Source organism: Rhinopithecus roxellana, chromosome 6 (genome assembly GCF_007565055.1).
Source record: "Rhinopithecus roxellana isolate Shanxi Qingling chromosome 6, ASM756505v1, whole genome shotgun sequence".
Classification (NCBI taxonomy): domain Eukaryota; kingdom Metazoa; phylum Chordata; class Mammalia; order Primates; family Cercopithecidae; genus Rhinopithecus; species Rhinopithecus roxellana.
In genome coordinates this window covers 72,148,748-72,219,649 of record NC_044554.1, presented here as the reverse complement: position 1 = coordinate 72,219,649, position 70,902 = coordinate 72,148,748, and the positions used below count along the sequence as shown (strand labels likewise).

Here is a 70,902-nt window from a genome sequence, read left to right as displayed (position 1 = left end):
AATTGAATAAAAAATAAATATTCAAATAAATTTAACTTTTGATTTCACTCCATAGAGGATTCTAGTTTTGATTTGATGTTTTAATAGGTCTTTCGGTGTGGGAACATTTAGCATTTTTGTCTTGTTGTAAATCATATTAAATGATATACTGTATATGGTAACCCACATCTAAAAAATGTATTGGAATCATGACTACAAAGTAACTTCCCTTTCCTTGAAATTATGCACAAATGTGAATTATAAACAATTATTAAGATTACTAGTGGCTTCCTCTGAAGACTAATTTATAATTCTGTCATAAAATATTACCCGCTAGAAAAATTTCTGACTCAGCATCATAGTCTACAGAATACTTTTTTTTAAGTCTTATATGGCAATGTTAACTGCTGGTAATGCCAAACAATGATGCAGTAACCATGGATTCACCTAAACATACCACACACACACACACACACACACACACACACACACACACCTCGCATATACATAATACACACATAGTGTATAAGGTATTTAGAAATTTATAGTTATCAGATTTTGTAGAAAATACTTTACATTTTTCACTGCCACAGAACAAATGGGAAAATCTGACTACACCCCTAACATTCATATAAATCTAAGTAAGTACAATGAGTAAGCTTCACATTAAGTCATCTAAAAACACTTCTATCCACATTGCATTTTTTAAAAAGTCTACCAAAAAACTCTCAGAGAAGAAGCAACTGAACAAATACTGAAAAGTGTCTGTTTTCCTACAACATAATTGCTTAAGTCTGTAACTTCAGTTCTTTATTAAAAACTGATTATGGGAACCCTTTAAGCACAAAAGGACTTACTGTGACAATGGCATTTTTACTAAACATTAAGATCTCAAGTTATATTAAATTGGAATGCATTGTTTGCTTTGAAAAGCAAAACAGTAGAAATATGAGTAACAAAACATCATTCAGTTGTTAGTATTGCATGAAGACCTGTTCTCTGGTGAATTTCATGGTCACTACAGATAGTTCAGCAACACACTCCAGCAGACCAAAATCCCATGTGGTCATAACAAGTCTAAGAAATAAACAATAGAAAAGCACAAAATAAATAAATAAATAAAATATATATATATATATATACACACACTGCATATTGTCATTGCAATCTTTGTGTGCTTTTTCATGTATTATATAGTCTCATAAATTTGTTGCTTATTTTTCCTAACATGACTGATTTCAATAATACTTGTTTCAAGGAATTAGATGGAAACATTGGAATTCTAGACAATGACATTGACCTTCAAAACTTACAGGCTGGCAGTGTTTTAGGTGCAACAATACTTTTCCTTGATATACCTGTGACCTAGATAGGAAGCTAGAATCAGCCTGCCCTTCTAAATATGTTTCACTAACTGCATTTCCAATTCTAGGTCAGTCTCCCACCCCTCAGCACCACACAAAAGGTACCACATCTGTACTGTCTTGAACTTGCTTCCTGATTAAATAGGAAAGGTTACTTATGAAACCCTAAGCCGCTCATTTTTTGCACTTTTATTTTGAAATATTTTCTGTAGAACTGTTGTGGCCTTGCTGAGGCTTGGACATATTTTTAAGTGTAATTTATTTACTCAGAGAAGCTCTGCTCAAATATAGCATCTGGTATTTCATAGCGTTTTATCCAATAGTCAAATTTTCCATCTCTATTCATGAAGCCAAAACCAAGAAAACTGCTCACTTCACTTTGAAAAATCAAGCATGGGGAATTAACTAACCTTCAGATTTCTATAGATTCCAGGAAAACCTCACCTTCTGAAATTCCCCATCTCTTCTATACCTCCAGACCTCCCTGCCCCCCATCTTTGTTTAACTCATTGCAAGGCTTGAGGTGAGAGGGTTGGACTTGAAGTCAGACAGATGAATTTGGATCCTGGCTACATCTATTAATTGATTCTAAGTGACCTCAGCCCAGGTGCTTAGTCTGTCTAAACCAGTTCTTCCCTGTAAAAGAGAACAATAGCAATCCTCTCACAGATTTTTAGTTTGTTCCATTTTGTTTTGGTATTGGAGAATTTTTAGTATAGTTTTTAGTATTGGGGGTGAAATTCATTTACCACATCAGATCTATGGTCCCAGATAATTCTTAAATGCCATTACCCACCCTCCCCTGATTTGCATGCAAAACTTTGGTGAACTATCTGCTTATCAGTTCAAGCTGCCAATTGTCTTAGAACTCGTTTGCATGGTCTTACTTCAGCACTAAGACGCGGGACTCATTTTGCAGAATTTTTTATTTTATTTTATTTTTGCTTGTTTTTTGTTTTGTTTTGTTCTTTTCTACACTACCCTTCACACACAGCATGCACTGATTCATAGGAGCCAACATCTTCCACCTCCTCATTTCCATTGCTTCCATCCAGCCCCGCAGAACTATCATCTCTCCATCACCAGTGGTACACCTACTGAGTGCTCATACCCATTACTGGTCCATGTGCCCTCTTCCAGGACTCCAGAGGCCAGACGCTTCGCTGTCTGCACCTGTATCTGAACAACCTAGGCTGCTTACTCTCCCGAATCCTTAACTCAGATGACAAATCCTCTCACAGTTTCTCACAGTTCCTTAAGGGAGACAGAACTTTTAATTGGAGCTTCTCATTCATGGTAGATCTCACCAACGGTTTAACACATGATTCCATTTTCATGCTTCTCACTTGTTATCTTTGAGCATTTACTGAAACAGTGATGAAATATTTCCAGGATCTGAACAGAAGCAGGTACGCAGATGACTTCTCCACATGTCTATTAAATTAATAAATTAATTTGCTATACAGGACAATTTGGAATCATACATGACCCTTGAAAATTTTAAATGCATCTCACTTGCAAGAGAATACACACCTCCTGGGAACCACTAACCTGTTATCCATCACTATCATTTTGTCATTTTAAGAATGTTATAGAAATGGTGTCATGCAGTATGTAGTCTTTTGGGATTGGCTTTTTTCACTCAGCATAATTCCTTTAAGATTCACCAATTTGTTATCCTCAAGACTAGGAGAGAAGAGAGAAGAAAGTGGGTGTGTTTTCAAAGGGGCATCATGAGGGATCCTGGTGGCAATAGAATAGTTCTGTGTCCTAGCTGTGGTGGTGGATACACAACCAACACAGGGATCAAATTACATAGACCAAAATCATACAAACAAATCAGTGCTATTAAAACTGGGGAAATCCGAATAAGATAAGTGGATTTTTTCTATGTGAGAATCCTGGTTGGTATATTGCACAATAATTTATGTTACCACTTGAAGAAACTGGATAAAGGGTACATAGATCCATTACTGCTTAGAATTACATGTGAATCTACAATGATCTAAAAATAAAAAGCTTAATTAAGAACACACCACAGGGACTTACGACTAGCAGAGTAAGACAGCATACTTGAAGAATCGTGTGATTTGAATGTCAGTTTTTGACAGAGCTTAAGGGATTTTGCACCTGCCATTTTAAAGATTTCAGATAGCACATATTATGCAAGGTGCCTGGGGCAATTGCCCCGTCAGCCTGTAACATAAAAATGATTCTACTATTATCCATAGAGCCTAATTTCTACAAACATCCCAAGGGAATAAAATATGTATTAGTTTCCTAGAACTGCCATAACAAATTACCACAACCTAGATGGTTTATACAGCAGAAATTTACTCTTTCACTATCCTGGAGAACAGAAGTCTGAAATCAAGATGTTGGTTGGGCTGAGTTCCCTTTGGAGGCTCTAGGGGAGAATCCTTCCCCGCCTCTTAGAGCTTCTGGTTGCTCCAGGAATTCCATGGTGGCAATGCAGGCTCTCCAGGCTTATGGATGCATCATGACAATCAATGCATCCGTCTTCACATGACTTTCTCCTCTCCTCTCTGTCTTCTCCTTTTCTGTGTCTTATAAGAATACTTGTCGGCTGGGCGCGGTAGCTCACGCCTGTAATCCCAGCACTTTGGGAGGCCGAGGTGGGTGGATCACGAGGTCAGGAGATTAAGACCATCCTGGCCAATATGGTGAAACTCTGTCTCTACTAAAAATACAAAAATTAGCCAGGCGTGGTGGTGCATGCCTGTAATCCCAGCTACTCAGGAGGCTGAGGCAGGAGAGTCACTCAAACCAGGGAGTCGGAGGTTGCAGTGAGCCGAGATCGCACCACAGCAATCCAGCCTGGTGACAGAGCAAGACTCCGTCTCAAAAAAAGTGATAATAAAGAATCTTATCATTGGATTTAGGGCCCACCTGCCCATCCTGGGCAATCCAGGATGACCTCATCTCAAGCCCCCTAATTTAATTACTTCTGCAAATGCCTTTTTTTTTCCCCAAATGAGGTCACCTTTAAAAGTTCGAGGAGTGAGGACATGGACATATCTTTTGTATGTGGGGTAGGGGGTCGGGAGTGGGGAGGGCACTGTTCAACCCACTACAATGAATAATAATCAATTCATCAATTTATTATTTCAAGAAATGTTCTTTGAGCCCTTATTAGGAATGTGGCACCATCCTATGAAAGACAGTCCATACACTATGATATCTGAATAGCTTGTAAGTCACATTGAGGGGACATGCCAAAGCTTAAGGATAGTAGATAGAAAGAACGCATAAGTACAAGTGAGGACAGTGGTCGAGGCAGTAGATCAGAGACGACTGATCCATTGTAAACTAGATTTAGGTAGATTTTCCAGGGGCCTTATGAAAGCAAGTTAGCTTGAGATGGACCTGAAAGGGTGGTGGATTGCATTTTGGTCTTAAGGAATAAAGGCAGTGTGGTGGAAATAACCACTGTGTTCAAATGCAAATATGCAGAAAATAAAAATGGATAGGACAAATGTCTAATATTGTGTTACATGACTAGAACATTTACATTGAGGCTAGATGCCAAAGGGCATCTAAAGAAGCTTAAGAATATGGAAACCAGCCAGGCATGGTGACTTAGTAATCCCAGCACTTTGGGAGACCGAGGCAGGTGGATCACCTGAGGTTAGGAGTTCGAGACTAGCCTGGTCAACATGGTGAAACCCTGTCTCTACTAAAAATACAAAAATTAGCTGGGTGCAGTGGCAGGTGCCTGTAATCCCAGCTACTCAGGAGGCTGAGGCAGGAGAATCACTTGAACCCTGGAGGCAGAGGTTGCAGTGAGCCACGATCTCACCATTGCACTCCAGCCTGGGGAACAAGAGTGAGACTTCGTCTCAAAAACAACAAAAAACAAAACAAAACAAAACCCAAAAACGAACAAACAAACAAAAACAAACAAACAAACCATGGGAGGTTTCTTAACCAGCAGTGTCACTGATTGATTGTATTTGTGGAACTCTGGCAGGGAACCGTCCAAAGAGAGGGATCAGCTAGGGAGTTCTGGCATAGAGCAGGTAAGAAGAGATAAAGATCTGAGTTTAGGAACAATTGGAATTGAAGAAACTGAAGAATATGGGTGATACCCAGAGGCAGGCTTCATGAGCCCAGGAGCCGTTCAGCAGGACTCTGAACTTAGAAGCATCCTAATTTCAGAAGGGCCCTGCTTGATCTTTAATGCTCTGTGTCATCATCTTAAAATTCTTTTCTTTTCTTTTTTTTTTTTTTGAGACGGAATCTCACTCTGTCTCCTAGGCTGGGGTGCAGTGGCTGGATCTCAACTCACTGCAAGCTCCGCCTCCCGGGTTTACACCATTCTCCTGCCTCAGCCTCCCGAGTAGCTGGGACTACAGGTGCCCGCCACCTCGCCCAGCTAGTTTTTTGTATTTTTTAGTAGAGACGGGGTTTCACCGTGTTAGCCAGGAAAAATTCTTAATAATTTTCTCTTTGAATCTGTGCTTTGTAAGTAAAACCTAACGGGGCAATGGGGGAGGCTTGGAGCTACTGCTCACATACAATCTCACCTCCCACAATCTCTTCTCCCCAAAACAGATTCTCTGGTTCCAACCTTACCATTTGCTGGTATCCTAAGCCCTGTCTGACTTCCTCCTCCCTACTCCAGCCTAGTGTCTATTGCTTCCCTATGCAGATGGTGGGGCTTGGTACAGGCATGGGGAGGATCACAGTTGGGCATGCATGTCTTGTGGCACCGCACCCGAGGGCCTAGAGGCAGGTGTTCTAGCCCTAGATGGTGGGGCCTTGTTGTGCTCAATGGGCAATTCTATGGGAGTGAGCTTCTTGTGCTTCCCCAGTCCAGATACTGAGTTCATCCTGGCAGGGAAGTTGCAATCATGTGGGTTCCTGTTCCCTGGGAGTTGGCCAGAGGACTTTGAGCCCTGGAATGTGATCCAGAAGATAGCAGAGGGGAAATCCAGCCATCAGTTACCTTGGGAAGGGCCTGCAAGACCTTATGCCTAAGGAAGTGGGACATGAAATCTCAAATAAAAAACACCATGACAGATGAAAAGAGAAAGACCATGGTAAGATCACTTAGTTCCTTTAACAGTATCTTTCTTTCTGCTTTTTGAATAAAGGTCTTGCATTTTCATTGTGCACTGGGGCCCCACAAATTATGTAGTCTTTTTAAAGGAAGTCTTATAAAGGAAGAATAAACAGGATTTGTAATTCAATGTGAAAATCATAGAGACAAAATTTATCAAGATTATGACCCTGGATGACAGAGAAAGCAGAAAGCACTATTGCCAGAAATTGCCATTCAGAAAGAGAGCTAATCCCCAAGGAAGGTGACGAGTTGCTATGGTTTGGATATGATTTGTTTGTCTTCACCAAATCACAGGTGGAAATTTGATCCGGTGTAGCTGTGGTGGGACCTAGTGGAAGGTGTTTGAATCATGAGGGCGGATCTCTCATGAATGGCTTGGTGCTGTTCTCACGATACTGAGTTTTCGCTCTCTTGAGATAGGATTGGTTCTGATGGGATTGGATTAGTTCCAGGATCTCAGGTTTGGTCTCTCTTTGCACATGCCTACTTCCCCTTTGACCTTCTCCACCATGTTTTGATGCAGCACAAAAGCCCAGGCCAGAAGCCAAACTAGATCCCTGCACCATGCTTTTTTTTTGAGACAGTGTCTTACTCTGTTGCCCAGACTAGACTGCCAAAAGGTAGTGGCAACATCATAGTTCACTGCACCCTCACCCTCAAACTCCTGGGCTCAAGAGATCCTCCTGCCTCAGCCTCCCAAATTGCTTGGACTATAAGCATGCACCACCATGCCTGGCCAAATTTTAAAATTTTTGTAGAGATAGGGCTCACTATGTTGTCAAGGCTGGTCTTGAACTCCTAGCCTCTATCAGTCCTCCCACCTTGGCCTCCCAAAACACTAGGATTACAGGTGTGACCCACCATGCCTGGCCCATGCTTCTTGTACAGCCTGCAGAACCATGAGCTAAATAAACCTCTTTTCTTTATAAACTACTCAGCCTCGGGTATTCCTTTACAACCACACTAAATGAACTAAGCCATACATTCTGTTAGAGGTGTGTTAAATTGTGAACTTGTGTAAACCCTAGGTTGCCAGGACTAACATTTGGGTTCTGCTTACTGAGTAGACCAATATATGTTCCTCATGCTTGGCTTTCAAGCTGCGGGGCTCCCACCTTACCCCTGGGCAGTCCTCCTTCCACCAAACATTCCACTCTCCCAACTCCCCAGATGCTGCTCTTTGCATGTGGTGTAAAGAAGCTGATTTAGCTCAGTAGGGGTCATGGGATGTCTCAAGAATGAAAGACTTGCTTAAGGGGCTGTTGTGACATATGTATTTTACTGTCAAGCATTTCAACCTTGAAAGTGTGAGAAAATATTTGTTTTAGTTTGAGATAAATTCTAGGGTAACCAGTTCCCCCAGTCAGAAATTTACAATTTAGGGATTGTCTGTTCACATTTAAGAAAAGTTGTCCCTTAGATGAAGCTATGGCACAAGTGCTTTCAATATCTGTATCTCCCATCAACACCAAAGGCTTTCCTGAGTAGTATAACAAAGGTTAGATATTGTCTTATTAAATTAATGCTCCTGATATCTATATATAAAGGTTAGATATTGCCTTATTAGTGAAATTAGTGTTTTTGATATATAGAGAATATATATATTAGACTATATATATAGAACATATATAGGATATATTCTAAATATGTTCTACATATATTCTCTCTATAGTCTAATATATATATTATATATATTCTATATTTTGAGATATATATTTCAAAACACACATATATATATATGAAAAAAATTTTAGAATACTTTCTCTCCATTGCATGAACAAGATATAAGAGTCTTGTAAGGTTTTATCCTTAAGGGTAATCCCTGAAGGTACTGCCTCTAGAATGTTCCTGCCATTTGTTTCAGTATCAAATGAACCTCTCGTGCAAGTTGTGTTCACATCTCTTCAGGGTCCAGAGAACTAGAATTTCATAGAATTTATAGAATAAGCTGTATGAGTGGTTTTATGCTGTTTTGTGCCCACTTGCTAATAAATATTTGTTTAATACGTGTGTATGTAGCAGATTTTAGTTTGAGACTCATTTTTATTATAAACCATTAGCAAGTTTGTACATATTAGTTAACCCTCAACCACCTCTATTGGCAGCTAACATTAACTACCACAATTAAGCTAAAAGTTATAATGAGCAAATTGGTTTAGGACAGGTTTAAACCATCCATGAACTCACATCCCAGCCATACACAGATGTTCAAGGGGCAGACATTATTCCCTTAGTTGTGTTGCTAGTCCATATATAACGGAAATTTGTGAAGTGAGTTTCACAAAGGAAAGCCAAAGAATTTGTCTTTAAGATTTAAAAAGGAAATCCAAGGAAAGGATGGATTATCTTGGCTCTGAAAAGATCTTTGCAGCAATGTCAAAGTACAATAACTAGAAAGAAGGAAAATAGGAAATGCCAAAAAAGAAACTTAATTTCCTGGAGATGTTGACCTGTCTTTGTAAAAAAGAGGCACATGAAGATTTTTAAAAACACAAAGGAAGTCTGGAAATATGCAACATACAATTACTTTTTAAAAAGTTTTCCTATTAGTTTCTTTTCTTTTCAGTTATACCTTTTCTCCCATGTACATTACATGGGAGAAACCATGGGATTCTCTTCCCAGATAATGTTTGGAAGAAAACAGATTGAGATGCTTATCCCAACAAAGATGCCATTTACTCTGCAAGAAGCACCAAGCATTTCCTGAGACCTCATGGTTTCCCTTAACACATTAAACTTTCTTAGAAGGAAGTTATGTTTCAAAATAGCATTTTTACTTCTTGAACTGCTGATCATATCAAAAGGTATATAAACTTTCTGAAGCCCATCAATGGACATCAGATTATAATCACCTGAGCTACTCTTCCAATTACCAAAGGGCTGCTAACCAAAGCACCTCATTGTCCAGGTCCCCTTCCATGTAATTAATTTTTTTGTCTAAAGACTAACATGGCTTTCCTAAGACAGAATGAATTTAATGAACTGGGAGAAAGACAGTTTCTTGTATAATATTGTTCAAGTACTTCTCCCCCACATATAAAGCAAGGGATATAACTGTGTTCAGAATTCCATCTTATAGGGTTAGCATTTGAAGGAACTTTCATAAAAGCCCTACTTAGAAGAGTATATGGTTGGTTATTTGTACACATTTGACCACCTGAACTGATAAAATGTTACTAAGCATACCTAAAATGTTTTGTTTTCATTTCTTAATCTAGAAAATCTTCAGGACTTTAAAAGTTTATCCCATAACACTTTTATACTTGTGGCATAGTCATTTTTCATGGTAAAGTTTCAGTGCCTTAAATGCACATTTGAATGACATTTCATATGCAATTCTATTATTTTCTACTGTTTCCCCCCATGTTCTATATGTAAAAAGGGAAAGATACAATACTCTGAGCCCTTTCTTAAGATCTAGTTTCTAGGGTTCATTTTATCACAGTTATCTGCTACTTCCTCACTAGGACCCACTCATCAAGGTCAGTAGATTTTATTCATTGTCACCACCATCATAAACCAACTTTGAGCCCATTTTGAATTCCTGTTCAAGGTAAGAGATGAAAAATACTTTCACCTTGGTTCCTTCTGAGCAAGTTATAATTTGACAAAATGAATTCATTAAGGGGTTAAGAGAAAACAAAATTGAAATAAAGAAAAGTAACAGAAAGATAGAAGGAGAAGCTATCACATGACAAAACGGCTTTTTAAAAAAATGAGCGAGGTGAACCTATACATGGACTTGGCTAGAAAAAGTTTTCAGGACAAACATCCAAGGAACGAAGTCAGAGACACTCAACCTCTGGTACCTGTGTTCTCCCTGTAGCTAGATAAGGTGGGTCACTGGGGATCTCTGTTCCCCCAGAGACTGCTTTCTAGTTTTCTTTTTGAGTTTATGCTGTTGTCTGTCACCTGGTTCTGTGCTGGTCTCCAACTGTGTGACTCTCACTTTCCTCAGAGCTTTTTGCCCCATCTGTTTATTTTTTGTCCCCCTTTTTTCCTTTCTTATAACTATATTTAATGTTTTGCCTCCTTTTACTCCTTGATTTCTCTCTCCCGCTACTGCAAAAATTTTCCTATATGCCCAGTTAATTCTGAGCCTATGGAGAGGGGAAATCCCTATTTCCGAGGACTGTTATCATTGGACATTAATGTGATTTCATCTTTCAGTGACTTGGCTTCTTCACTACTGGGCTGGGATGACATCTTGTACTAATCTCTGTGGCAGCCACATGGCCTTTGGTGGTTGTGCCATCTTATAAAGTGTTCATTTATGTCATGTCTGTCTTGCTCTCTGCCCATCATAAAAGTCCTTTTTGAAAAAAAAAAAAAATCCTAATTGCCCATACTCCAATGCATTCTCCAATGTTCTAGTTTGAAATTTCAGATAAATAACTTCATCTTAGTTGGTTAGTGGTACAGATGTAATCAATCAATGCACCCCACTCAATAAGTATGTAATCCAATTTCCCAGGTGCTGACTGGTGGCTCCCTTCCCAGAAGTGGTTTACTATTCAAGTAGGATGGAATTTTCTTCCTCCTTCACCTTCTTTGCCTTTTTCATTCAAATCCCTTGAAGTCTTTAAGCAAAGAATGATGATAATTAGCAGAAGAAAGTTCTGTCTTTTAGTTACTTCAATCTAATGCCTGTGAGAATTTATTAACTGAACAAATGTTTATTGAATACCTACTTGGTGCCAGGTACAGTTCTGAGATTTGGGGATTTGGAGAGAAATATGAAAAGGCCATGTCCTCAAAGAGCTTACATTAAAATTAGGGAGAACTGAGGGTAAAAGGGGTCCCAAAGTTGTAGGTTCCAGTGTAGGAGGCTTTGATAAACTTTGCAAGTTCAGAAATAGAGATCAAGACCCATACGTGGAAGAGATCTAATTGAAAATGAAGGTGGAAGGGTGGCTCAGGGAAAGAGTCTTCTGGATCCTGAAGGAAGGTGAACTTGTCATTGATCTAAGTGTGCATTAAGGGAAGAGTAAATACAAATTTATATCATCTTCTGGACTCTAATTCTACTCTTGGTTTACACAGTTAGAATTTTTTGAAAGGCAATGGATTGAGCTAACATAGTGTATCTTTCTAACCCTAAGAAATCAAAATGGAGAGGGATTTTATAATATCAGAAAAGGTTAGATTTTAGTAACAAACAGAAAAAAGAATTGTTACCTCATAGCATGTGTCTACTTATAAGGAAAGATGAAATTGAGTTTAAAGTATGTAACCAATCAGAAGGTTTACTCTAATCACGAACTATGCTAATTTATTAGAATTGCTTGAAGTTATGATTTTTATAAGTTTTGTTTTCTGCTTCCATATGGAAGAAATAAAAAAAGAAGGGGGAAAAGAGAGGTTAATAATGCCTACAATTTCCTTTTAGTAATCAATAAGTTTCATTTCACTGATAAAATATTTCAATACATACAGACACACACACACACACACACACACACATCTTTTTTTTAAACACCAACTGCAGCAGGGAAATTGGTATCATGACCTCCACTTTATTGAAACCTGAGGATGGCACTGTCCCTGCTGACCTGAATTTCTGCTCATTAAAGTTGAAATACAAGAAAATCTCCAAAACAAGCAATTAACATTTTTTTCATTGTTTCCAATAATACCTTAATAAAATACAAATATGTCCTGAGAAATATCACCACTAAAATGTAATTTAAAGTAATTTATCAGATTTGTTTTAACCCTATTATACATAAAAGAGCAAATGCACATCAAAATAGATGGAAAATAGCAGTATGGTGGTGAGATGTTTTAATTAGATATCTCCAAAAAAGTTAAGAATCAACCTGTGTAAATGTAATTGATGCTGATATAAATTTGTTTATATTCATTCAATATCTATATTTATATCTATCTCTATCTCTTTTCTTTTTGTCTGAAAGGAAAAGTATAGCAGAAGTCACAAAGGAAGACTAAAAGCTACCTTACCATCCATTTTAAAGAATTTGAAGGAATATCATAGACATAGTTATAGCTTGCATCCCCACCACCCATCCTAATTTGTGTGTGTGTGTATGTGTGTGTGTGTGTGTGGTTGTGTGTGTGTGCATTGCCTCCTATGCCTAATATTTATTTACCCTACATTTGACATATATATATATATAATGCCTTATTAGTAGATTCAGGTGACTGCTGTAACAAAGCACTGCAAACTTGGTGGCTGAAAACAAAGGTTTCTTCTCTCTGGAGGGCAGAAGTCTGAAGTCAATGTATTGACAGGCTTCCGCCCTCTTGGGGCTCTAGGAGAGAATGTTTCCTAACCTCTTTCAGCTCCAGGTGACTGGGGGCATTCCTTGGCTCCCTTGGCTTATGGCCACATCACTCCAACCTCTGTCTCTGCCTTCACTTGCTTCTCCTCTGTGTTTGACTTCTCATCTGTGTGTTTCTTGTAAGGACATTTACAACTGGACTTGCAAGGTAATCCAGGATGATCTCCTCATCTCAAAGTCCTTAATTTAACTACATCTGCAAATACCCTTTTTAGAAATAAGGCAACAGTCACAGGGTCTTGGGATTACGATGTGGATGTATCTTTGTAAGAGTCATCACGAACCCATCACATTAACTCATCACACCTTAATAACCATTAATGTTTTGTTTCATAGAGAAATCCTGATATTTATATCAAGCATCTCAATGTCAAACTTTTCATGTTAGAAAAACTCTTCCAACCTACAGTCAAGGTCTACTTTTCATAGACATTTATCAGCAGCTAGGCCTTCCTTGCCTCAGGCTTCAGTCCCGTGACTTCTCAAATTTGTGGCTACTATTTGTTAGTATGCTCAGGTGGCTACAACAGAGTACCATAGATGGGGTGGATTATAAACAACAGGTGTTTATTTCTCTGGAGGCTGGAAGTCTGAGATTAAGGTACCAGTGGTGTCGGGTTCTGTTGAGGGTCTTCTTCTGGGTAACAGACTGCCAACTTCTCCTTGTATCCTCACATATAGAGAAGAGGGTGAGAGCATTCCCTAGGGCCTCTTCTATAAGGGCACTAATCTCATTTTCCACAGCTGCATTCTCATGACCTTGCCACTTCCCAAGGCCCTCCTTCTAATACTATCTCATTGCAGGTTAGGATTACAACATATGGGAACTTGAGGGGACATATTCAGTCTGTTGCAATTTTTAAAAAATCTTTCCTTCTAGAAACAGTCCTGTGCTTGAAAAATACAGATCCACAGTGTCTTTGCCTGCTGTTGCTCTCAGTACCCACAGCTGAGTTCATAGTACCCACTCCAGGTAGTTTTAGGCTGCTTAGCCCATAATCTTGTGCTTTCATTTTGTTAGAAAACCTTTTTGACAAACCTATTATAATTCAATTGTAATAAACACAATAATCATTTTTCTCAAAAAATATTGTGATCACTAATTCTTAGATTTTTCAACACTTTTAGCAATTTTTCTTCTGGTATTATCAACTAGAAGCCATCCTGAACACACGCACACATGCACGCGCACACAGATACATACACACACACACATAAGTTCACTTCCCCATATCTTTCTGATGTACTTATATCAGTGGTATTTTTCATTTGGTTTCAGTCTTCCCAAATTATCAAGGTAAAACATTAAAACACAATACTAAAAGGAATTCAATCAGTATTTAGTATTTATGAGTATGTAAACAACGTTTGAATCTGAGCCAAATGTATTTTCTTTCTTTTTAAATTTTCCTCCTAGTTTTTTTTAAAAAAAAAATTGATCAGTTTTCAATATATTTATCGTTATTTCATTTCCAGACTCTCCCAGAGAAATGTCAACCTCTGATCAATAGCTTAACAACACATCAGATAATGTATCATTTTCAATTTTTAAAATAAATCTTTAGGCCGCGCTCGTAATCCCAGCACTTTGGGAGACCGAGGTAGGTGGATCACGAGGTCAGGAGATGAGGCCATCCTGACTAACACGGTGAAACCCCGCCTCTACTAAAAATACAAAAAATTAGCCGGGCGTGGTGGCGGGCGCCTGTAGTCCCAGCTCCTCCGGAGGCTGAGGCAGGAGAATGGCCTGAACCTGGGAGGCGGAGCTTGCAGTGAGCCCAGATCGCGCCACCATTTTTAAGACGCAATGTCTTAAAAAACAATATAATCTTACCGTATGATCTGTCAATCATGCTCCTTAACATTTACCCAAATGAATTGAAAAAATATGCCAACACTGAAATTTGGACATAGTCATTTATGGCAGCCCTATTCACACTTGTGAAAGCTTGGAAGCAACCAAGGTATCCTTCAGTAGCTAAATGAATAAATTAACTGTGATGTATCCAGACAAGAGAATATTATTCAGTGCTAAGAAGAAATGAGATATTAAGCCATGAAAAGACATGGAAGAAGTTTAAATATATATTAATAAGTGAAAGAAGTCAATCTGAAAAGGCTATATACTGTATGATTCCAACAATATGCCATTCTGGAAAAGACAAAACTATGGAGACAGTAAAAATGTCAGTGCTTGCCAGGAATAATGGTGGAGAAGAGAATGAATAGGTGGAGCACAGAGGATTTTTAGAGCAATGAAACTGTTCTGTATGATGCTATAATGGTGGATACATACTATACTTTTGTCAAAACCCATAGAATGTACAAAATCAAGACTGAACCCTAATATTAACTATGTATTTGGGATGATGACGTATCATTGTAAATTCATCAATTATAACTGTATTGTGGAATGTTGATAATGAGGGATATTGTGCATGCGTGGGGGACAGGGATGTATGGGAACTTTCTGTATTTTCCTTTCTATTTTACTATGAACCTCAAAGGGCTCTAAAAAAGAGTCTATTAAAGATTGATTTTATTTTTTGTTTGTTTGTTTTTGTTTTTGTTTTGAAACGGAGTCTAGGTCTGTCACCCTGTCGCCCAGGCTGGAGTGCAATGGCATGATCTTGGTTCATCACAACTTCTGCCTCCCAGGTTCAAGCAATTCTCTTGCCTCAGCCTCCCGAGTAGCTGCGATTACAGGCATGCACCACCATGCCCGACTAATTTTGTATTTTTAGTAGAGATGGAGTTTCTCCATGTTGAGGCCGGTCTTGAACTCCTGACCTCAGGTGATCCGCCAGCCTCGGCCTCCCAAAGTGCTGGGATTACAGGCGTGAGCCACCGCGCCCAGCCGGAAGTTCTTCATTTTAATAAAGAACTTAATTTTAATTCTTTAACTTTAATTCTTTCTTTCATGTATTGTTTAGGTGTTGTATATAAAAAGTCACCACCACATCCAAGATCATCTAGATTTTCTCCTGTTATCTTTTAAGAGTTTATAGTATTGTGTTTTACATTTAAGTCTGTGATCCATTTTGAGTTTACTTTTGTGAAGGATGTAAGGTTTGTGTCTAGATGGTTGGCTTTTTATTTTATTTTTTTATTTTGCACATGGGTATAGTTATTCCATCACTGTTTGTTTTAAAAAACTTATCTTTACTCTGTTGTATTGCTTTTGCTTTTTTTTTAAATATTAGGTGACTATATTTATATGGGTCTATTTCTGGATTCTCCATTCTGTTCAACTGATCTATTTGTCTCTCCAATACCACACTGTCTTAATACTGTTACTTTATGGCAAATCTTAAACTGTCAGTTCCTTGACTTGGTTCTTCTCCTTTAAGATTGAGTTGCCTATTCTGGGTCTTTTACCTCTCCATATAAACTTCAGATTACATTTGTCAATATCCACAAGATAACTTGTTGATATTAAGATTGCATTGAATCCATAGATAAGTTGGGAAAAAACTGATATCTTAACAATATTGAGTCTTTCTATCACAAACATGGAATGTCTCTCCATTTATTAAAGTCTTTTATTTCTTTCATCAGTTTTTCTCATACATCTTGTATATATTTTGTTTCATAGTTTTTCTCATACATCTTGTATATATTTTGTTCATTTTATACCTAAGTATTTCATTTCTAGGGGTGCTAATGTGAATAGTAATGAGTTTTTAATTTTAAATCCCACTTGTCCACTGCTGGTACATAGGAAAGCTCTTGAGTAACCTTTTATCCTAAAACCTTGTGATAAATATTTATTTGTTCCAGGAGGGATTTTTTGGTCATTTTTTTCAGATTTTCTACAGATGATTGTGTCATCTGTGAACAAAGTATTTCCTCCTTTCCAATCCGTATACCTTTTATTTCATTTATACACCATTTATTTCCTTTTATCGCATTAGTTAGGCCTTCCAGTACAATGTTAAAAGAAGCAGTGACAGGGGCATCCTTGTCTTGCTCCTGATCTTATCAGGCAGCTTCAAGTTTTCTCACCATTGAATATGATATTAGCTGTAGGGCTTTTGTATTTTTTCAATCAAGTTATCGAAATTCCTCTGTATTCCTAGTTTGCTAAGTTTTTCTTAAATCAAAATAGGTGTTAGGTGTTATTTGACTGTAGTGTGTGTGTGTGTGTGTGTGTGTGTGTGTGTGTGTGTGTGTGTGTGTATGTGTGCATAGACAGATAGATATAGAGATACAGATACAGATATATAGATAGATATAGATATAGATGGATATAGATATATACACACACACTACAGCCCAATAGGGGTTTTCCCAAGTATGCAAGTCTGGTTCAACATTCAAAAATTAATGTATCCATCACGTCAACAGGCCAAAGAAGAAAAATTACATGGTATCATAATCTGCAGCTCAGTCTTTATCAATAGATGAAGAAAAAACATGTGAGAAAATCTAACACCTATTTATGACACCTATTTATGGCATCTAACACCTATATATAGATATATAGTATACATATACTATATATAATGTGTATATATATAATACACTGTTGGGTTTAACTTGCTAATATTTTGCTAAAGATTTTCACATCAATATTCATGAGAACTATTGGTCTGTAGTTCTCTTTTCTCATAATGACTTTGTCAAGTTTTGGTATTAGGGCAACACTGGTCTCATAGAATGAGTTAACAGGTATTCCCTCTGCTTCTATCTTCTAAAAGAGATTTTGGATAATCGTTAGAATTTTTTCCTTAAATGTTTAGTAAAATTCCCCTGTGAACCCATCTGGGTCTGGTGCTCTCTGTTTGGGAAGATTATTATTGATTCAATTTATTTAATAAATTTAAGCCTATCCAGATTATCTATTTCTCCTTCTGTGAGTTTTGGCAGACTGTGTCTTTCAAGGGACTTAGGAAATCATTGCAAAGGCTGTTCCATTGGCAAACAGCATCCTCTGCCTTGGGCCTCTTCTTGAGTTCACTGCTACTAGAAAATGACAAGGTCACCCTGCTGATTGCCTTCATCTGTATTCAGAGCTTTCTGTGAACTGACAACAGTGCTTACACACTTACAGCTACTTTGAAGTGGTCACCATTTTCAACTTGATAATGATCCTCACTATTTTTTCTGGTCCACTTCTTCTGCATGCTCACCTGTATCTGTTGGCCCCTGTCATAACTTCTGCTTATGGAGCTCTATAGAAGGGAGGACCAGTGACCCTAGGCAAGGCTCTGGACCTGTGTTCCTGTGCCAAATTCCTACCAGGCTGGCAGACACCACCACCGGCCTGCACTTTCTTCCTGCTTTCCCAAGAAGCTGGTTCCCTGAGCTCCTGGGAGGAGCCTCTTTCTCCAGTCTTCCTTGGAGAACATTCCTCCTCTTCTGGGAAAGGAAAGCACTCTCAAGGGAAATCTGTTCTCTCCTTTCTTGCTTGTAGAACCACGTCAGGTACTCATGAGCCCTCTTAGCCCAACTGGAGGGGTTTGTGAATACTCCTGCATAAATCCCTTCTACTTCCCATTCCTCAGAGGAGTGAAGCTGCCTTAAGTGCTCTGACAGGCTGGGCGCGGTGGCTCACACCTGTAATCCCAGCACTTTGGGAGGCCAAGGCAGGTGGATCACCTGAGGTCAGGAGTTTGAGATCAGCCTGGCCAACGTGGTGAAACCCATTTTCTACTAAAAATACAAAAAAAATGAGCCGAGTTTGGGGGTGCTTGCCTGTAGTCCCAGCTACCAGGGAGGATGAGGCAGGAGAATGCTTGAACCCGGGAGGTGAAGGTTGCAGTGAGCTGAGATTACGCCACTGCACTCCAGCCTGGGCGACAGAGCAAGACGCCGTCTCACACACACACAGAAAAAAGTCCTCATACAAAAACAAAGATATCACCTCCTTTATCCATTTATCTAGCTTGTCAATCTGGTCTTGAAGATACCTTCTTCCTTAAAGTGAGGCGTGCCCTGTAGAAATGCTATATGGTCAACCTGTCCCCAGACAGGAGATGTTGAATCTCCTTTCCCTGTCTATTTTGTTACCACTGTGCATGTGTTTGTGTGTTTTTTAAATACATATTGACTTAGCCAGTTGAAAAATAAATAAATAACAATAAAAATAGCAATTTTCCTGCTTTTGCACTGTCCCCTTCTTTGTTTGTATTTGCTTGGATTTCTGACTTTCTTCTAGTGCTTTCCTCAGGTGCCTGGTGACACTTGGTGTAGCTTATGTCAAAGATGGGGCCATTAGAAAGCTTACTGGAATCTTTAAGCATAGTTGTGGGGTACCACTGAAATACTTCTGTTCTAAGTTGAGTGGCAGATTACGATACCAACCACCACTATATTTATTTTCTGTAATATTCATATAATTCATTTCTGTTCTATCCAAACTCCTGACCAAGGCTTATATCGCCCACTATAATCAGGCACTTTCCTATCTCCCCGACCTCATTTATTCCTCCACCCAGTTTACTCTATTTTGTCATTTTGCCTTCTTGTTCTTCAACCTGCCAGGCTGGTTCTTGCCTGGTGGACTTTACACTTGTTGTTATCTTTACCTGGATTTTTCTCTCTGCACATACTGCATGGCTGCTTTATCTCATCCTTCAGTTCTCTGACCACTTCTCAGTAGGAAGGCTTTACCCGACCTCCCTACTTCAATATTCAGTAGCCTGTTACTTTACTTTCTTCATTATACTAATAGTAAGTTCATGTCACTGATTTTTTTTACTTATTTATTGTTTATCTCTGCTATGAGGATTTAAGCTCCATGAGAGCAAGGAGCTTGTTCAACCACTCTTTCCTTAAGACATAGAGCGATGCCTACCACTCGATAGCACTTAGTGAACATTTGTTCAAAGAATGAATCAAGGGAACACTACCGTGATTAGTATAACCTCTTCCCTGGAGCATAAGTATTGCAACAAATAAAGTACAATTGTAGGTGAGGACACAATCACTTCTTGAAGGCTTTATTCTAAATTATTAAATTATTTAAATATCCTATAAAGGACTGTTAACTCTTGAGAGGCCATCTTCATCTCCACGTATGCCATACATATGTAGAAAATTTTGCAATACAAATATTGTGCAGTTTCTAATTCAGTTCAGCAAAAAATATATGAGCCTTTTCTATGTAACAGAAATTGTATTTGGAAAGAAGTTCACTAAGATTATAAAATATTATCTTATGAAACAACTAACTAAGCTAATACTACTATAAATAAGTCAAGGTTAAGTTCCCATGAGGACAGAAAGTTTGTTGCTAAGAATGTCAGTAACAATGATAGTAAATGGAAAAGAGTGATGTCCCAAGTAATTTTATCCTGATTATTACTGTCAGTTGCATTATTGATACAGAGTAAAAATGTTTCGTGAAAACTTTGATTTTCATATAAGTTTAGACTTTTGCAAATGCATCTTCCATGAGCAAGTATGTCTTGTTTTCTGTTCTGTCTCTTTACAATCTTTGTAATCTCTGTTTTCTCTTCAAAATTATTTTATCACACTCTAGGGTTTAGGTTATAGCTTAAGGGGTCATTCTTCCTTCCACTCTCTTCCCATGCTGATCTGGTTTTCTTACCATTGTATCAATGTCATTTTATTGATTAAGAACCTAAATTTCTGCATAAGCTGCCCTAACATACTCACTCTTTTCTCACATTGTGAAACGTACATGCCAATCATCCAATTTCATCTTATTTTCTTCATGTAATATACTATTTCTGCTCCAATACAGTTACTTCTGTAAACTTGAAAGGTCTTCTTCTTGTTCTTGTCTTTTGAAAATGTTTTTAACCCATATTTCAAGACATTTCTTCAATCATCATAAACTTCTTTAACTAATCCAATTATTTCAATATGAGCATTAATGTTCTGTGCTAATTAGGTGAAGTGTTTCATTGTCCACATTTTCTCTCCTGTATTAGTTTTTTACCTTGAGTTAGAAACTCAATAAGAGAAGAAAAAATCACATATTCCTGTGTTTCTTCCACAAAATTAAGATGTGTAACATTAAATAAATAGATTGCATTTATTCGATAGTGTCTATATTACATAGGGTGAAATGGTATAATGACTTATTTTTCTCTCGTGCAACAGGTTAGAGGAAGGTGGTAGTTTAGAGAGTTGGGCAGTTGTGCTCCATAAGATCTGTCATTCAGGGTCTTGGGCTCCTTCTAGCCAGCTCTGCTGTAAGCTTTCTCTCATCTACATGGTTCAGATTACAGGTTAGAGGAACATGAGAAGTGGAGGGGAAAGCCTTCTCTTTAAGCAAGTGGAATACATTATAGTCACTTGGGCATATCCAGCAGCAGGGGAGTCTGATCATCTCTGGCAGGATGGGGCTGTGCCAGACATAACTCTACTGTTATGAAATAGGGAGAATAGATGTTGGTAGACAATTAGCCATCAACTCCAGTATTTTAAAATCAACAAGTACTATACAAACAAACAGCGTAAGTGTGGTTCGATATCTCAGAAAAGGTCTGGATGCTTTTTCTCAGGTTGATTTCATTGGGCAAACACTTACTTTAAAAGGCGAAAAATAAAATGATTTATCAACCTTAATGTATAAATACGTCAAAATCACTAGTATTTATGTATTCAAATTATAACATAAACAATTCTAAAATTGGAGAACTTAAATATTTATTATCCCTTACTAATTGTTTATGATATCAAAAATGTGGAACACTGGATAGTTTAATGAAATAAGCTTAATAAAATAAAAGACAGATTGTCTCTATTAATTAAACCAAATAACTTGAAATTAAAACTCAGTATACATTTTAAGGGTCTTGACTACTTCTCCAGTTTTTACAAAATGTCAATCAACAACTAAAAGAGTTGAAACAAGAAACTCCTAATAGAAGAGGGTTCTTTTGCTAGACAATTTTTTAAATCTATTAAATCTAATTAATTCTGAGCTGGCTATTATCACCACATGGGAAGAAGCAGCAGTCAAAATTCTTGCCAAACTGTGGGTAGATCTATATTTTTCCCAACCTACACTCTTTTTATTTTTGTCCCATAGGAGCTGTTAACAATCACTCTGAATTTATAAAACTACAGAATTTTATCCCTCTCATATTTTACCACCTTCTGTTGAAGTGATAGGTAATGTTATAGACTGAATGTTTTTGCTCCCCCAAAATTTGTATAGTAGAAGACTTCGCCATCAACATGATATCTGAAAGTGAGGCCTTGGGGATGTGATTAGGTATAGATGAGGATGTCAGCATGGACCTCCGTGATGGGATTAGTGACATGAAAGTAAATTTAAATGGAGACCAGGCCTGCAGATTCTCAGAGCAGACTTAACCAGTGAGGCCTCATGAGTGACTTCAACCTTGCTTGATTTTCAAACATAAGCAAAACTTAGCTTGAGCTATTTCTTCTAAATGCCTCTATTAAAGAAAAACAGAATTTAAGTACCAACCTTTCAGAAACAGAAAACAAACCTATAATTATGTAGTTAGGAACAAGATAGACCTAATAAGGCAACTGAATAACTGTAACCAATTAAATATTTTATTTATTTTACCTCTGTATTTTTTTCTGTAAAAGCCTCTCTCTTGCATTCCCTTGGTGGAGCTCCCAGTCCACTTCTGATTTGGAGCTTCCCAATTCATGAATTGTTGTTTGCTCAAATAAATTCTTTAAAATGTGATTATTACTCAACTTACCTTTTAAACAATGCTTTTATAAGAAGAGGAAGAAAGACTAGAACTCTCTTTTTTGTCATGTGAGGACAGAGCAAGTAGGTGGCCATCTGCAAGACAGGAAGAAAGCCCTTTCTGGGGAGCCAAATGGTCTGGCACCTTGATCTTGGATTATACAGGCTCCAGAGCTGTGAAAAATAGATTCCTGTTGTTTAAGCCCCCTAGTGTATGGTATTTTGTTACGGTTGCCCAAGCTAAGATAGGTTAAAAAACACAATCAGTGACAGAAAAGAACTGCACAAAGTAGAGATGAATGACACATGACCAGCCCACACTGCAGTGGATGGATGTAAAGGGGTTAAACGATAATCTGACTTGAAGAGGGGACTCTATTTAAAAACAGAGCATCATAGTTGTGCATTCCATTTTCAGCCCAGAACCCAATTAGGGAGTGAATTTCGAAATTTACTGTAAGTCTATAATAACCAAAACAGTGTGGTACTGGGATGTGGATGGACATATAAATTAATGGAATCAAACTGAGTCCAGGGGTAAATTCATTTACCTATGGTCAAGTGATTTTTGACAAATATACCAAGCCCATTCAATGGAGAAAGAATAGTCTTTTTAACAAATGATGCTAGACAGACTGATAACCACACGTAAAATAATGAATTCGGATTCCTGTTGATACCATATATATGAATTAATTCCAGCACTTTGGGAGGCTGAGGCAGGCAGATCACTTGAGGTGAGGAGTTCGAGACCAGCCTGGCCAACATGGTGAAACCCATCTCTACTAAAAATACAAAAATTAGCAGGGCATGGTGGTGAGCGCCTGTAATCTCAGCTACTTGGGAGACTGAGGCAGAAGAATCACTTGAACCTGGGAGGCAGAGGTTGCAGTGAGCCAAGTTCGCACCACCACTGCACTCCAGCCTGGGTGACAGAGTGAGACTCCGTCTCAAAAAAAAAAAAAAAAAAAAAAAAAAAAAAAAAAAAAAGCCCCAAATGGATCAAATACTTAATTGTAAGAGTTAACTAAAAAACTCTTAGAAGGAAACATAGGGACAAATCTTTGTAACATTGGGTTAGGCAGTGTTTTCTTAAATACAATACCAAATGCACAAATATCAAAAGAGAAAATTTTGTGCATCAAGGGACACTATCAAGAAAATGAAAAAAAAAAAAAACAAAAAACAAAAAACACCCAGAGAATGTAAGAGTATATTTGCAAATTATATATTTTATTAGAGTCTAATATGCAAAATACATACTAAAAAACTTTCATAACTCAACAACAAAAAGGTAAACAATTGAAGCTGAAGTGGACAAAAGTTTGAATAGATATTTCTAGAAAGAAGATGTACAAATGGCCAATAAGCACTTGGGAAGATTTTTTAACATTTTTTTTCTTTTTGTTGTAGAGACGGGATCTTGTCATGCTGCCCAGGCTTGTCTCAAACTCCAGGGTTCAAGCAATCCTACTGCCTTAGCTTCCCAAAATGCTGGGATTATAAATGCGAGCCACCACACTGGGCCAAAGATGTTTAATATTATAATAATTAGGAAAATACAAAGTCAAATCACAATGAGAAGCCTCTTCACACTTGCTAAATGGCTATAGTTTTTTTTTAAGTGGAGAAATTGGAACTTTATACATTGCTGGTGGAAATGTAAAAGTACAGCAGCTGTGGAAAACAGTTTTGTGGTTCCCCAGACAAATAAGACAATGAAGACACATATTCACACAAAAACTTAGACACAAAGGTTCACTGCAGCACTATTCATAATAGACAAAAAGTGTAAACAACCCAAATTTCCATCAATTGCTGAATTAATAAACAAAATATGATATATCCATAAAATGAAACGAATGAACCTCTAAAACATTAGGCTAAGAAAAAGCAGTGAAACACAAAGGCCACATATTGTTCAATTTCATTAATATCAAATATCTGGAATAGGCAAACCCACAGAATAGAATATAGATCAGTGGTTGCCAGAAGCTGGAGAAAGGAAGAGTGGAAGTGACTGTTTAATGGGTACAGATTATCATTCTGGGGTGATGAAAATGTTCTGAAATTAGACAGCAGTGATGCTTGCCTAACATACAGAATATGCTAAAGACCACTGGATAATGCACTTTAAAATAATTAAGATGGATAATTCTGTGTTATGTAAATTTTATCTCACAAAGCCTTCCAAAAATATTTAGCACTTTGTCCGTCACGTATAACATAAAGCGCAACATATATTTACTTCTTTCCAGGCAAGGATGAAGTGGTAGATGAAACTTGAGAGAACCATTATTTATTTGATTTTATTCTTTCTCCTATTAGGAACTGCTTGTAGAGTAGAATGTCAAGATCTTACTACCCCCAAACATATTTTCCATGGACTCCCAAAACTCAACAAGTAAATAGTTATTTGTTTAGGTTTTACTTTTTCTGTTACTGTAAATCTCTCCAGGTGATGAAAATATTTAAGTTTCTTAATCAAAGATTAATGTAATAGTGTGTGATAGAATGGGCTAGATCTTTTTAGAGAGGCAAGCAACCGCCAAATTTTAGTTGCTTAGATAGGCAAAAATTGGCTGAGCACAGTGCCTGTGATCCCAGCGCTTTGGGATGCCAAGGAGGAAGGATTGCTTGAGTCCAGGAGTTTGAGACCAGCCTGGGCAGCATAGGAAGACCTCTGTCTCCTCAAAAAAAATGTCAAAATTAGCTGCCATGGTGGTGTGTGCCTGTAGTCATAGCTACTCTGGAAGCTGAAGTAGGAGGATAGCTTGTGACCAGTAATGCAAGGCCTCAGTGAGCCGTGATTGCACCACTGCATTCCAGTCTGGGTGACAGAGCAAGACCCTGTCTCTAAAAGACAATAAATAAGTAAAATAAAATGAATTTTAAAATGTGCAAGTTTAGTTTTCACTCATACTACATCTCCACTAAAAGTCGAATGGATGACTTTGTTTATCATAATTACTCAGGAATCCAGGCCATCAGTATGGCAAGAAAACAGGAAAATCATGCATTACTCTGCAAAGTTATCAAACAGAAATGACACAAGTCACTTCTACTCACATTTCATTGGCCATAACAAGTAGCATGGGTGTATCTAACTTCAAAAAGAGGTGGGGAATGCAGTTGTTGCATATGACTAGAAAGCAGAGAACTGGAAATATGTGAGTAACACTAATAACTGTTTCATAGGAATAAAAATCCCCAAACTGGGGTCCTAAATTGTGTTGAGATCATTGTGACAATGGCTTTATTTTATACTAATTTTAAACTGACATCTGTAACATCTTATTCCCTGCTGTATCTCTACTAGACTTTTTTCAGATGGAATACATTCCTTCAAATAATACTTTCAACCTTCTTAGATAAGCCTTGTGAAAGCTTATTAATTCTTATTTGCCTAGATTTCTGTTTTTTTAACCCATCGTTTTCCTTAAATCACTTGTCTAAACTTATGCCTATAAGAGTGAGAAAAAGGGAAACAAAAAATTACTGAATAATAATCTATTCTTAAACAATGAAGACAAGTTATGTACGTAGGATAGACATTCATTTAAAGAGCAAAATTACCATTCTTTAATCAAGTATCAGTTAAAAGGAAAAAAAATAACACACCCCTGTAACACACACACACAATATGAATGAAGGGAGAAATTACTGGAGGGTAAGAACTGTCAGTAGTAAGTGATGTTGTAATCAATTATTTACACATTGCCAAACCCAATGGCCAATTCTCAGTCCTCATCTTTCTTGAGCTCTCAGCAGCACCTGATGCCACAGATCATTTATCCTTCTTGAGACACCCTTTTCACTTGGCTTCTGGGACACCATTATTGTACTTCTTCTTTCTTCTTTCTCCTTTCTTCTTTTTTCTTTCTTTCTTCTTCTTCCTCTTCCTCTTCTTCTCTTTTTGAGATGGGGCCTTGGTCTGTCGCCCAGACTAGAGTGGAGTACCACCATCACAGCTCACTGCAGCCTCTATCTCTCAGGCTCAGGCAATCTTCCCTCCTCAGCCTCCTCCATGCCCAGCTAATTTTAATTTAATTTAATTTATTTATTTTTGTAGACACAAGATCTCACTATGTTGCCTAGGCTAGCCTCGAACTCCCGGACCCAAGCAATTCTCCTGCCTGAGCCTCCCAAAGTGTTGGGATTACAGGGGTGAGCCACCATGTCTGGCCCCCACTAGATATTTCTGATTAAATGTCTAGTCTCTATTTCAAGCTAATATAACCAAAACTTAACTATTGATTCCTGTAGTTTCCAAACATTTCTCTCCTCTGGTTCTTCCTCTCACTAAATGGCAGGTCCATTGATTGTTCAGGCCACAAATCTCTTAGTCATCCTTTACTTTTCTCTTTATCTTGCAGCTCGGATTCGGGCCATCATAAAACATGGGAACATTATTTTCAAAACATAATCAGAATCTGACCACTTCTTACAATCTTCCCCACCACTCACTTAGTCCAAGCTACCTTCATCTCATGTTCAGATGTTGCAATGTCATCAGTATATTTTTTGGGGTGACACTCAGAGTAATCCTTTTAAAAATCAGTCAGATGGTGCCACTTCCTGTACTAGCTTCAAATATTACCCAGAATACAATTCAAAATTCTCATCCTTGCACAAGAGAACCATTTAGGATGCCGAGAATGTCCCATATTTTGACCTAGGTTACGTTTATATGGGTATATGTAATGCATCTAGGAGTGTAAATACATGTATAAAACATATAAATGTGTGTGTATGTAGATATATATGGAGAGATAAGTATTTACTAAGCTGTATAATTAATATGTGGGCACTTCCCTATAAGTGAAACTCTCTCTCTCTCTCTCTATATATATATATACATATATATATATATTTAATTTACAACTCTGAAAATCTGCTCTACATCATCTCATCTCTCACCATTCACCTTCTAAAACTGTGTTCCAGTTACACTGGGTTCCTGAATATTTCTGGAACTATAGGAAGCATGTTGCCACCTAAGGGATTGGCATTTACTGTATGCTCTATCTAGAATGCTTGGGAACAAGCCTCACTTCTTATAGGTCTGCTAGAATTGTCTGAGAGGCCTTCCCTGAACTCCTACGCAATGATATTTACCCTATGACACTCTACCTATCTATTTGTCTTGAATTTTGGAGGAGAAAATCACACTAAGAAGCTGGTTTCATCTTAAGAACATAACCGCACACCTCACATGGATTCTCAGTGCCATCCTACAGGTTACTCTTCTGTCTTGTTTCCCACACTCTGATTTCTTTTTCTTCAAATCTCCCCAACCCTCCTCAACTTCTTTTCACTTTGGATAATGACATCACTGTTTTACTCAAGAGAAATGGAAACTAGCAGAAAATTTTATTAGTTCTCCACCACAAAATCTATAATCCTGTTAGTAATTGAACATATCTTCACTATCTTTTTCCTGTCACAATGAGAACTGTATTCAACTTGCTTTCAAGGGCCTATGCCAACTGAGCTGTGGGTTCATTCTTTTTCCTTTGCAAGAACTTTGATCCTTCAGTTATCTCTTATCTTCTTGCAATACCAGTGTCTCTCTCTCTGTCTGTCTCTCTGGGTATTCCAAATAGCATGCACACATTCTCTAGTATCTGCCATATACTAAACACACAAAAAAACTCTACCTTCATTCCCAAGTCTCCCATCCAGTCTGATTTCTCTGCAAAACTTCTCTAAAGAGTTGGCCTCTCATGCTCTCTCCCTTTCCCTGCCACCCACAAATTCTTCAACTCACTCAAGTCTGGCTTCTCTTCTGCCCACCACTCCTGTGGAAACCTCTGTGTTTACAACTCCGTGGCCCCCTCTCTATCCCAATGTATTGACCTTTTCTTGCATTGAATAAGTCTGCTTTCTCCCTCATCTGCGCTTCTCTTGGCTTCCAGATACTTCCTTTTTCTCAGCTTTTGTCTTGCCTCATGGTTGGTTCCTCTGCTCCTCTGTCTCCTTTGATAGCTCCTTCCTATCTACTCAATCTTTACATGTTTAAGTGCCTCCGCGTTTGGTTCTGGATAGTTTTCTTTTCTCATCCTGTACTTGAGCAATCTTACCAAATTCCTTCGCTTTTGAATAATCTAAACATAGCTATTCTTAAGCATTTGAAATATAATCTAGATTACAGGCAGGATTTATGTACTAGAGATGTTGGATTGAGAGTTTTCCAAATAGATTTGCTATTTGAGACTCTGAGATTGGGAGAACTGGTGGAAGAGTTGAAGATACAAAAAAAAAAAAAAAAAGTGCCTGGCGTGGTGGCACATCCCAGCACTTTGGGAGGCCATGGCAGGTGGATCACTTGAGGTCAGGAGTTCAAGACCAGCCTGGCCAACACAGTGAAACCCCATCTCTACTAAAAATACAAAAATTAGTCAGGCGTGGTGGCCTGTGCCTCTAGACCCAGCTACTTGGGGTCTGAGGTGGGAGGATCATTCGAGTCTGGGACATGGAGGTTGCAGTCAGCTGAGATCACGCCACTGCACTCCAATCTGGACAATAGAGCTAGTCCTTGTCAATAAAAAAAGAAAGAAAATACAAATATTTTGATAGGACTTTCTGTTTTGGGATTAGGTGTAGGAAGAGGTGAAGTAGAAAGGCAATGATCAGAGAAGGAAGAACAGAACTAACATGAAACTCCAGAGAAGAGAGACATGCAAGGAAAAGAGTCTTCTACACAATAAAATTCTGCAGAATTTTTGGATCAGAAGATAATAGAAAAAATTTTTTAGGATTCGAAAAGAAGAAAAGGAGATCATAATATCTGCAAAGGCAGTTTTGGTAGGTTATAAAATTGGTACATTTTGGAGTAAGGAGTAGAAGGAGAGAATTACCAGGCATACATCACTCATTTCATGAGTTTAACAGTGGGAGAAATGGTTTGATAAATAAAATAAATAGTGGGATCAACCTTGTTTTTTTGTCTTGTCTGTTTGTTTTTGTTTTTGTTTTTTGTTTTTTTGGTTTTGTTTTTGTCTTTTTTTAAATGCTGTTTATTGGAGCAGGGAGATGAGAGCTTGTTTTTAAAAAGGTGTCTACGGAGAAGAAGGAATTGAAACTGTAAGAGAAAAAAGAAGCAATCAAAAATCAGGGAAAATAGAAGGATTGGACTTTGCAGTATAGGAGAAAGAGTGGAGGGATTCATTTTTAGAAATAAAGAGGTTTACCTCTTCCTTTGAAACTTATGGAAGAGACTAAAAGGCCTATCAAAACAATAATGTTGGCCTGGCACGATGACTCACGCCTGTAATCCCAGCACTTTGGGAGGCCGAGGCAGGCAGATCACCTGAGGTCAGGAGTTTGAGACAAGCCTGGCCACCTTGGTGAAACTCCATCTCTACTAAATATATAAAAAATTAGCCAGACATGGTGGTACATGCCTGTAATCCCAGCTACTTGGGAGGCTAAGGCACAAGAATGGCTTGAACCTGGGAGGCAAAGACTATAGTGAACTGCAACTCTGTTGTCTGGGCAACAGAGTGAGAGTCTGTCAAAAAAAAGAAAGAAAGAAGGAAGAAGGAAGGAAGGAAGGAAGGAAGGAAGGAAGGAAGGAAGGGAAGAAGGGAAAGAAAGAAAGAAAGAAAGAAAGAAGAGAGAGAAGAGAAGAAAGAAAGAAAGAAAGAAAGAAAGAAAGAAAGAAAGAAAGAAAGAAAGAAAGAAAGAAAGAAAGAAAGAAAGAAAGAAAGAAAGAAAGAAAGAAAGAAAGAAACGATAATGCTTCTGTAGGCCAGGGTTTTTTATTTTTTTTTAAAGATAATGCTGGGGTATACTGAAGATGATGGCCCAGATCTTTCATGTGACATAGAAGGCAAGATCATCTACTAAATGATCAGGCAGAAATCAGGACTTAAGCAGCATGAGGAAAATTAGGAGCCTGGCATCAGGTGGGAATCAGGATGTCTGGGTTTCAGCTGACTCAGAATATCTACTGACCTCAGGCAAATCTACAAGTTTCAGATTCTTCACTTACAATGTAAAGAAACCAGGCTCAATTTCTAAAGTCCCTAACAATCTGTGTTTGATTTTGTGACTGGAGACTGGAATATCTTCTGTAAGGAGAGGATTTACTGAGTCAATGAGAAAACAATGAAAAGATCAAGCAACAGCATGAGGATCCAGTTGAAAATTAACAAAGCTGAGTTAGTTCCGAACTACTCTGCATCTTCCTCTAAGAATCCTCAGTGGCCAGGAAGCAGCAGTGGAGAAAGCCAACCATGGTAGCAGCCCTTTATAGAAAACAATGGTGTCCAGTTCTGCAGAATGTCAGGGTCCAAGACATCTGGTCTAGTGGAAAGGGAAGTATTGTAGACCATGCTGCTCAGTCTGAGGACAAACTCCACTTTCATAAAGAGGGCCCTGATAGGATGAAGTGAATTCAAGGACCTGGAAGTCTTGGGGATCTCTCTGAAGTTAGAATGCCCATTTCAGAAGGTGAAAAAAAGGGCAGGTGAAGCACAGAGAAATTTAATATAGAGCAGGTAAGGAGCACATGGTTGAATCTCAGAGAAATAGCAATGCCTATTAAAAGTGAGATCTGGGTTGGGTGTGGTGGCTCACGCCTGTAATCCCAGCACTTTGGGAGGCCGAGGCGGGCAGATCATTTGAGGTCGGGAGTTTGAGACCAGCCTGACCAACATGGAGAAACCCCATCTCTACTGAAAATACAACATTTGCCAGGCATGGTGGTGCATGCCTGTAATCCCAGCTACTCAGGATGCTGAGACAGGAGAATCACTTGAACCCAGGAGGCAGAGATTGCGGTGAGCTGAGATTGCGCTATTGCACTCCAGCCTGGGCAACAAGACTGAAACTCTGTCTCAAAAAAAAAAAAAAAAAAAAAAAGAGAGAGAGAGAGAGATGGTATATACTATCCTGGTGTGTAGATGATGTTAAACAGAAATGCCAAGAAGTTAAGGCAACAAACTCAGTAAATATGGCATCAAAGCGGTTTAGTGATAAGAACACTGAAGTGGCTGAGGTCGTTGCTCAAGGAGAAACAAATTATAAGCTAAAAGTGTAAGTGTGATGAATATGGAGATAAAATCTGCAGAATATGGTGAATATTGCATTGTCCTTAAGGCAGTACGTATGTGCATGTGTGTGTGAGACAGTGTGTGTGCGTATGTGTGTGTATGTGACAGAGAGAGAGAGAGAGAGAAAGGGAGAGAGACAGGACAATAAAGAATTGTACAATAAAAGGAAGAACAGTCAACAGAGACTGTACAATAAGAGACAAAAGAGTCAACAGGCAACCAAAAAACAAACAAACAAACAAAAAAAAACAGGAAGAAAATTACTACTCATCTCTCTTCAAATCAAGTATAGGAAGGTAATAGACCAACAGGTTACTGTTAGAGAGAAAGTGTTTTTACCAACGCTAATTGGAAGAGACATTAAAGGACATAATAGCAGCACTTACCCATAGTGCTTAGTAAAAGCACTCGAGTTTTGTTGAATACAAATTACACATGTTTACTGTTTGTCTTTTCCTGAATACTTTCACATATATCTGCTTTAATCTTGTGGGTTTTAAAAATAGATTATCTTAATCTGTCCCTAACTTACTTTACAGAGAATTTGGGGTCAATCCAGCAGAGGATACCTGGTGTCAAGATTGCCAAGAATTTGCAACCTGGACATGGATTCCCATTCAAAATCAGAGAAACAAGCACTCTTTTCTCAAAGGGTATAACCAAGATTTAAATGCTGGGAAGACCAATAACTAATTTCAAATTTAAAAGACCAAAGATAGCACTGCTGGGCCAAGAACTGGGTAGAGCATGGACCAGAGTTGAAGAGCAATTAAGGAAAAGGTGAGGACAAATGATCATTTCATAATGTAAACATATGTAAAACATCACATTGCACCCCATAAAAATAATATATGCAATTATTATTTGTCAATTACAAAGAAAAGTAAAAGGAGGGTTCATGGAAGCAGTCTTGGTGAAACTTCAGCCATTTCCATCAATTCATGGTGCGGGTGGGCTGGTCTAGTTTTAAGAACTAACAATGGGATAAGGTGAAATTCACTCTTGCGCCTTCATCTGAAAAGTTGTAATTGATGTTTAGGTCTCTTGTTATAAATCTTCAGTTGAGATGAAGGTCTTAACTGAAAGGGAGTCTGTCTACAATGAAAGAATGGTTTTACAATTTATTCATTCAGTTGTTCCTAAATTCCTGATTTTCAGGTTCATCCTTTTCTTTAATCCAAATAATTAGCTGGTGACATAATCCATGTGCTATTGGAAAGAAAGCACACTCCCTTCCCACGGCCATATTTCCATATCTTCCTGTTCTCTTGTTACTCATAATTCCTCCTCCCTCTTCATTATTAACTCCTATTTATGCTCTTGATTCCTGCAGCTGTCACCTTTGCCCTGCACATGGCCACTGCTCTCCTACCTGCATTCAGCAAAGCACCACTAACACTGGGCTGTTTTATGTAATAGATACCTGCCTAAGGTTTGAGAATAATAGAGACACACGAACATTCATTCATCCCATTTAGTAAATAGTTTTTAACACCTATCATTGATACGGCTCCAATTAGTAGAGGAACACCAGGTTCTTCGTCTGGACTCGAATGAGATAAAACAACATGGACACACATGGAGTGGTTTTAAGGAGCGGAGAGTTTAATAAGCAAGAAAGAAGAAGGAAGGCAGAAGGAAGAAGCTCCCCCATACAGAGAGGCAGCCAGGCTCCAAAGTAGAGAGAGGGAACCCCAAGTGCAGTGGATACCAGCCAGATACATGTAAAGGCTAGAGGAAGCAGTGTCTGATTTGCATAGGGCTCAGGGGATTGATTTGACCAGGCATGTCATTCACGTAGCCCGTGAAAAAGCTGGCCCTCCCACCCTAATATGGAAATGAACGGTGCCATGATGTTCTACACACGTGCAGATATGTGGGGGTGGCCATGTTGCCAGGAATATGTGGGGCAAGGGCAAGAAGGCCATGGGCATCACCATGTTTGGGTGGACCCAGTTTCTAATGGCCTGTTTTTGCATATCAAAGGTTGCCAGCCTGGCTCTAAGAACAGGGCACTTTATAGGAAACTTTTCTGGAGATGCTTTAAAAAAAATGAAAACTTCCCAAGGACCCCTTTTCCTCTCTATCTGCCTAAAATAATTTATTAATAACTCCTACTGCATTGTCTAGACATTTTTCTAGGTGCTGGGCACAAAGCATTGAACAATAAGGATCAAATCCTTGTCTTCATATTGCTTGCATTTTATTTGCATCACAGACAGTAAGTAATTTTAAAAACTATATTAAGGTTGCAATTAACTTTCTTTGTTAGACAAATAGTGCCAATATGATCCTAAGAATCTAGAAAAAATCAGAGCTTGGCTTCTTTAAATGACTGCTTAATAGGTTGCTTATTATTTCTCACACCCCTGTGTTTCTCTGAAGAACAAAAGCAAGAGTAATGAAATGAAGGGGAGAAAGGTGACACAATAAGCAACAGGCCAGACCAGATGCAGTTGCTCATGCTTGTAATCTCAGCACTTTGGGAGGCTCAGACAGGATTGCTTGAGTCCAGGTATTTGAGACCAGCCTGGGCAACAGAGCAAGACTTGCTCTCTACCAAAAAATAATAAAAATTAGTCAGGCATGGTGGTGTCCACCTGAATTCCTAGCTTCTCAGGAGGCTGAGGTATGAGGATTGCTTGAACTCAAGAGTTGGAGGCTGCAGTAGTGAGCTATAATTGTGCCATCGCACTCCAGGGGGACCTTGTCTTAGAAAAAAAAAACCCGAAAGGTAACAAGACAACTCCAAGTGACTCCAAAGAAGTCACCTTCACAGAATTCTGAAAAGGGTGTCTGTCTTGGGGCACATTATTCCAGATTTTTACCTCCTCAAATGGATGATCTGACATATGAAGTCACCCCCCTTATCATATCAGCTGGAACCTTCCTCCAGGGTGCAGGTCCTTTCCTTTTTATTTATATGAAGAGCCTCCCTACATATTTGCACTCATGCCTTCCACGTTGATAAATGACTTTCACTTAGTGCTATGACAGCTCTTCTCTGGAACTCTCTCGGTTCTCACCTCATGATTAACAGTTTCAGTTAACATTCTTTCCTTTACTTATCTTAGTAATTTACAGAGGAGAATTTGCTCTCTCTGTTGTTACAAGTACAGGTAGCTTCATATTTTATGCAATCCATTAGAAAATGGTGCCGAAAAGGAGGATCTCTGACCAGATAAAAGAGAGGGTCTCTTATCTCTGACTAGATAAAGATAGTTCCCCTAATCCTTCTTGACCACAGATAATACTTTTCGTGAGCATCCACAATCTTTTTACTTTTTTTTTATTATTATACTCTAAGTTCTAGGGATCAGATGGATTCACAGCTGAATTCTACCAGAGGTACAAGGAGGAGCTGGTACCATTCCTTCTGAAACTATTCCAATCAATAGAAAAAGAGGGAATCCTCCCTAACTCATTTTATGAGGCCAACATCATCCTGATACCAAAGCCTGGCAGAGACACAACAAAAAAAGAGAATTTTAGACCAGTATCCCTGATGAACATCGATGCAAAAATCCTCAATAAAATACTGGCAAACCAGATTCAGCAGCACATCAAAAAGCTTATCCACCATGATCAAGTGGGCTTCATCCCTGGGATGCAAGGCTGGTTCAACATTCGCAAATCAATATACATAATCCAGCATATAAACAGAACCAAAGTCAAGAACCACATGATTATCTCAATAGATGCAGAAAAGGCCTTTGACAAAATTCACAATCTTTTTAATAAGAAGGTAGGATCCAGGGTTAGTTTTGGTAGCCTTGGCTGGCCCGTCGCCTCTGGCACGCTGGAACTTCCCGCCCTTGGAGCGGAGGTAGGGTTTGGTGTGGCTGTGCGGGGTTCCCAGGGCCTTGCCGAAATGCCGGTACACCTCCCCACCCCTGTGAGGATCTGAGAGCAGGACGCTGCTGTGGCTCCTGGGGAAGTCCAGGGCCAGCTGGTCGAAAGTGAGGTTCTTGCCCCCTGCCCTGAGAATGTGGCTGCGGCCTGGCTGGTCATGCGCAGGGCACACGCCTTCAGTTTGGGCATCTCCTGAACCTGCACCGTCATCTGTTGTGGTTCCCACAACCACGGACTTTTTGTTTTTCAGGCCAGGAAGCTTCATCTTCCGGATCATCTGGGAAAGGGACAGAGGTGGCCGGTTGGTGCACTCATAAACAACCTCTTCAGCACTGTTACTTTTTTTAAAGTGCCCTAAATATCCTTATCTGAGGGGTATTCTTGCTTTCACTTTGTCCCTTTTTTTTCCCCTCAGGGCTTTCTTGCCCTCTATTTAAATCTTTCTTCTAAAGCTTCTCTTCCAGTCCTAGGACCCCCAATTCTTTGTCTCCCTTGACTTCCACGGGAACATTATTTCTAACAATTCTTAATTATGCAAAAGATTTTATTTCTTCATTTTCTTAACCATTCCAATTCTAACTGAGCTCTAGGGCCTACCTACATTTAACTAAATGAAACTAAACAACAAAGCCATCATTTATATGGCTGTCCTATGTTATGGAAGCAAGCTTGAGTCATCTTTTTTAATAGGAATTTTGTCTTCTTCCTACAAATGCATTGTCACCAAAGAGAGTAATAGAAGGAAGGATTTGGCATAGGGAGAGATGGGCTTGGGATGGATAGAATCAAAATTTCAGAGTTTTAAGGGGTGGGTAATGGGCTTTTGCCCAGAACCGTAAAATAAAGAAAAAGAGATGAAGGGAGCTTTTCAGCTGAAGGTGGATAAGTTTTCTATTAGTCATCTGTGGGGAGAGATAGATGGATATTAAAAGGAGAGGACAGTTTACATATATAGGCCCAAATACAGACACAGGAAAGACAACCCACCTACTTCTAGCATCCTAGATAGCACATTTGTGTGGAGCCAATAAAAAAGTGTACACAAATAAACCAATTCTATTCAGGTGTGTTTTGAAAGAGCCATGTTGACTGGTCTAAGATGTGGGAAAAAAGCCAGGGGTTTTGTTCACAGTAAGTTCAATTCAAACAAATCCAGTGATTTGCCAAAAGAGCTAACTAGTATCTTAACCTGCATTAATGCAATTACAGTCTCTTTAATAGTGTAGTGCTGTTCTACAGCACTTACCATGGGTAGTAAATGAAGCATTTCTAGCATGGTAATGAATCTATTGGTAGTACAGTCATTAATGAACTGTGTTTCTTTTTTCTTTTTTCTTTTTTTTTTGATGGAGTTCCGCTCTTGTTGCACAGGCTGGAGTGCAACGGCGTGATCTCGACTCACCACAACCTCTTCTTCCCAGGTTCAAGTGACGCTCCTGCTTCAGCCTCCTGAATAGCTGGGATTACAGGCGCCTGCCACAACACCTGGCTAATTTTGTATTTTTAGTAGAGACAGGTTTCTCCATGTAGGTCAGACTGGTCTGGAACTCCCGACCTCAGGTGATCCACCCACCTTTGCCTCCCAAAGTGCTGGGATTACAGGTGTGAGCCACTGTGCCTGGCCCTGTTTTCTTTTTTTTTTTTTTTTTGGTTAAGTTTTTATTTGGTCATATTAAGACACAGTAAGGTTTTGCTTCTATAAAGTGAATAATCATGACACTTTATTTTTTTTGTAATTCAAGGGAAAACTTAAGTTTGGTTGGTTAATGTTCCTTTTTCCCCTCTATATAGATGCTCTTAAGAGAATAATTGTAGTTAAAAAAAATAAGTAATTACACTTTTGGAAGCCAGAATGATACACTACAGTTGTGCAGGGAAGATCAGAGGTAGAAACCCCAAGAAGCTACTTCTGGCCTGACTCCCTCTTCCCTTCCTTGCCCAGCTCCTCTAGTTTTGCCTGAGGGATGCAAAGTAAACTACATCAACAAAGGTCCAGGAACCACAACAATTCTGAGGTCACAAATCATCTAGGCCTGCAAGTGGGTGCCCTAGATTGTAGGCACTGATGCCAAGGAAGGAGTCCACCCTCTTAACACCTAACGATCTGTAGGGTGTTGAGAGCAGGGGCTTTGACTCCTTAGTCCCTCCCCTGAAAGGCCTTAGTTAGGAAGGTAGCTGAGTCACCATAGAAAGGTCAAGTATCTGTAACATAGCCAATTCTGAGAGTGACTTCTGATAGACAACCTTTCTTCGAAATATGTTTTATTTTTGTTTTTCTATATTCATATTGTTTTCTGTCTTTATTTTTGTATATTGTATATTCTGAATATAGAAATATATTTCTATATACTATGTTGTGTTTTTCCATATTTTTCTATAAATAGAATGCATCACTGACCCAAGGGATTCAAACATCGTGGGTATCAGAATCACATGTCCCTCCCCAGAGATACAGCCTCTGCCTAGAATCCCAACAGCTCCCTTTAGGCATTGTGTCACCCCTGGGTTTTTTCCTGAGATAGTAAGCTGTAGCAGGAGGCCCTGAGAGCCGCCGTTGCTTTGTTGGGAGAATAAGGCAGTAATCTGTAGTCTCACTTCCTCAGCTTAAAATGAAGGGCTTGGCCCAAATGACTTGTAAGTTTCTTTTAAATTTCTATCTTCTGCAAAAATAGCAAAAAGTTTTAAAATTTTCATTTATAATATCCTGGAATACATAGGGCAAGTGAAAAGGCAATTAGTTGACTAATTTGATCATGGTAAAGAGTCAAATAAATTGGAAAATTGGATTCCAAAGTGGATTTTGGGGGGATCTAATTTTCCTATTTGGCTAACAGTATCAAAATAACTGCTAATTGCCAAATCTCTTCTCCCTTCTCTGTATGCTTAGCCAATATTGCTCTAGTGCATTAAAAAAAATGCTACCATTGCCCAGTCCACCTGTGCATCTCCTAATAATTAAATAGTGCACTTGTAGACATTTTTTTGTTGTTGTTGGAGGTGGGAGATGAGAAGATTTACACATATAGGGACTAGTTATAGCCTATATTTAAGTGTCTAGCTCCAGAAACTGAAGCACAATGTTTTCTCCTAAGTGAAATTTAGGACTATAGGACCAGCTGTAAGCTGAGACCTCCAAAATCAGCATTGGTCAGTGGTCCCCAAATTTTGTGGCAAAGGGAATCACCTAGGAATCTGTAATAATACTGATATTTGGTTGCCCCTAACTCTACCAGGCATGATGATTTAATAGGTAGGGGATGAGAATAGGAATCATAAAATTTTCCCAAGTGATTCTAACGTAGAACAAAGTTTGGGAACTCCTGAAATTTGGTCAATATAATTGTAAAATAAGCTAGTTTGTTAGGTTGATTTTTTGCAATGGTGGGGCCTAAGGCAATGTGATCAAGATTGCAGGCACTTGGATCAGACAAGTTGCTTCTTAATCTTGCCCAACCTCTGCTGCTTCTATCTACATCCACAGACTGGCCAAGTAATTTTGTTTAGTTTCAGCTTTCTTGTTTGTATGATAAAGACAAATGTGCCCACCTCATAAAATTGTTCTGAAGATGAAATGAGTTTGGACGTTTTTGGAAAATTGTTGGCATGAAATCTGGCACCCAGAACTTAATACATTCTAGCCATCATTACATTTTGTTAGAATTTTGAACCTATGTTTTATTTTATAAGAAAAAGGTCGCTGGGCACAGTGGCTCATGCCTGTAATCCCAGTACTTTGGGAGGCCAAGGCGGGTGGATCAGCTTGACCAACATAAAGACACCCTGTCTCTACTAAAAATACAAAAAATTAGCTGGGCATGGTGGCACATGCCTGTAATCCCAGCTACTCAGGAGACTGAGGCAGGAGAATCACTTGAACCTGGGAGGTGGAGGTTGTGGTGAGCTGAGATCTTGCCATTGCACTCCAGCCTAAGCAACAAAAGCGAAACTCCGTCTCAAGAAAAAAAAAAAAAAAAAAAAAAAAGAGAGAAAAGAAAAGAAAAGAAAGGAAAAAGGTCTTTGAATAAGTCACCTGAGGAAGTTACCATAGGCCTTCCTTTACTTATTTTCTAAAGACTTCATGATAATTATATTTTTCTTTTATATTGCAAAATTAATTTCTGCAAAAGGAAGCAAGATATATACCATTTACCACAACTCTCTTCTTCAACACTCTTTTGTTCTATAAAATGGAAATGAAAGTCCTGTACAATAGCAGTCACTAGCTAGCATCTAATTTAATTATCTTTATAACATCTTTCATAAAACTAAGTTAGTAGGTGGCCATGAACAGAGAATTTAGGAAATTTTATTAATCTCCTGGGTAATAATATAGATATTTTTCTTGAATTCATAATGTCTCGGTGGGCTTTTGATTAGATATGCAACTCAAGTCACATGGATGATAACACATTGAGAACTTACGGTTGATATGATCACTAAACATAGACTATGCAGGTCAGCAATTTTATTGCCAATTCCTCATAGCAGCTCTATCTCTAAAATCATATGCATAATGCAACCAACTTACTCTAATGCAAAACACCCACATTCTATTTTCATGTGTTATTTTCTTTTGATTTTTAAAATGTGCTAAACCAATGTAAAAATAAAATTATGTATACTTAGCCCACCTTGGGCAAAAATGCAGTTTTGCCGGGGAGTGAGGTAGGAGTAGAGAGATAGGTGTCCGGATTAAGAAGAAGAGTAAAGGGAGTTTTAGGCAACCCTCTAAGGAAAGTCTATGCTCTACTCCTAAACTTCTCTAATGTCTTGGATGTGTAACCGGAGTCCTGCAATACCAGTTTTACAACTAGCAGGTGCCTACCACCATTAGGTTTGTTGCCTCTCGCTGAGGCAACTCTATGTTGATCCCAGCATGCTGTGCAAATGTAATCAGCTTTCATGTGTGTCATAATGCAGAAAAAAAGATGGGATGCCCTGCTTACATAGCACTTTTTTTTTTTTTTTCAGTGAATGTTATCATTATAATTAAAGTGTCTTTGGGTATAATCTTGGATGATTCTAATACTCAGAGAACAAAAATGAAGAATTCCTGACCATTTCAAAACTCATCCAATTTTAAGATGCTCTTTTTGGTTATGAAGGAAAACACAATTAGATATTGTTGTTCAAATTATATGATAGATGACTCTGCAGTACATTATAGTATCAAAAAATCTGGGCTTCCTCAGCTTGGGAGGGCTATTGTCATAACAGTTGTATGATTCATTTAGGTCAGAAAAATCCCATTTCAGAATATTCTTGAAAAAAATATAATTAATATAATTCCACTCATAGATTTGAGAACATTTGGTTTATTTCTAACTATAAATAGTTTCCTCTATACCAGAAAATAAATTATTTACTTATTTTCTTTAGGTTTATGTGTTGCCAGGTTTCATTTGAACTTTATTTCAACCTTAAGAATAAATGGGGAAGAAAAAATATGTTTAGGGTGGGACTGAAATAAGTAATGTTGAATTTCAAATCAGAGTAAAAAAATTCAATGGCTTGGGAACAGGATGTGATATAAATAGAAAGACTATGGGAGGATTGCCCAGAAGCCAGAATTTGGGTTCAAATATGAAAATTTTAGAACTGAAAACAATCTTTGAGATTTTAAATGAGGAAGTGAAGGGTCACAAAATATTGTAGATTATAGCTCAAGAATAGAGTGAAATTGTGTATTTTCGTAATAATACCTTCACCAGGCCAATTCTTCCACCCTCAAATCTGGGTAAGTCTCTTCAATATTAATCCTGCTAGTGAGACGGGATTTTAAAGAGACATCTGGAAACACTAGTGTGCCAATTTGGCCCCAGAGGGTTGACTCCTCCCAAACATTTCCTCTTGTTCCTATAACCACTGCCCCACCCACCCCATCTCCGTCTCCACTCCTTCCCTGCTTTGCCCTCCTCTTTCAAAATAATTTCATAGAAAGGTTACTTTCTCCCAAAAATTGAAATTTTTGTTTGAAGCAACATTTGAGTCTTCCTTATTGTATTTTAGGCAATAATACTGTGTGTGCCTATTAGTTGCTTAGTAAATATTTGTTAAACAAACAAAATGCCTAAGAGACCTGAAATCAATCCAAAAGCAGAAAAAAAAAAAAAAAAAGAAAGACAAAACAACCAAATTAAAGCATTTATCACCCTCACTGGACCAGGGGAAAATTTCAGTTTCAAACATCTACAGACTGGGTGTCTGCCTGGACCCAGCAGGATTTGGTCTCCAGCCTCACTGAAGCATTGTTACTCTGAGGATTTCCGAGTGCATAATGGGTTTCCAGAGCTGATGGAGTAAGTGCATCCTAGTTCCTGCCATTATGTTCATGACAACAGCCAGCAGACATTATGTCTTGCTTTAATCCTTTCTTTCTCCTTCATTCTATTTTCATTCTTCTTTATATTTTGTCTTGTTCTTAACATAAAAGTAGTTTAAAGATGATGGATTGACCATGAACATTTATTGCCTTCCTGAAACCACTCTAAAATGATGGTAAACAACAACAACAAAAATACTCGAAGGGCCAGCACAGTGGCTCACACCTGTAATCCCAGCACTTCGGGAGGCCGAGGTTGGTGGATCACTTAAGGCCAGGAGTTCGAGATTAGCCTGGGCAACATGGCGAAACCCTGCCTCTACTAAAAATACGAAAATTAGCTGACCGTGATGGTGCACGCATGTAATCCCACTACTCGGGAGGCAGAGGCAGGAGAATGGCTTGAACTCGGGAGGTGGAGATTGCAGTGAGTCAAGATTGCACTCCAGCCTGGGTGACAGAGCGAGACTCGTCTCAAAACAATGACAACAACAACAACGCAAAAACAAACAAACAAACAAACAAAACCTCGAAGGACAAATAGGAAAGAGGACATCAGTGGTTGAGAAGTTTGAGTAAATGTTTAGCAGAGGGAAAGCATGGAGCATTGATAACTGAATTAAGGACAGAGATAACTGTTTAGGAGGACACTGCTTATTTGTTCCAAAGAACTGTGATAGGGCCAAGGACCATTGAAGGAGACAGTATGGTGCTGTAAAGAAGGTGATGAATTGAGAAAGCATGTGTACCAAAGAGTGGCCTTCTTTTCCTTCTTTCCTTCTCTCCCCTTCTCTAGCTCTGTGGCTTAGCAGGTTGCTCACCATCTCTAGCTACTTGCTTCCTGGCAGGAAAGCCAATGCTTTCACTCTGGAGAAATTTAACAGAATTTCCTGCAGGATCACCTTGTTGTTGTACTCTGTATGGAATGGCAACTCAACCCAGACCACTAGAACCAGGCTTAAATCTTATATTTCTAAATATGTCACAGAGAGTGATTATCTGCTCCCAACAGTTTGAACAACAACAACAACAAAAATGTCCTGGATTCGAACCGTACTGGATTGACTTGGGTTACTTGTTACTTCCGAGCCAATCACTGTGGCCAGGGAGAATGGATGCTCTGATTAACCAGACTGGGGCTGTGTAGGATAGGAGAAGGATGGAACTGTAAGAAAAATAATGGGATGTGTTATAAGGAAAGGAGAAGTGGGTTCTGGGGAAACAGGGACTTTATCTTCTAGTATAATTACTCTGAGAATACAGTATCTTTGCTGAATAGGGCTCTCATAGTAGCCACATGCCTGGCTATAGGTAGTATACTAGGAGCCAGAAACAATCCCTAGGCCTACCAGCTGGGACCAGATTTGCACATGTTACAAAACATGAGATTGTATACATCATGAATTATGTCTGACTGCTTTCCTCAGAAGGAGTCATTACTGGAAAATGTTCACATGGAAACTTTTCTGCTTTCAAAAACATCCAGAGAAGATTTCTTAAACTTCTTTAATAGCCTGTTTCAGCACAGCCATTATTATCAGGAAATTCACTTTCATGCTGTTAATTTAATTTAATTTAATTCTTCTATTCTGTCTGCAGCTTTTCAAAGTAGCTGAACATAATTCTCTATATAATATGTATGCTTATGCTTGAAGATAATCTTACAATTTTCTTCCAGGATGGATGACTTTTGTTTTTTGAGCCACAAAATTTTATTTCTCAAACCTTTCATCATCTTTGAGTGTCTGCTCTGAACTGCCTCCAAATTTTCTGCATTTATCTCAAGCTCTAGAGTCCAATAATGAATATAATAATCTAGGGAGAGCCCTACAACAAAGTGAAGGCAATTGCTTAGGGAATAGGGAGAATATTTTTGCACAGGACTTCATAGTTTTAAAAGGACTTTCCCAGGCATCACTTTGTCATTTGAGGTAAGTGTTGCTTCCTCCTCCTCCTAAACTCTGATGGTTGATGTGGGTCTATCCTGAGTCAGATCCAGATTGGGAAAGCTCAGAGCTCCAGTTTGGGGTCAGCTGGAAGTCCAAGGTAGTTCTGTGGTTACAGCAGAAGTTCATATTTCTTTATGCTTCCCTGGGACCAGTAACAATTTAAAAAATGAAGTAAACCACAGGGGCTTTCCATGGTTTGGACCGGTGCTACCTGATAGAGCTTTCTGTGATGACAAAATGTTCTATATCTGCACTAATATGGTAGCTATTAGCCACATGTGACTACTGAGTATTGGAAACATAGCTCATGCAACTGAGAAACAGGATTTGTACTATTATTTAACTTTACATACGGCTAGTGGCATAATCTTTGGACCATCCTTAAATCTGGGTCTAAGCTTGAATTGGTTTCTGTGATTGAAGCATAAAGGCTTTGGTAGATCATCATATTTTTGATGGGTGGGAAGCATCTTAGTGGAATCCCAGTCTCTTCTCAATTTCTTGTTGTGCATTTCAGTATTATTTGATTAAAAGCATTTTCCTCAGACATGCTGGCACTATATGACTAACTTATGTTCTTTTCCTCAGAAATAGATTGATTGGTACTTAGCTCTTGGCCTAGGACAGCAAATACCTTCTCAAGTAAATTTGTGTGGGGACAGCAACAAAACCCTGGGGTACCCTAGATGGTGACTAAGCAGGTTTTGGCAGAGAAGAAAAGTCTTACGGGAGGCTGAGTTCCAAATACCCATCTGAGACCAAGACCAACACTGCTAAACCATAAGACAGTTTAGCATTTCATCTATGCATGACACACTTACTGGCATTAAAAGGCTATATTAAAGGATATACATAACATGAAACTTAACGAGCTCAGTTCAACTTCTGCCACATATTTGGGCTGTACTTTTTGCTGAGTTTAGTTTTTGAAGCATCTTGGAAGCCAGAGTAGTTATTAGATCAGTGATGATGTGAATAAGGAATCACTCTTCTATTCTTACAGATGTACAGTCTGCAGATTTGTAGAGATCTTTGTCCTTAGGAACCTTTTACCCACTTATGGGCCTCTAAAAATAAAAAATAAACACAGTTATGTGCTATATAATGACATTTTCATCAGTGACAGACTACATATACAATGGTGGCTCCATAGGATTATAAAACCATATTTTTACTCTACCTTTTTGAATGTTTAGATCTGTTTGGATACACAAATAGCATTGTGTTACAACTGCCTACCGCATTGGGTACAGCAACATGCTGTGTAGGTTTGTAGCCTGGGAGCAATAGGCTATACCATATAGGGTAGGTGTGTAGTAGGCTACACCATCTAGGTTTAAGTACACTCTACGATATTTGCACAACCACAAAAATCACCTAACAATACATTTCTCAGAATGTAACCCCATCGTTAAGTGATGCATGACTAAATAGTTTTATTTCCTCTTAAAAGTAAAGTAGCTTCATGGTTTATTTATAAACACATGTTTGCTGACTTTATTGTTGCTTTCTTCCTCTGAGCTCTGCTTTCTTGCAGTTCTGCTTTGTCTTTGTAGTAATCTTACATTTTCATCATTCCTCCCCCTTTTCAATTGTAGCTGGAGACCTTCCTTCTAATTGTAATGAGAAAATAAGAGCTCTTAGAAAAGCACTTCTTGTCCCTCTAACATCAAATAGACTAAACTAATTACATTCACACCTGGGCTGTCCCTTCCATTACAGTAGATGAACTGTCCATGCTGCAATATAAGGCCAAGCCCTATGTAGGCACAAGAACTCATTACTACTTGGCTGTGGAAGGGTTTTGCTTCTGAAAATATTGTCTCTTTCTCATGACTCATCCATTGTCCTTCCTCAATTGAATTTTCCTCATTTTCTATTATATACTTGCTTTAATGTCACTCATTCAAATAACAGCAATTACCGCAAAGCTTCTTAATGCCGACATCTCCAGCCACTGTTTCATATCTCCCCTTTATTTCACAGCAAAATTCCAAAAAAGAGTTCTCTATACTCAATAACCCTACCTTCTCAGCTCTTATTTTTTCTTATGTGCATCTGTATGTGATTTATTTGCGTGAAAGCACATTATGAAAATTGATGAAATATACATAGTCTTTAGATATATATTTTTATTTGGAAATAATTTCAAACTTATGGAAGAGTTGCAATAGTATTAAAAGCTCACATGTTTTCAATCATTAACATCTTACCACATTTACTGTCTCTCCATGATGCTATTATATTTCATTTATTTTAAACTTTTACAGGTACACGGTATGTGTATATATTTATGGGGTACATGAGATATTTTGATACAGGCATACAGTGCTTAATAATCACATCAGGGTAAATGGAGCATCCATCATCTCTTAAGAATGTATCATATTTTTGCATTATAAACATTCCAATTGTACTGTTACAGTTATTTTAAAATGCACAGGAAATTATTGTTGACTGTAGTCACCCTGTAATGTTATCACATACTAGATCTTATTCATTCTATCTACCTATATTTTTGCACCCATGAACCATCTTCACTCCCTCATCCGCTGTTACCCTTCCTGGCCTCTGGCAACCACCATTCTACTATCTCCATGAGTTCAAATGTTTTAAATTTTAGCTCCCAAAAATGAGTGAGAACATAAGTTTGTCTTTCTGTGTCAGGCATATTTCACTCAACATAATATTCCCGTTTCATCCCTGTTGGTGCAAATGAAAAGATCTCATTCTTTTTTGTGGCTGAATAGTGCTCCATTGTGTATATGTACCACATCTTTATCTATTTGTCTGCTGATGGACACTTAGGTTGCTATTAATCTTGGCTATCGTGAAGAGTACTGCAATAAACATAGAAGTGTAGATATCTCTTTTATATACTGATTTCCTTTCTTTTGAGTATACACCTAGCTGTGGGATTGTTGGATCATATGGAAGTTCTATTTTTAGATTTTTTGAAGAACCTCCCTACTGTTCTTTATAGTGGTTGTACAATGTACATGCCCACCAACAGTGTATGAGAGTTCCCTTTTCTCCACAACTTGCCAGCGTTTGTTATTGCCTGTCTTTTGTATAAAAGCCATTTTAAGTGGGATAAGATATCTCATTGTAGTTTTGAATTGCATCTCTCTGATGATCAGTGATACTGAGCACCTTTTCTTATACCTGATTGCCTTTTATATGTCTTCTTTGAGGAAAGTCTATCCAGATCTTTTGCTCATTTTAAAAATCAGATTGTTTGATCTTTGATCAAATTGTTAGATGATTTCCTATTAAGTGTTTGAGTTACTTATATATTCTGTTATTAATCCCTTGTCAGATGAAGAGTTTGAAAATGTTTTCTCCCATGCTGTAGGTCATCTCTTCACGTTGTTGTTTCCTTTGCTGTGCAAAAGCTTTTAAACTTGTTATAATTATATATGTCCATTTTTGCTTTATGTGTCTGTGCTTGTAGAGTAGTGACCAAGAAATCATTGCCCAGACCAATGTCCTGGAGAGTTTCTTCAATATTTTCTTTTAGTAGTTTTCATAGTTTTGAATTCTTAAATTTAAGTGTTTAACCCATTTTGATTTGATTTTTTGTATATGGTGTGAGATAGAGTTCTAGTTTCATTCTTCTGCATACAGTTATCCAGTTTTCCCAGGACCCTTTATTGAAGGCATATTTGTCAAAAATTAGCTAACTGTAGATATATGGTCTTATTTCTGGGTGGTCTATTCTGTTCCATTGGTTTCTGTGTCTATTTTTATGCCAGCAGAATGCTGTTTTGGTTGCTATCACTCACTGGTATCAGTCGAAGTCAGGTAATATAATTTTTCCAGTTTTGTTCTTTTTGCTCAGGATGGCTTTGGCTCTTCTGGGTCATTCATGGTTCCATATAAATTACAGGATTATTTTTTCAATCTCTGTGAAGAATGTCATTGGGTCTATCTCTCTCTTTAGCTCTAAGAATATTTGCTTTATATATGTGGATGCTCCAGTGTTGGATGCATATATATTTACGATTGTTGTATTCCCTTGTTAAATCTACCCCTTTATCAATATGAAATGACCTTCTTTGTTTCTGTTTTTTTTTTTTTTTTTTTCAGTTTCAATTTGCATGGACTATCTTTTTTCATCCCTTTATTTTCAGCCTATGTGTGTCTTTATATGTGAAGTGTGTTTCTTACAGGGAGAAGATAGTTGGGGCTTGCTTTTTTATCCATTCACTTGCTTTTTTTTTTTTTTATCTACTTTATGTCTTTTGATCGGAAGGTTTAGTCCATTTACATTCAATGTTATCGTTGATGAGAATTTACTCTTGCCATTTTAAAATTTGTTTTCTAATCTTCTCTTCTTTCTTTCCTTCCTCTTTTCCTTTTTGTGAAGATGATTTTCTCTGGTGGTATGTTTTAATTTCTTGCCTTTTTGTGTGTCTGTTATAAGTTTTTTGATTTCAGGTTACCACGAGGCTTGCAAATAACATGTTGTAATCCATCATTTAAAACTGATGACAATTTAACACTGATTACAGACAAAACTCAAAACAACTGAACAACAACTAACAAACAGGCACAGAGAAAGCTAATATAAACTCTACACTTGAATTTCGTTGCCCCAACCAACTTTTAAACTTTTTATTATTTCTATTTATATCTTATTATACTGTCTACATCTTAAAAAGTTGTTGTAGCTATTATTTTTTATTGGTTCATTTTTAGTTTTCCTACTCAAGATATGAGTTTACACACCACAATTACAGTATTATAATATTCTGTACTTTTCTGTGTACTTGCTGTTTTGTTCCTTTAGATGATTTCTTATTGCTTCTTACTATCTTCTTCTTTCAGATTGAAAAACCCCTTTAGTATTTCTTATAGGGCAGTCTAGTGTTGATGAAATCCTTCAGCTTTTGTTTTTCTGGGAAAGTCTCTATTTCTCCTTGACGTTTGAAGAATATTTTCACTGGATATACTATTCTAGTACAAGAATTTTTATTTTTTCCTTCAGCACTTTAAGTGTATCATGCTGCTCTCTCCTGGCTTGTAAGGTTTCCACTGAGAAGTCTGCTGCCAGATATATTGGAGCTCCTTTGTATATTATTAGTGTTTTTTCTCCTACTGCTTTTAGGATGCTTTCTTTGTCCTTGACTTTTGGAGTTTTGTTAAATGTCTTGAGGTAGTCTTATTTGAGTTACATCTGCTTGGTATTCTATAACATTCTTGTAGTTGAATATTGATATATCTCTCTAGGTTTGGAAAGTTCTCTGTTATCCCTCTGAATACACTTTCTATTGCAATCTTGCTTTTTACCTCCTCTTTAAGGATTTGTCCTTAGATTTGTGCTTTTGAGGCAATTTTCTAGGTCTTTACAGGTGTGCTTCATTCTTTTTTATTCTTTTTTCTTTTGTCTTCTCTGATTGTGTATTTTCAAAGAGCCTGTCTTCAAGCTCGCTCATTCTTTCTTCTGCTTGATTATTTTGCTGTTGAGAGATCTGACACATTCTTCAGTATGCCAACTGATTTTTTCAACTCCTGAATTTCTTGTGATTTTAAAAAATTATTTCAATCTTTTTGTTAAATATACTCAATAGGATTCTGAATTCCTTCTCTGTGTTTTCTTGAATTAATCGAGTGCCATCAAAAGAACTATTTTGAATTCCCCGTCTGAAAGGTCAAATATCTCTGTCATTCTGGGGTTGGTCACTGGTGCCTTATTTGGTTTGTTTGGTGAAGTTGTGCTTTCTTGGATGGTCTTGATGCTTGTGGATGTTCACTGAAGACTGAGAATTGAAGAGTTAGGTATTTACTGTAATCTTCACAGTCTGGGCTTGCTTGTAACCTGTCCTTCTTGAGAAGACTTTTCAATTATTCAAAGGGAATTGAGTGCTGTGATATAAGTGTTTGATCACTGTAGCTGTATCTGTATTAGGAGGCACCCAAAGCCCAGTAACACTGTGACTCTTGCAGACTGGTAAAGTTACTGCCTTGGTGGTCTTGGGTAAGTCCTGGGAGAATCCCTGTATTACCAGGCACAGTCTCTTGTGATCTTCCCTTCTTTTACCCCAAATAAACAATCTCTTTCTCCACACTGAACTTCCTGGAGTTGGGGGAGGGGTGGCACAAACACCCCTTTGGCTACTACCACTGGGACTACTCTGGGTCAGACCTTAAGCCAGCACAGTACTGTGCCTCTCCCAAAGACTGTGATGACCATTACCTGGCTACCTTTGATATGATTTCAAGGCCTAAGGCCTATGTCAGCAGGTAGCGAATCCTATCAGACTTGTATCTTTCCCTTCAGATTGGTGGGTTTCCTTCTGACCCAGGAATGCTGTCTGGGAGCTGGCACCGAGTCAGGAACTTTAGGGATCTACTTGGTTCTTTATTGAACTGTGGTTGAACTGGTACTCAAGTTGCAAGATAAAATGTTTCATATTCTTCCCTCTCTTTTTCTCAAGCGGAAGGAGTCTCTCCCTATGGCCATCAGTGCCCTAGGCCCATGTTGAATACTGCCTGGCTACCGTTGATGCTTATTCAATGCCCCAGGGCTCTTCAGTCAGCTTGTCATAAATCCTGCAGGCCCCGAGTCTCTCTCTTCAGGGAAGTGCGTTCCTTTCTGGCCCAGAGTGGGTCTAGAAATGCATCCAGGAGCTAAGGCCTGGAATCGGGGACTTCAGGACTCTGTTTAGTGCTTTATTTTACTGCAGCTGAGCAGCACCAAAGTGGCAAGACAAAGTCCTTTTTAACTTTCCCACTCCTTTCCTAAAGCAGAAGGAGTCTCTCCCTGTGGCCACCACAGCTGAGAATGTACTGGGTCATAACTGAAGCCAGCAGGGTGCTGGGTCTCACTCAAGTCCTATGGTGAATTGCCTGGCTACTGCTGATGTCTATTCAAGGTGGAAAGACTCTTTTCTCAGCAGGTAATAAATCCTGCCAACGCTGGGTTCTTTCCTTAAAGGCAGTGGGTTCACTTGTGGCCCAAGATATGTCTAGAAATGTCACCTAGGAGCTAGCTCATTCCCTTGGCTGCCCCCAGGTGGTGTGTCTCTAGGTTGCATTCACCTCAAGTCCACTGGCTCCTATCCCAGCACAGCACCAGGACTTGCCCAGAAATTGCAGTTCTTGTGGCCTAGACTGCCTTCCAAATTTATTTAGGACCCCAGAGTACTTTAGCTTGCAGTGATGAGGCTAGCCAGAACTCAGGTTTCGGCCACTGGGGTGCACAGTTCCCCTCTGGCTAGGGCTGGTCTAAATGTCGCATTTGTGGGTGTGGGCTGAATTCTGCCTGTATTGCTTTCCACTGTTACAGGGCAGCACTGAGTTCCAATGCAAAATCCCACAGTCACTGCATTCTCCCTCTCCCAAGCACATAGATTCTTTCTCCACACCATGCAGCCACTGCTGGGGTATAGGGAAGGGGTGGTGTTGGCAATTCAAGACTGTTTATCCTATGCTCTTCAGTGCTTCTTTCTTTGATTAAGATATTAAAACTAGGTACAGTGATTGCTCACCTGATATTTGGTTCTTATAGAGGTGCTTTCTTGTGTGGATAGCTGTTCAACTTGGCGTTCCTGTTGGGGAGTGGGTGATCACTAGAGGATTCTATTTGGCTGTCTTGCTCTGCCTTCTCCATAATGCTATTTTAATGTTAAATCCTTCAGTGTCCTATTAACAATAATATTTTCTTACCTAATCACAGTGCAATGATCAAAATCAGTATAATTATCAAAAACAATTGACGTTGATATAATACTACTGTTTAATCTAAAACTTTGTGTAATTTCATCAATTTTCATAATAATATTCTTTATTGCAAAACAACAATAACAACAAAAGTCACATTTTTTCTGGCTTAGTATTCAATCTAGAATCCTGGTATACATATAACTGGGCAAAACAAGTCAGTTCTTGTTATTTTAGAGTCCTCAGTGGATTGGATAATCCTTGACCACATTGGTAAGGGCAGATCTTCTTTACTCAGTCTACTAAGTCAAGCGCTAATCACTCATGGGCACACCCAGGAATAACGTTTTACCAGCTAACTGGGCATCTCTTAGTCCAGTCAAGTTGACACGTAAAATTAACCAACAAACAATCCTGGTTTCCTTCTTTCGTATAGCACCTAGTTCTTTGTAGCATCACTTAAATTTGGTGCTCAGAAATGAAGCAACTAATTGGGTAAATTATGGTGAAAATACACTTTCTGAAATCTGCACACTCTTTTCTGTTAATATAGCTTATAATTTTCCTGACGTTTTAGTAGTGACAGGTTATTGAAATGAAAGAATAAGGCCAAGGAGGTAACAGAAAGAGATGAGGTTAGAAAGAGCTGCTAGAAACACTGAGGTTTGTGTAATCGTAAAATAGGGAATTGCACTTAATCCCTACAAAAGAAGAATAGCAACCATGCTGGGCATCCATTGTAGTACACAAAGATACTGCCTTCTCCTTGCAGAGTACTTCCTTTGCCTTGAAACCACATGGAAAAGTCTAAGACTCTCCTACAAATTCAGATATTAAAATTCCCAAAATGGAGGGGGTGGAGCAAGATGGCCGAATAGGAACAGCTCCAGTCTCCAACTCCCAGCGCGAGCGACACAGAAGACCGGTGATTTCTGCATTTTCAACTGAGGTACTGGGGTCATCTCACTAGGGAGTGCCGGACAATCGGTGCTGGTCAGCTGCTGCAGCCTGACCAGCGAGAGCTGAAGCAGGGAGAGGCATCGTCTCACCTGAGAAGCGCAAGGGGGAAGGGAATCCCTTTTCCTAGCCAGGGGAACTGAGACACACAACACCTGGAAAATCGGGTAACTCCCACCCCAATAGCGCGCTTTAAGCAAACAGGCACACCAGGAGAATATATCCCACACCTGCCCGGGAGGGTCCCACGCCCACGGAGCCTCCCTCACTGCTAACACAGCAGTCTGCAGCGATCTATCCGCAAGGCAGCAGTGAGGCTGGGGGAGGGGTGCCCGCCATTGCTGAGGCTTAAGTAGGTAAACAAAGCCGCTGGGAAGCTTGAACTGGGTGGAGCTCACAGCACCTCAAGGAAACCTGCCTGTCTCTGTAGACTCCACCTCTGGGGACAGGGCACAGCTAAACAACAAAAGGGGAAGCAGCAGAGGCCTGTGCAGACGCAAACGGCTCTGTCTGACAGCTTTGAAGAGAGCAGTGGATCTCCCAACACGGAGGTTGAGATCTGAGAAGGGACAGACTGTCTGCTCAAGTGGGTCCGTGACCCCGAGTAGCCTAACTGGGAGACATCCCCCACTAGGGGCAGACTGACACCCCACACCTCACACGGTGGAGTACACCCCTGAGAGGAAGCTTCCAAAGTAAGAATCAGACAGGTACACTCGCTGTTCAGCAATATTCTATCTTCTGCAGCCTCTGCTGCTGACACCCAGGCAAACAGGGTCTGGAGTGGACCTCAAGCAATCTCCAACAGACCTACAGCTGAGAGTCCTGACTGTTAGAAGGAAAACTATCAAACAGGAAGGACACCTACACCAAAACCCCATCAGTACGTCACCATCATCAAAGACCAAAGGCAGATAAAACCACAAAGATGGGGAAAAAGCAGGGCAGAAAAGCTGGAAATTCAAAAAATAAGAGCACATCTCCTCCTGCAAAGGAGCGCAGCTCATCGCCAGCAATGGATCAAAGCTGGACGGAGAATGACTTTGACGAGATGAGAGAAGAAGGCTTCAGTCCATCAAACTTCTCAGAGCTAAAGGAGGAATTACGTACCCAGTGCAAAGAAACTAAAAATCTTGAAAAAAGAGTGGAAGAATTGATAGCTAGAATAATTAATGCAGAGAAGGTCATAAACGAAATGACAGAGATGAAAACCATGACATGAGAAATACATGACAAATCCACAAGCTTCAGTAACCGACTTGATCAACTGGAAGAAAGAGTATCAGCGATTGAGGATCAAATGAATGAAATGAAGCGAGAAGAGAAACCAAAAGAAAAAAGAAGAAAAAGAAATGAACAAAGCCTGCAAGAAGTATGGGATTATGTAAAAAGACCAAATCTACGTCTGATTGGGGTGCCTGAAAGTGAGGGGGAACATGGAACCAAGTTGGAAAACACTCTTCAGGATATCATCCAGGAGAAATTCCCCAACCTAGTAGGGCAGACCAACATTCAAATTCAGGAAATACAGAGAACAACACCACAAAGATACTCCTTGAGAGGAGCAACTCCAAGACACATAATTGCCAGATTCACCAAAGTTGAAATGAAGGAAAAAATCTTAAGGGCAGCCAGAGAGAAAGGTCGGGTTACCCACAAAGGAAAGCCCATCAGACTAACAGCAGATCTCTCAGCAGAAACTCTACAAGCCAGAAGAGAGTGGGGGCCGATATTCAACGTTCTTAAAGAAAAGAATTTTAACCCAGAATTTCATATCCAGCCAAACTCAGTTTCATAAGTGAAGGAGAAATAAAATCCTTTACAGATAAGCAAATGCTTAGAGATTTTGTCACCACCAGGCCTGCCTTACAAGAGACCCTGAAGGAAGCACTAAACATGGAAAGGAACAACCGGTACCAGCCATTGCAAAAACATGCCAAAATGTAAAGACCATCGAGGCTAGGAAGAAACTGCATCAACTAACAAGCAAAATAACCAGTTAATATCATAATGGCAGGATCAAGTTCACACATAACAATATTAATCTTAAATGTAAATGGACTAAATGCTCCCATTTAAAAGACACAGACTGGCAAACTGGATAAAGAGTCAAGACCCATCAGTCTGCTGTATTCAGGAGACCCATCTCACATGCAGAGACATACATAGGCTCAAAATAAAGGGATGGAGGAAGATCTACCAAGCAAATGGAGAACAAAAAAAAAAGCAGGGGTTGCAATCCTAGTCTCTGATAAAACAGACTTTAAACCATCAAAGATCAAAAGAGACAAAGAAGGCCATTACATAATGGTAAAGGGATCAATTCAACAGGAAGAGCTAACTATCCTAAATATATATGCACCCAATACAGGAGCACCTAGATTCATAAAGCAAGTCCTCAGAGACTTACAAAGAGACTTAGACTCCCATACAATAATAATGGGAGACTTCAACACCCCACTGTCAACATTAGACAGATCAACAAGACAGAAAGTTAACAAGGATATCCAGGAATTGAACTCATCTCTGCAGCAAGCAGACCTAATAGACATCTATAGAACTCTCCACCCCAAATCAACAGAATATACATTCTTCTCAGCACCACATCACACTTATTCCAAAATTGACCACATAATTGGAAGTAAAGCACTCCTCAGCAAATGTACAAAAACAGAAATTGTAACAAACTGTCTCTCAGACCACACTGCAATCAAACTAGAACTCAGGATTAAGAAACTCAATCAAAACCGCTCAACTACATGGAAACTGAACAACCTGCTCCTGAATGACTACTGGGTACATGACGAAATGAAGGCAGAAATAAAGATGTTCTTTGAAACCAATGAGAACAAAGATACAACATACCAGAATCTCTGGGACACTTTTAAAGCGGTGTGTAGAGGGAAATTTATAGCACTAAATGCCCACAAGAGAAAGCTGGAAAGATCTAAAATTGACACCCTAACATCACAATTAAAAGAACTAGAGAAGCAAGAGCAAACACATTCAAAAGCTAGCAGAAGGCAAGAAATAACTAAGATCAGAGCAGAACTGAAGGAGATAGAGACACAAAAAACCCTCCAAAAAATCAATGAATCCAGGAGTTGGTTTTTTGAAAAGATCAACAAAATTGACAGACTGCTAGCAAGGCTAATAAAGAAGAAAAGAGAGAAGAATCAAATAGACACAATAAAAAATGATAAAGGGGATATCACCATGGACCCCACAGAAATAGAAACTACCGTCAGAGAATACTATAAACACCTCTACACAAATCAACTAGAAATTCTAGAAGAAATGGATAATTTCCTGGATATTTACACTCTTCCAAGACTAAACCAGGAAGAAGTTGAATCCCTGAATAGACCAATAGCAGGCTCTGAAATTGAGGCAATAATTAATAGCCTACGAACCAAAAAAAGTCCAGGACCAGATGGATTCACAGCTGAATTCTACCAGAGGTACAAGGAGGAGCTGGTACCATTCCTTCTGAAACTATTCCAATCAATAGAAAAAGAGGGAATCCTCCCTAACTCATTTTATGAGGCCAACATCATCCTGATACCAAAGCCTGGCAGAGACACAACAAAAAAGGAAATTTTAGACCAAAATCCCTGATGAACATCGATACAAAAATCCTCAATAAAATACTGGCAAACCGGATTCAGCAGCACATCAAAAAGCTTATCCACCATGATCAAGTGGGCTTCATCCCTGGGATGCAAGGCTGGATCAACATTTGCAAATCAATAAACGTAATCCAGCATATAAACAGAACCAAAGACAAGAACCACATGATTATCTCAATAGATGCAGAAAAGGCTTTTGACAAAATTCAACAGCCCTTCATGCTAAAAACGCTCAATAAATTCGGTATTGATGGAATGTACCTCAAAATAATAAGAGCTATTTATGACAAACCCACAGCCAATATCATACTGAATGGGCAAAAACTGGAAAAATTCCCTTTGAAAACTGGCACAAGCAGGGATGCCCTCTCTCACCACTCCTATTCAACATAGTGTTGGAAGTTCTGGCTAGGGCAATCAGGCAAGAGAAAGAAATCAAGGGTATTCAGTTAGGAAAAGAAGAAGTCAAATTGTCCCTGTTTGCAGATGACATGATTGTATATTTAGAAAACCCCATCGTCTCAGCCCAAAAGCTCCTTAAGCTGATAAGCAACTTCAGCAAAGTCTCAGGATACAAAATTAATGTGCAAAAATCACAAGCATTCTTATACACCAGTAACAGACAAACAGAAAGCCAAATCATGAAGGAACTTCCATTCACAATTGCTTCAAAGAGAATAAAATACCTAGGAATCCAACTTACAAGGGATGTCAAGGACCTCTTCAAGGAGAACTACAAACCACTACTCAGTGAAATAAAAGACGACACAAACAAATGGAAGAACATATCATGCTCATGGATAGGAAGAATCAATATCGTGAAAATGGCCATACTGCCCAAGGTTATTTATAGATCCAGTGCCATCCCCATCAAGCTACCAATGAGTTTCTTCACAGAATTGGAAAAAACTGCTTTAAAGTTCATATGGAACCAAAAAAGAGCCTGCATTGCCAAGACAATCCTAAGTCAAAAGAACAAAGCTGGAGGCATCACGCTACCTGACTTCAAACTATACTACAAGGCTACAGTAACCAAAACAGCATGGTACTGGTACCAAAACAGAGCTATAGACCAATGGAACAGAACAGAGTCCTCAGAAATAATACCACACATCTACAGCCATCTGATCTTTGACAAACCTGAGAGAAACAAGAAATGGGGAAAGGATTCCCTATTTAATAAATGGTGCTGGGAAATTTGGCTAGCCATAAGTAGAAAGCTGAAACTGGATCCTTTCCTTACTCCTTATATGAAAATTAATTCAAGATGGATTAGAGACTTAAATGTTAGACCTAATACCATAAAAACCCTAGAAGAAAACCTAGGTAGTACCATTCAGGACATAGGCATGGGCAAGGACTTCATGTCTAAAACACCAAAAGCAACGGCAGCAAAAGCCAGAATTGACAAATGGGATCTAATTAAACTAAAGAGCTTCTGCACAGCAAAAGTAACTACCATGAGAGTGAACAGGCAACCTACAGAATGGGAGAAAATTTTTGCAATCTACTCATCTGACAAAGGGCTAATATCCAGAACCTACAAAGAACTCAAACAAATTTACAAGAAAAAAACAAACAACCCCATCAAAAAGTGGGCAAAGGATATGAACAGACATTTCTCAAAAGAAGACATTCATACAGCCAACAGACACATGAAAAAATGCTCATCATCACTTGCCATCAGAGAAATGCAAATCAAAACCACAATGAGATACCATCTCACACCAGTTACAATGGCAATCATTAAAAAGTCAGGAAACAACAGGTGCTGGGGAGGATGTCGAGAAATAGGAACACTTTTACACTGTTGGTGGGATTGTAAACTAGTTCAACCATTATGGAAAACAGTATGGCGATTCCTCAAGGATCTAGAACTAGATGTACCATATGACCCAGCCATCCCATTACTGGGTATATACCCAAAGGAGCATAAATCATGCTGCTATAAAGACACATGCACACGTATGTTTATTGCGGCACTATTCACAATAGCAAAGACTTGGAATCAACCCAAATGTCCATCTGTGACCGGCTGGATTAAGAAAATGTGGCACATATACACCATGGAATACTATGCAGCCATAAAAAAGGATGAGTTTGCGTCCTTTGTAGGGACATGGATGCAGCTGGAAACCATCATTCTTAGCAAACTATCACAAGAAGAGAAAACCAAACACCGCATGTTCTCACTCATAGGTGGGAACTGAACAATGAGATCACCTGGTCTCGGGAAGGGGAACATCACACACTGGGGCCTATCATGTGGAGGGGGGAGGGGGAAGGGATTGCATTGGGAGTTATACCTGATGTAAATGACGAGTTGATGGGTGCTGACGAGTTGATGGGTGCAGCACACCAACATGGCACAAGTATACATATGTAACAAACCTGCACGTTATGCACATGTACCCTAGAACTTAAAGTATAATAATAAAAAAAGTTCTCTTACCCCCCCAAAAAAAAAAAAAATTCCCGAAATGAATGAATCCTTATGTTTTAGAGACAGATATTAAAATATTTATAAATAAAACAATGTTTGAATTTGCTTCAAAATAATCCAGTGGGGGAAAAGTATGAAGTGAGTGGGGCACATACGAAACAAGATTGCTTGTGAGTTGATGATCCTTATAGCTGGGTGATAGATATATGGGGGTTCTTTGAATAGTTTTTTCTACTTTTGTGTATTTTTGAAGTTTATCCAAATAAAGGCATAGTTTTTTTTTTTTTTTTTTTTTTTTTTAAGTCCCTAGACCTAGGAAAAGTGGATAGAAACTGCTAAAATTGTTTCTTGGGTATTCTCATTCTAATGAATTTTGCCTGCATTTGGTTTCTGCTTTACAGGTGTTATACCCATAGCCAAGAAGATTCAAACCATAGTTCATTCTGTTTTCATTTTCATGAAGATTGACAGCTATCTTTCACAAAACTGATGAATACTACACAATTTTTTTGTTTTGTTTTTGTTTTTCCTTTTACTTCTTTTTAGTATTATAAAACCCTGGAAATTATTATTTTCTGTATAGCTTTCCCATTCAAATTTATAGGTAGAATAGGTAGGGAGTTTTCACCAATTCTTGGGAACAATTTCCACATTTTATTTATTTATTAATTTATTTATTTATTTATTTATTTATTTATTTATTTATTTGAGGCGGAGTCTCGCTCTGTCGCCCGGACTGGAATGCAGTGGCCAGATCTCAGCTCACTGCAAGCTCCGCCTCCCGGGTTCACACCATTCTCCTGCCTCAGCCTCCCGAGTAGCTGGGACTACAGGCACCCGCCACCTCGCCCGGCTAGTTTTTGTATTTTTAGTAGAGACGGGGTTCCACCGTGTTAGCCAGGATGGTCTCGATCTCCTGACTTCGTGATCCGCCCGTCTCGGCCTCCCAAAGTGCTGGGATTACAGGCTTGAGCCACCGCGCCCGGCCCAATTTCCACATTTTAAAAGAAGGCCTACTCTTTCATTTCAATATGCCACAGACGCCAACCCAAAACTAACTTGGCAATAATCCAGGCTATTTCATAATAATGTCCTGTGACACTCTAAAGTTTACAGACCAGAAAGTCAAGGTTCATTAATGATCCAAGAAGGGGAATTTTTTTTCCCCTTTAATGTGCTTACCATGTTAAATGAATGAAAATAAGATGTGCAAAGTATTTAAAAGCATTTTACACAGAAGCGAAAAGCACTCAGACTTATTATGAGGTATTATTGAGATTATACCTAAATCCTAAAATTCTATTATAGAAAATTTGAATTATGAATGAAATTTTCATTTGGAAAAATCTTTGGTTTTTATTTTTTCAAAAACCAGATAGCATAAAATGGAATTATTTGGTGGCTTTCCCCTAATTTCTTGATCAACATATAGCAAGATATATTTTTAAGCAGAAATGCATAATAAGGACACACACATAATAACTGGAAGAAATGAAAACATAAGCATTCTACACAGGAAAGTGTGGCAAAGTGTGGCTATCCAACACATTAGGTAAATTATGTCTATTTGTCTGCCTAAGGGCTAGATAGTCCCTTCTGTCCCCTTAGTGTGGATATAACAAAAGATCCAGCCAGGCATGGTGGCTCATGCCTGTAATCCCAGCACTTTGGGAGGCCGAGGTGGTCGGATCAGTTGAGGTCAGGAGTTCCAGACCGGTCTGGTCAACATGGCAAAACCCTGTCTCTATTAAAAATACAAAAATTAGCCAGGCATGATGGTGTGTGCCTGTAGTCCTGTTGTATCTACTCGGGAGGGTGAGGTGGGAGAATCGCTTGAGCCTGGGAGGCGGAGGTTGCAGTGAACCAAGATTGCCCCACTGCACTCCAGCTTGGGACAACAGAGTGAGATTCTGTCTCAAAAAACAAAAACAAAGACAAACAAACAAAAAGATCCTCTTTTTTGTGTCCCACTTTGGGTTCCCTTCACCAACCTGTGTTCCTTCTTGCTTCCTTATTTTGAAGAGTTGTAGATAAATGCCTTTAATCAAAATTATTTTTTTCTGTAGTTATTAAAATTTTGAACATTTTCCCATCTCCTTCACTGTTTCTGTGCCCATCACTGTCTCACCGCAAGTCTTAAGTAATTTGGTATGTATTTTTCCCTAAGTTTCTTTATGCTCACATAATCATATACAAATGCACATGCAATCTTTCAATGAATGAATAATATCCCATGCTATGGATATAATCATGTTTTAAATCATTACCTTAATGATGTACATTTTCTTTGTTTTCAAGCTTTTAATATCATAAATAGTACTATAATCAATATCCTCCTATAGGTGGATTTCTCACCATCTGTGTTTAATTTCAGTTTTTGATTTATATATTTGAAAGTTATGCTTTAGGAACATAATGTCATACTTTTATACTTTTTCTGGTGTTTTTTCTTTTATTATTATATGATTGCTGACATCTGTTGCAGTATTCCAAAGTCTTCTTTCATTCTAATTAGTGTTTCTTTTTAAGTGATCTGTCTTTTCTCTCTAGTTGATTTTAAGATTTTTCTTTTAAGCTTGATGTTCAGCAGTTATATTAGAAAATATCCAGGAGTAGATCTGTTTTTATTTGTACATCTTTGACAATCAAAGCGTACATTCAACCTGACTCTTGCTTTTCCTCAGTTTAAGAATATTCTTAGTTATCTCTTCACACATTGCTTCTCTGCTCCTTCCTTTTCTTCTGTAACACCTATTGGTAATATTTTGGAGCCTCATAATTTCCAATTCATTTCTTTTATGTTTTTTAAATCTCTGTCTCTGTATTCTATGAGTGAATTCTTGAATGCAGTCCTCTAATTCACTGGTATCTCTCTATCCTAGACTCTTTCCTAGTTCTTAAGATTTCCATTTTCATAAGTCTATTGTTTTCATTTTCAAGATTTCTAACTTATTTTTATAACTATTCAGTTCTCATTTCATTTATGCCTATTTTTGTTATATGACTTCTTGCATTACATATATTGCCTACATAAAACATTTTAAATTAGTATATAAGAAATAAAGGGTAAACTTTTACCTTTAACTCTGATATGTGGATTTAACACTGTATGAGAATGCCTCCCATGTGCCTGGAGCCCACCTTCTAGCCTGTCCAACTCTTTAGAACACAGCCTTGAAATCCTCAGAAATCTGAATCTCCTTAGCAGTATGGCACTTTCTATTCTTGGTTTTTCTACTAGAGTCATGGTTTAGCTCACTTTACAAATCTAAAATTTTCATCAGGGTTAAAAATTGGAATATATCACATCAATTAAGCATTTTCAATTCAGTTAATAAAACTACAGTATTTCTTAAAATGTTTTATGCTCATATACTAGAAAAGTTTGCTAGTATCCAGTTATTCAAATGCAACATCACTAATGTTCAATTCTGTCTTATTGCAACATCACTTTACTTTTTAACCATTATGATTTAATAATGGCACATGACATTTTTACTTACCAAACACAAATATCCCTTACTTTATTAGACTCAGATTAGGGCCCAAGTCCAAATAATAAGATTATTCTGCATCCCAAGAAATGTAAGAGATTTTGAATCTGACTTTGACAATGTTCAGGCAATGAGGGCACAATTCAACAATAAGAATAGTGGAGTGATTTTGCTTTCTCAATGTTGAGAGGCTGTAGCTTAAGAAATCCACGTTAACCCAGAGATTCCTGTATATTATCTCACCATGCAGACGAAAAGACATTCAAGTCACTGTTTGTTTTCTCTTTTGTTTTGATTCCAAGAGTTTGTATTACCCTTTCTCATGAGAGTGATGAGAAACAACACAGTTTGGGGAATCTAGTCATTTTATCTCAAAAGCTTTTCATTTTCTAGTCATTTTATCTCAAAAGCTTTGCAATGTCTTTGAAAGACATTAATTGAATTCTGAAGAGCAAAATAACTAGAATGGGATATTTCAGTGTTTGATCATTGCTTGAGTTACTAAACACTGGAAAAACTCAATTTCCTACTGTTTGCAGTAGTTATTGAAAGCTACAGCTTTCTTATACCTTTCCACAATCATTCTTGTGATTCAAAGGTTATATATAAAAAAGGATAAAAGCAGATGACAGAAGTTCATTTCTAACTTTTAGAGCTCATGGAGAAAGCCACTTTGAAAGCCTAAAACATAAATAAGCTTGTTAGTAAATGACACTCAACAGAATGCAAGATTTTGTATGTAGTCAATCTCAGTGTAATATTCAATGATCTTTGTACAGATTACTCAACTCTCAATTATTGAGAGTTTACACAAAATTATACCAACAGCATACAAGTACCTGTTCAAAAAATAACTTAGATCATGCAGATAATTTGATTAATAATTTAATCAGCTGATTAGATGCCTCAAATCTCTCAATTTCCTGGAAATGTTGTGTTTTTAAAAATGGTAGAGAAATTAGAAGGGCTCTATACCATGACTAGTTACTGATTTAGTCTCCTACATTTTACAATTAGTTCCTAAGTTCACAGACTTCACTCTTGATTTTCAAAAAAGGCATTAATGAATGTCAATAGTAAGTATGTTAATAACAAAATTAATACAGTTATATGACAGTACTTTTCATCTAGAAAATGATTTATGTACAAAATGATATTGCACTGAAAAGGAGCAGCCTTCCTTTCCTTTAGTGGAAAGAGTTCTCTTATTGATACTGTATGTTTAGAACTAGGCTTCCTAAAGTTACTGATAGAATGAGCCATGATTTTAACAATTATTAAGTGAATAATTGTCTAAGTGGTAATTAGATACAGGAAGATTTATGAAGGTGGTAAATGAATGACTAAGGTTTGAGAAACTCTGGTTTAAGGTATCTCTAAATAACAAAAGATGATTTCCATGGAGGAAGGAGAGACAAAAATGAGGCTTTAGTTGGAAATTAAAAGAGAATAAGGTTGTCATTTGCCACAGCAAGTATGAACCTGGAGGACATTATTCTAAGTGAAATAAACCAGGCAACAGAAAGGCAAATATTGCATTATTTCACTTACATATGTAATCTAAAAAAGTTAAACTCGTAAAAGCAGAAATGGTGACTATATTTAATAATACTCTATTGTATACTTTAAATTTACAAAAGGGTAGACCTTAAGTGTTCTTACCTCACACACACAAAATGATTAACTATGTGAGGTAATGAATATGTTAATTATCTTTATTTCAGTAATAATTTCACTCTAAATATATCAAAGCATCAAGTTCACACAAAACTCATTTTTCAAGCTACTGGATGATGGCAAAACTAAGTCCCAAATTCATTTCAAACAAAGAGTAAGAAGCCTAGTTCACCTAGGGTCAAGCCAGTTACAGCCTCAGCTTTCAATAAGAGTAACAGGATAGAAAAGGATGTTTGAACCAAGGGTAAAGGGTCCCAGAACCAGAGGCATGGAGACCCCCAAATAGGTCACTGGAAGGTTGAAAGGTTTGGCTAGTCACCAAAAAGGAGCTTCTAGGAATCATCAAAGAAAAAAATTGCCTTTCCCCGAGATCTATAGACGATGTCAGGACTCAAGAGGAGGGCTTACCAGAGGTAGGGGCTGCAGATGGCAGTCCTCCCACCCCAACACCCCATGCACAGCCCCACCACTATTATCGTGTAGAATTGCTGACATATGGTGATAATATAAAGCAGACCAATTTTTAGTTGCTTTTGCTGATTTCTTTTTGTAAATTCTGTGTACACTGCGGTCTCCCTGGGTGGAAGGCTGTCACCACCCCATTTGGTTACACTCCTGCAGAATATTTAGCATGACTGTGGAACAGCAGGATAAGAGATCTCTAGGACTGGAGACTTTTGACCTCACATCTAGAAGTCAATTAAAAAGGAAAGATCTCTTTGGAAGGCATCTCTATGGAGGTGTAATCTGAGTAATTTGTGCTCTCATTCAATACAGATAAACTAGAATGCCTCGTTTTCAGTACGAGGACCAGAGGGATTCCTAGACAATAGCTGGTTGCGAGTATGAGGAAGAAAGAGCCAGAGAAATAAGTAAGTAAGCACAATGAAAAAGGCAGATGGCCAAATTCAAGGAAGAAATACAAGGAAATAATGGAGTATTGCTCAAGTCTTTTATATGGTTCCCTGGATTTCAACTGGACGTGCATCTTTCTATGCTCGATTTTGGAAAACAGTAGCAGAGGCTGCAGCATGCTATTTTATAGGCTTAAAGTCAGGGACGCAGTGATGGCTGGAATATCTCCAAATCTTACCCCTCCCCCAGTTCTGTGCAGGCCTGGGTGATGTGGAATAGGGATAGGGCCTGCCTTTAAAATGAATATTGGGCCAGGTGTGGTGGCTCACGCCTGTAATCTCAGCACTTTGGGAAGCTGAGGCGAGTGAATCACCAGAATTCAGGAGTTTGAGACCAGGCTGACCAACATGGTGAAACCCCCTCTCTACTAAAAATACAAAAGTTAGTTGGGTGTGGTGGCAGGCACCTATAATCCCAGCTACGTGGGAGGCTGAGGCAGGAGAATCACTTGAACCTGGGAGGTGGAGGTTGCAGTGAGCTGAGATCGCACCATTGCACTCCAGCCTGGGTGACAAGAGTGAAACTCCATCTCAAAAACAAACAAAAAAAAGAATATTGAATTTTGTTTTCCATGTTAGTCCAGGTGAGTCTGTTAGAATTTATGCTGAAGGAATTTTGTTCAGAAAACCCAAATGAGGTAAATACAGAAGACCCAGTAGCCCATCTGAGAGCTCTTACCTCAGTATTTGAAAACTTCTTTGAGGGGAACAGCCATGTCTTCCCCCAGAGATACCCTTCACTATCATGAGAGCATCATGGTGCTGACAGTACCATGGTGCTGAACAGGTGAGGGAAAGTTCATGGTACTACATCACATTTTTAATGATATAAAATAGTGTTCTAGGTAAAACTCTAAAAAGCAAAGCTAATAAGCTCTTCTATTCTCTATTTGTCATTTTATGTAAAGGATAATGCATGGCAATTATGTTTTTGCTTTCTTTAATTCCCTTTGCCTTACAAATAAATAATTTGTGTTGTGGTGGAGGTAGGGGAGATGGTTTAAATTGGTGAAGAAGCAAGGGAGAGGTGAATAATAACTATTGCAACTTTTTCATTTATAGAAATTTTCAGTGTTCCCATTGATTAACATCTTAAGTGGCTATCCAAGCATCCTATATATATTTCTACCTTTGTAAACATTGACTTCTTTTAGAGATAACATTTGTTTTCTTCTGTTGGCAGTTGTCTGAAGTATTCATTTACTTTCCTGGCAATCGTTTTCTGTTTTCTCTGAAACTTTGCTAACTGAAAAAGTGAAATGATCTTCAAATTACAACTTGCATCAACGTCATGGGGCATTGGAAAGTAAAAGCACACAAAAATCTTTTGTTGCCCTTTCTTGAGAGATGGTAATCCTAAACTCAAGTGATTATTTTTCTCTTTTACTCTATAGCCAGGAGAAGCTTAATCACTTTACAGGCAGCCTTCTCATTCTCTTAATCCCATAATATTCCTTGGATTCTTAGCTGCTTTGACTTTTAATTCTTTTAATCTAGCGTTAGGGCTTTTGATACCTATTCTTGTCTTCCACACGAATAGGTGCCAGGACAACCAGGGAAACAGAAAACTGGCAAACCTTTCCTTTCATATAATTAGGCCTGGGTAGGAGGAAGGCAGCCGCATAATTTCCCTCTTCTTGAAAGGATGTAATTACAAATGTAAATCATCCTTCAATTAGAGTAAGTTTGCACTGAAATAATACCAGTTTTCTCTAGTTAATTCAGGGAAACTATCCATCAAGTCTCATATGCCTGACACTTGGAGACTCCATTTTTCCATTCTCATTTGCTGTAGAAACACCCTCATGTAAATTATTATTAAAAGTTGCTGAAACTGTGGGATTTAAAGATGTCATGATCTTCCATTTGAGAATAATAAGCAAAAGGTCCAGGAAGCAAATTGAAAATCCTCCTGAGACATTCCAACACATTGGACTCTACTACTATGGAATATACTCCCTTTGGAGGTAGTAAGTCTCCTATTTCAGGAATTACCCAAGCACAATTTTGGATATTGAAAACATCAAGTAAGACCTGGGTAATTATATTAGTTTCAAGGGCTGTTGTAACAAACTACCCAAACTGGGTGGCTTAAAACAACAGACATTTATTCTCTCAGTTCTGGAGGCCAGAAGTCTACAACCAAGGTGTCAGCAGGGCTGTGCTTCCTCTGATATCTGGGTGGAATCCTTCCTTGCTTCTTCCTAGCTTCTGGTGGTTAAATCCATGGTGTTCCATGACTTGCAGCTGGATCACTCCAATCTCTGCCTCTGTCATCACATGGCGTTCTCCCTCTATGTCTGTGTCTGTGTCTCTTCTTTTCTTATTAGGACACCAGTCAGATTAGATTAACGCTCAGTCTAATTCAGTATGATGTCATCTTAACTTGATTACCTATACAAAGACTCTATTTCCAATTACAGCCACATTCACAGGTACTGAGGTTTAGGACTTCAACCTATCCTTTTGGGGACACAAATCAACCAGTAACAGTTATATTACAGCTAATATCCCTGTGGATACTAAGATTTCATAATTCTCACATTTGGGTAAAATGGTTTCATGTACTTTAAATGGATGCTTGAGTATGATATTCCTAGTCATATTATTAAGAGGCAGTATAGTAGAAGGTTTTAAAGAATGAGGGCAATGAGGGTTATGTTCTCAGATCTTAGAATAAAGATAAATCTGTTAAAATTAAGAAGTGTTTAGCTGACAATAGTGAAGCTTACTCTTTGAAAGTACTTTCTATGTCATAGAAAGTGATTTAGCGCCTGTAATTCCAGCACTTTGGGAGAACAGGGCAGGTGGATCACCTGAGGTCATGAGGTTGAGATCAGCCTGGCCAACATGGTGAAACCCTGTCTCTACTCAAATGTAAAAAATTAGCTGGGTGTGGTAGTGGGCGCCTGTAATCCCAGCTACTTGGGAGGCTGAGGGAGGAGAATCACTTGAACTCAGGAGGCAGAAGTTGCAGTGAGCTGAGATCGCACCATTACACTCCAGCCTGGGTGACAAGAGCAAGATTCCATCTCAAAACAAACAAACAAACAAAAGTAAATTAGACCTCTGCCAAAAGGGCCTGTAACACAAAATAATTTATTCATTCGACGAACATGAATTGGGCGCATACTCTGTGTCAGGCACTGCACTGGATGCTAGGGATGTAAAGACAAGTTAAAAAATGGTTTTCACTTGATCTAGTGGGAGAAAAAGGCTTGCAAGCAAGAAAGTTACTACACAATGGGAGATATGCCAAAATAAAATGTTATGCAAAGGGATATGAGACCACAGGGACTAAATTTGTCAGTAAAGAAAGGGGTGTCTTGGAGGTAATATTTGATGTGAGATATGCACAATTTTATGTGGCAGACAATGCAGAGTGTGTCAGGCATAAAGAACAGCAGATGCTGGGCATGGACATATTAGAGGTCAGGTAATATGACCACAGCAGAGACAAATGGAAGAAATAACCCGATGTAAAGTTAGCAAATGACAGTCAAATCATAAAGGCCTTATATGTTTGTCTAAGGCATTTGGAATCAATTTCATTGGTCATGGAAAGCCTTTAAAATACTCGAAACCAAGGAAAGCCATAAGCCTACTCTACCATCTATCATTCTGCTGTAATCTACCGCCCTGCATTTGGATGATAGAAATGAAAGGACTTGAGCCAGGCACGGTGGCTCACACCTGTAATCCCAGCACTTTGGGAGGCTGAGGCGGGTGGATCACGAGGTCAGGAGATCAAGAACAGCCTCGCCAACATGGTGAAACCCTGTCTTTACTAAAAATACAAAAATTAGGCTGGTGTGGTGGCTCACACCTATAGTCCCAGCTACTCAGGAGGCTAAGGCAGGAGAATTACTTGAACCTGGGAGGCGGAGGTTGCAGTGAGCCAAGATCGCACCATTGCACTCCATCCTGGGAAACAGCGAGACTCCATCCAAAAAAAAAAAAAAAAAGAAAGAAATGAAAAGACTTAGTTGCAATTTGGAAATGGAGAGAAAGCAGAGGGAAGGGACAATGACTCCTAGCGTTCTAGATTTACACCCGTAATCATCACAAAAAGGATAAGAAATCAAAAAGGACTTGAATTTTCACTAGGACAAGAAAATGACTTTATTTAAAGAGAACAGGTGGGAAAAGGAGAATAAGAGGTCAAAGGGAGATCAAATATAAACTCCAGCTCAAGTGAGAATCAATAAAGAAAGGAATTAGAAATATGTACCAAATGAGAGCTAAGTTATAGTATAAACATTATCAAAGTAATTCTAGCTATTTATTAGTAAAGTTTCAAATTCTGTGCCTTTCTCTGTGTCACTCACAGGAAAATTATATTCTACACACCACTTCAAAAGCATACCAACTGAATTTTAGTCATTATTTTTCACTGTTTAGGTTCAGCCCATGATGACATGTATGCACAGTCATGTGTCATTTAATGCAGGGAGATATTCTAAGACATGCATCATTAAACAGTTTTGTTGTTGTGTGAACATTATAGAGTTTACACACAAACATAGGTGGGATAGCCTACTGCAAACCTATGCTATTTGGTATAGTCTACTGCTCCTAAGCTAAAAAACTGTACAGTATGTTACTGTACTGAATACTATAGGCAATTGTAACACAATGGTATTTGTGTATCTATGCATATCTAAATGCTGAAAAAACACAGTAAAAATACAGTATAAAAGATTAAAATGCTACACCTATATAGTGCACTTACCATGAATGGAGCTTACAGGACTAGACGTTGTTCTGGGTGAGTCGGTGAGTGACTGGTGAGTGAATGCGAAGGCTTAGGACGTAACCGTATGCCACCTTAGACTTTATAACACTGCAAACTTAGGCTGCATTAAATTTATAACAACAATTTTTCTTTCTTCAAATACAAATTAAACTCAGCTGACTGTGACTTTTTTTTACTTTATAAACAAATTTTTAAAGACTTTTTGACTATTTTGTAATAACACTTAGCTCAAAACACAAACACATTGTACAACTGTATAAAATATTTTCTTTCTTTACATTCTTATTCTACAAACTTTTCTCTATTTTAATTTTTATAAGTTTTTAACTTTTTTATTCAAAACGAAGAAGCATGCACTTTATCCTAGGCCTACGCAGAGTCAGGATCATCAATACCACTGTCTTCCACCTCCACATCTTGCTGTAGAAACACCCTCATGTAAATTATTATTAAAAGCTGCTGAAACTGTGGGATTTAAAGACGTCATGATCTTCCATTTGAGAATAATAAGCAAAAGGTCCAGGAAGCAAATTGAAAATCCTCCTGAGACAGTCCAACACATTGGACTCTACTACTATGGAATATACTCCCTTTGGAGGTAGTAAGTCTCCTATTTCAGGAATTACCCAAGCACAATTTTGGATATGGAAAACATCAAGTAAGACTTGGGTTATTACATTAGCTTCAAGGGCTGTTGTAACAAACTACCCAAACTGGGTGGCTTAAAACAACATCTTGAGCCACTGGAAGGTCTTTGGGGGCAATAGCAATAACAGGCATGGAGTTGTCATCTACTATCCTTAGTAGTCAGAAGGTATTCCTGAAGAGAGGTAATAATGCTCTCTTCAGGAATACCTTCTGAAGGACCTGCCTGAGGCTGTTTTACAGGTGACTTTTTTTCAATAAGTAGAAGGAATACATTCTAAATTATAGATTAAGAGTATAACATACTAAATACCTAAACCAACTAACATATTTATTATTATTATCAAATAGCATATACTATATATAATTGTGCTATATACTTTTATACAAGTGGCAGTACAGTAGGTTTGTGTGTGTGTATTTATACATGTGCGTATGTATACATGTGTATATGTATTCATATATGTAGGTGTGTGTTATATATATATATATGATTACCCTTGTTATATCAGGTGCATATATATATATATATATATAATCATATATATATGATTACCCTTGCTATCTGATCAGGTTCAGGTGCCGAGGACCCAACCTTTGATGTATGTCTTTGGCCTGCCTTTAGCAAGAATCATGTCATGTTGGATTTGTTTAGCAAGAATTCCCCTACCCTTTATGGTCCTCTTACTACATTCCTATCCGATAAACTTTTCACTCTGCTCAATGGTTATAAATCTCCAACTTTTTTTGCTATTGGAGAGTTCAGAGTTTAGCTCTCTCTATCTTCTATTTCAAAAGAGTTGATCACGATTGCAGTAATCTAGAATGGAGTGTTCCTTACCATTGTAACAAGTGTCAGAATAATTTTTTAAACACTAAGCCTACCAAGATATTACCAAAATCTTGTTGAGGACATTGGACTTTTCACAACTTTTGGAATAAGGGATGGATAAATTTTTCGTAGTAGAAATCCTATGCAACTAAATTGTAAATTCAATTGGTGAAATGCAAGAGGAAAAATAATAAAAATGAATCTATTTGTCTTATAAGAAAAAAAAATACCAACACAGATTATTGGTTAGAAATGATTTTTAGAGATAGCCTGCCACAATTCCCTCATCTTAAATTAATTAAGGCCCGGAAAACAAGTTGACTGGTAA

The 70,902-nt window shown here is 38.4% G+C and overlaps 1 pseudogene; it reads right to left on the bottom strand.

Moving 5' to 3' along the window:
- Positions 1–11,202: 11,202 nt before the first annotated feature.
- On the bottom strand, positions 11,203–61,503 carry LOC104677320 (annotated as a pseudogene).
- Positions 61,504–70,902: the final 9,399 nt, after the last annotated feature.